At 41.6% G+C, this 56,990-nt stretch overlaps 3 protein-coding genes across 6 annotated transcripts in view; all 3 read right to left on the minus strand.

Annotated features, from left to right (window-relative positions):
• LOC102303590 (alpha-2Db adrenergic receptor) overlaps nt 1–1,902 on the minus strand; it is a 13,589-nt gene extending 11,687 nt beyond the window's left edge. Inside the window, exon 1 of the mRNA XM_005937951.2 lies at nt 865–1,902. Within this exon, the coding sequence (XP_005938013.1) occupies nt 865–1,191 (327 nt within the window). The 5' untranslated portion in view covers nt 1,192–1,902. The remainder of the gene's footprint in view (nt 1–864) is intronic.
• Nucleotides 1,903–21,784: 19,882 nt separating this feature from the next.
• On the minus strand, nt 21,785–47,341 carry LOC102303277 (zinc finger protein 408). The gene is made up of 9 exons (XM_005937950.2): nt 47,201–47,341; nt 45,182–45,467; nt 40,219–40,277; nt 38,101–38,300; nt 31,226–31,983; nt 29,731–29,940; nt 29,305–29,428; nt 26,506–26,739; nt 21,785–23,881 (listed from the first exon to the last, which is right to left on the minus strand). The coding sequence occupies exons 2-9, from the start codon at nt 45,461–45,463 to the stop codon at nt 23,235–23,237; spliced, it is 2,514 nt and encodes an 837-aa protein (XP_005938012.1). The 5' UTR covers nt 45,464–45,467; nt 47,201–47,341; the 3' UTR covers nt 21,785–23,234.
• Nucleotides 47,342–50,885: 3,544 nt separating this feature from the next.
• The window catches only part of LOC102302579 (aggrecan core protein), a 37,479-nt gene continuing 31,374 nt past the window's right edge, over nt 50,886–56,990 (minus strand). For all 4 annotated transcript variants that reach the window (XM_042226860.1, XM_005937948.3, XM_005937949.3 and 1 more), the window contains 3 exons: nt 53,557–53,701; nt 53,015–53,197; nt 50,886–52,935 (listed from right to left, as the gene is read on the minus strand). In XM_042226860.1, the coding sequence (XP_042082794.1) occupies nt 52,868–52,935; nt 53,015–53,197; nt 53,557–53,701 (396 nt within the window). In that variant the 3' untranslated portion in view covers nt 50,886–52,867. The remainder of the gene's footprint in view (nt 52,936–53,014; nt 53,198–53,556; nt 53,702–56,990) is intronic.

Below are 56,990 nucleotides of genomic sequence, written 5' to 3' on the forward strand. Positions count from 1 at the left end.
CTTATTCATAGCCTTTTCCTTTTTGTTTTCTTTAGGTCACGAGCAGTTGTCCAAGCATTTCACTACATATCGTACTGTGTATGACTGTGTACGTGACAAATAAAATTTGAATTTGAATTTGAATTTTGAGTTTGGACTTAACATTTATCAACATGATGACATAATTTACTGTTATTATGGCGTGCCTTAGGACTCATTATCAATGCGGTTTGGCCTCTGATGTACCTCATCACCAAACAGCACGAGGCTGCAAGCTCACGGGGCTCGGATCAGTCCCGTACGCTTGGTACTTGCAGAGGGTCGGTCTGTATAGCAGCCAGTGAGCACAGAGTGAGAGGATGATGAAAGTGAAGAGAGAGGGGAGAATGGAGGGTGTCCTGAGGGTGACAATAAGGATGAGCAGGGGACAGAGAGAAAAATAGGATTGCATTTTTTTAGGCTTTTTATATCATGGAAATCATAAATACTCAAATGAAAATGAAGAAAATCATGTTCTCTTAACCTTGATACTCCCAGTGAAACTCATTTAACCATCAAATAATTGTAGACTGCAGTATGTTGAGAAATGAAAGGAAAGGGCTGCACAGAGACTACTCATCTGTCGGCAGACTCAGCGTTGCAGGAGCTCTGTGGTGAGCCCCTGCTTTGGTGCAGTGAACACTGTATTTTTTCACAAGAGAAGAATCGAGATGGAGAGAAACCTCCAGACCAAGTTTGAACAACATCTAAAATTATTGGACTTTCAGAGATTTGACCTGATCGGCGCTAATACAGCTATTAATTCTTGTTTGTAAACAGACAAGGAACAGGAACCGAATACATAGAAAACTGTGTGAACTTGGAACTACAAAACAGTCGCCTCACCTCATTGGCTAGGGAGAAGGGGATGACCAGAGTTGCCACCAGTATGTCCGCTGAAGCCAGAGACACCAGGAAAAGGTTCTGAGGTGCCCTCAGGGCTCGACTGGTGAACACCGCCACCACGACCAGCACGTTCCCCACCACAGTCCCCAGGATGATGACCGTGACCACCAGCACGATAAACACCGACGCCACCTGCGAGTGAGGAGGTAGAGGAGGAGACCTGGACGAGCCAGAGGACGCCTGGCTGACATTCTCCAGAGAAGAGTTTGGTATCAACGTGGCCGGCGTGGTAGCCGTTACAGGCGTCAACGCCTCCGATGCGTCCATCCTGCTTAAACCACTGACGTTGTGATCTCCATTTTCACTGAAGACCAGTGCATGTGTCTTTATGTCACAAAAAAACCCCAGCGAAAACACAGAAATGTCCCCCAAATATCTTCACCAACTTCCAAATATTAAAGTTTCAAAAAAAAGAAAAGAAAAAGATGATTTGTCTCTTGACAAAAATCGATTTCTGTCATTCTCACAGGACGATAACTATCCTGAATATTTCATACTATTATCCTCTGAAACATGCAGCTTAATATCAGTGGTCGTGCCCAAACACACTCTGCCACTACATGAAGGGTTTGCATGAGAAATTTCATTAAGAAAATCCCGTCTTCTAAAGTCCCCACTTTTAAATTTTATATAAAAGCTACAGACTGACCTGTTTAACTCCAGTGAGCTGAAGGAACGAAGACAAGCATATGGCTGCGTGCTCTAGTTGGAGTGAGGACAGAAAGCCTATTTGGGATGCATGGTACCCTCATTTTGCTGCACTGGGAAAACAACCAGCGGCTGAAAAGTGGAGGGAAAAAAATACTCAAAAGAAAAGATTAAATCTTTAAAAATAAAAAAAGAGTCAAGAAAAAAAAGCAGGTCCTCACTTTCATGCGAGTTATTGCTGAGCTGAGTGACGGTGCTGCTGCCGCTGCTGCCGCTGCCGCTCACTGAGTCGGTACTGCTGGAATAGAGAAGAGAGGAGGAGGAGAGAGAGATGAAAAGAAGAAAGACTTGGACAGGAGCGAGAGAGAGGAAGAGGTGTTTGAAGGAGAAGAGGCAAGGAAAGAGCAAAGGAGTGAGACAGAAACGATGGATGAAGTGTGAGAGTGTGGGAGGAGGGAAAAGGGGAACACGGGGAGATATAGCAATGGGGAATGAAAAGGAAACTAATGAAGCTAGAGAGAGCAAGAAGAAGAAGAAGATGAAGATGAGATGAAAGAGGGGAACTGGAATTGGGAGGAAACTGAAAATAAGGGATAGTTAAAAAGAAAAGAAAGGGGAGAGGGGAAATGAAGGGTAAAGATGAACAGACAAAACAGGAAACAGAAAAGAAATGAGAAGGTGTAGAAAAAGGAAAGACTGCAGGGGCCTGTGGAGGAAAGAGGAAAAAGGAAGGATGAATGGCAGGAAGAAGAGGGGAGGAGAGGCGAGAAGAACAAGAGAGGTTATCTAAGAAAAAATAAAGACAGAGAAAAGGGAAAAAACAGAGGGGAAAGAACGGACAGGAAGATGAGGAAAACCGGGCAAAGCAGACAAGTGAAGACTGGAAGACAGGAAGGGATGAGGAAAACTATGACAGGCTCAAGAAAGAAGAGAGAAGGAAGTGGGAGGAGTAAGGAACTGAGTGTGAAGGAAGCAAAGAGAGAAAGGGAGAGTGGAAAGTGGGCAGAAGAGAAAGAAAAGAGGGGAGAGAAAGGAGAGGAGGTAGAGAAGGAAATGGAAAGGAGCCTCGGAGAAAAGAGAGAAAGAAGAGTTGTGTCAAGTTCTGAGTGCTCATCAGTTTCCATTTATCCTGAGATGAGAGAAGTCAGAGCAAGGAGCCTTTTACTTAATCACTGATGCTCTTAATTTAGCTGCCTGGCACTGAGCGCTCACATGTAGGCAGATCGACCAGAATCCGCCTGCACTGTGGTTACACTTCTCCTGCATGTGAATGCAACTCACCACAGTGACACTCGCACGCCTTTCACACCAGCGTCAGAGGTGGCTGAACTGTCACAGCCATGCGTGACAGGAATCCATGCAGGGAGGTAATCCTGTGGTGCCACGGCCCGTGGGCACCTTTACAGTGGATTAGTGGATACATACAGTCTGTCTTCTTGCTCTTACTGCCTCGCTGCATCAACATCATCAGGGATTCCTGAGGGAGCGTTCATATTAGCCACGTTTGGAGCCGTTTATTCAACCTGTGGGGCTTTAGGTCATTGAGAATAATGAATCTTCATGGAGGGAAATTAACGCATCGCCACCAAATGCATTGTTGGTGGTGCTGTTCCATATGTGCTCTTCAAGCTAGCAAAGAGTGTTCCTCCTCTCCCAAGTCCAAAGCCCCATTTTGCTTTTTATTTTTTGAAGTGGTCCAGATCCACACAGAAATGTAGTGGTTTCTTTATTTACCCGTGCTCCTCCTACCTACCAAGTTTGATCAGATTTGGCTTAGTAGATTTTGGCCAACAAACAGACAAATGGCGGTGATCGCCTACTTCTATTCTCTCCCTGGCAGAGGACGGAAAGAACAAGCCCAGGATCTGAGACACAGGGAGTGTTTCTGTTCACATCAGGCACTGAGAGCTGACTAAACAACCCCCAGAATCACTCCACCATGTATGCTAACATACTTATATATATATAATGTGATAGTGTCCTTTTCCTAATTGTTGTAGGATACTAGATGTAGTGTTCCTGCTTCCACAACCTGCATTGAATCAGTGTGTTGCAGGTGATACTGATTGTACCATAGTTTAGCCATTTAACACACAGCACACCTTTCAGTTACTGAAGACAAATCTTGAATTTACAGTAAATCCCTCAGAAGAAACCACAGTATTCATGACATGCTGTGGTTTCCTCCCATACACACCAGAGCACGAGAGCTTAGTGTGGATCCAACTTGGAAAAACACAGTGATGCTCATACAATAGTGGCTTCTTAATTAAAAGTCAAACTCCCCCGAAACACTCATACTGTTGTTTCTTGCACACAAGAAAGCCACAATTCTTCTCACTCCAAGCTTGATGACTAAACTCATTGAAGAGAAAAACATCACATCATCTGCAAATAGTAGAGACAAGATCCTGATGCCATCAAAACAGACGCCCTCTGCCCCCTGGCTCCACCTGGAAATTCTGTGGACCAATCGCTGACAAATGTTCTACGGATCCAGAGGCTTTCTCACTGACTTTAATGCAGTCTTGTAGAGCCTTGAGAAACTCAGAGCAAATCTCATCCACTGTGAACAGAAAGCCACTTCAACCTTCTGAGTCATCTGATGGTTTGCCAGCTGACTGAACTTCTTGTTCTGTGCGTTTTCCTCTGCCACAGTCCAATGTGCTTTGCTGCTTTTACCTGCCAATAGTTAACCTCCTCAATATAACAGCTGCCTTCACCTCCAGTGTCCACCGTCTGGTTAGGGGATTACCAGCACGGTAAGCACCATCTACCTCGTGACCACAACTCTGCAAGAGTCCAGTGAGGTGTGGATTGGGCACCAGCTGAAGGTGGAGACGTTTGAGAAGCCAAATCCATCTTTTATACAGTCGTCCCTTGTTTATCGTGGGAGTTACGTTCTAAAAATAACCCGCAATAGGTGAAATCCGCAAAGTAGCTAACTTTATATTTTACAATTATTATAGATGTTTTAAGTAAAACCCCTCACTACACACTTTATACACTTTTCTCAGACAGGCATGAACATTTTCACACTTTTCTCTCTTGTTTAAACTCTCAAAGTTCAAACCTTCGTAGAAAAATAAGTCCAATATTATAGAATGAAACCAAAGGCTCCTGCAGGTGGTCGACAGTGTTGTGTTTGTTGGGGAGAAAACTTACAAACACACAGTACAGCACTTCAGAGTCACGCTGCTAGGATCGAAGATTTATGTGAATTTGACAAACTGAAGGCGTTCTGTATTGTACAGGAGACACGGCACGGAGATTGATTAAAAATGGTCTACAGCCAATCAGGATGCAGAATACAATGCGCTGTGCAAATTTTTTTTTTTTATAAATGCATGCAAAATTGCAGAAAAAGAGCGAGGTCACAAAAGGTGAACCGCATTATAGGGAGGGAGCACTGTATACAGTTTATTTACTGACTACCTGGTATATATAATTTTGTAATCGTTTCGGGCATCATCTGTGATCTCTGACAAAAGTATACATACATACTGATGTTTCTGAGGTGACTGCTACAGAGCTGAACTTATAAAGGTAACCATGTACTGTGAGAAGCTGTGTGTACCACAAACAACAGTAGTGTTTGGTGGATTGTGGTTTATGTGCGATGGTGTGTGCATGGCAAGGATTGTGTCGCCCAGTGTTTGTTTGTTTTTCCAATGAAGCCTTGGGCACATGGAAATAAGATCCATCAGGTGTTTCCACCCAAAGAAAATGAATCATTTATTGTGGGCTTTGGTCTTAATGAGATTTGTTGACCATCGATTTTTTGCCTTTGTGCGCTGTGTTTAATGTTGCTTTCACAGCTGCAGAGTTCAATTTCAATTCAATTCAATTCAATTTTATTTATATAGCGCCAAATCACAACAAAAGTCACCTCAAGGTGCTTCATAGATACAGAGAAAAACCCAACATATGACCCCCTATGAGCAAGCACTTTGGCGACAGTGGGAAGGAAAAACTCCCTTTTAACAGGAAGAAACTTCCGGCAGAACCAGGCTCAGGGAGGGGCGGGGCCATCTGCTGCGACCGGTTGGGGTGAGAGAAGGAAGACAGGATAAGAGTGACACACTGCTCTGATTTTCTAGCCATAATTACCACATTATGGTGAACATATTAGCAGACAATTGCCTACTTACCCAGACAGCATCCAATATAAGCATCCATCTATTTGTGTCAATCTGATCAATGTTAATCCAACAATGACTCGATGTTTCCACCTGTAGTGACTCCAGAGAGGAACAGCTTTTTCATGGAGTTTCAGTATGACTGTTTTTGATGTTTGTGCTTTTATTCACTTTAATAATAATTCTTTGTAGGTTTTCATATGGGACATGGTGATTTCATTCAATATGAATGTCAAATATATTAACTGCAGAAGCTTTAACAGCCATTTCCCTTCTGAGAGCAAATCTTAACAGTTTTGGCGGATTTATCTTGACCAGGAGATCAGCTTTGGCTAACATTAGCTTGTGTGTGGGGAGTGCCAGAGGCTTTGTTCAGACCAGGCAGCTACGTTATGAGTAAATTTTACACAACAAAGTGTTTCTCGTTTGGACAATAATTAGATGTTAAAATCGTTTTTTAAAAATGTCTAGTAGCACATTCAGTGAAACGAGGAACATCACTGAGTACTGAGCACTGACAGTGATGCTGACAGGAGGCCTTTCTGTTTTAGGCAAGATAAAGAACTGATCCTTTTTTATCAGACTGTTGAGCCCAGTGGACCAAACTGACCAAACTCTGAGTGATGATTGTTGCGGGATGTTTTTTATGTGCCATCATAAAATAATACAAACTGCTGCAGGAAAAAAAAAATTCTTGGAATGTTTAGTCTTATCAATTTTTAATGAATTTGAACTGAAAGGTTCATAAATGCTTGCTTGCTGTGGTGGATTAGTGTATTCAGGCATTTTCGTGTTGCAAATGAAGGCCACCAACAGCCTATAGAGAAGATACATCTGCAAACAAAAGGCTGACATTTGGAGCTATGAAAGCATTATGCACTGAAAATGACAGACGCAGCTTAAACAGAATTGCACAGCCTCTTATTGTCCTTTAAACTGGTAAGAGTTGAATGGTGTACAAACTGAAATAACTTTTCTCTGACCACTGAGAAGGATAAAAGCTCAAACTTTTCCACTTGTATGAATCTTATATACAAAGATTGCAGAGTTTGAGAATTCCAGGTGCAATGCTGCCACGTTGCTGTTCATGCAAAACCAACATAAAGAAAGATGCATGAAAAAGAAGGAAAACACCCGATCAGGCTGATATCTCAGCAAAGCGCATGATAGACATTTCACACGTGGCATCTCCAAAACATTAAACGTTTAGCCACCTAGCTTAATTGTTTACGGCAATTAGGGAATATCACTTTATTCAGTCAAATATTTAGTACGAGGTGTTTGCATGTGTGGGACTCTCGGCTCATGCATGCAAACATTTTGGCATCTCTTGTGCCACAAATACATTTTATATATACTTTATTTTACTTAAAATGTGAAACTGTACTGCAGTATTTTTGTCTTTTTATTTTCAATTCAATTCAATTCAATTCAATTTTATTTATATAGCGCCAAATCACAACAAAAGTCGTCTCAAGGCGCTTCATAGATACAGAGAAAAACCCAACAATCATATGACCCCCTATGAGCAAGCACTTTGGCGACAGTGGGAAGGAAAAACTCCCTTTTAACAGGAAGAAACCTCCGCAGAACCAGGCTCAGGGAGGGGCGGGGCCATCTGCTGCGACCGGTTGGGGTGAGAGAAGGAAGACAGGATAAAGACATGCTGTGGAAGAGAGACAGAGGTTAATAACAGATATGATTCAATGCAGAGAGGTCTATTAAACATAGTGAGTGAGAAAGGTGACTGGAAAGGAAAAACTCAATGCATCATGGGAATCCCCCGGCAGCCTACGTCTATTGCAGCATAACTAAGGGAGGATTCAGGGTCACCTGGTCCAGCCCTAACTATATGCTTTAGCAAAAAGGAAAGTTTGAAGCCTAATCTTAAAAGTAGAGATAGTGTCTGTCTCCCGAATCCAAACTGGAAGCTGGTTCCACAGAATGTATGTCAGTGTGTATTTTTACATCTCATAGTTATGGATGCACTTGTATAAAGTTAGTGTGTATGTGTGTGTGCGTGTCTGCATTAATCACACCTTGTGTTTTAGAGGTGGGCCTTCTTCTTGCTCCCGTCCATCAACACCTGGGCACCTGAGCTGACCTCACCTGTTACTGATCAGCTGCTCCTTATTTAGGCTGGCGTAAGCCGGCCTCTCGACACCGGATGTTTATCTAACGAACAATTTGTGGGTTTGTCTCTTCTGTGTTTGAATGTTGTCTAACTTTTTTGTGGGAGCTCTCAATTTATCTTTGGCTTCCTTTCTGGGACCTGGGCTGAGAGTTACCTGGGAGTGAGTGACTAAAGTGAAAGGAGGCAGCAGGTATGTTGACGGGAATCTCTTTTAACTGGGAGGTTGAGGATCAGATGGCTTGTTTTTTTCTGCTGCTGCTAACGATCTGAAGTTTCCATTGTCTGCATTTTTTAATCATTCACTGTAAATAAACGCACTGAACATGGACGCTGTGTCGGTATTTTGAGTCAGACATGACACTAGAGCAGGTGTCCCATTACCTCGTTTGTATTTTTATTAGTTTAACTGTTTGGAATCTAAACAATATAATAAAGAAAAACACACATTTTTTCTTTTGGATTCTTTATTACGTTCATTTGATTTTTCATTCTCTGTATCTACTGTACAATATAAAGCGCCTTGAGGCGACTGCTGTTGTGATTTGGTGCTATATAAATAAAATTGAATTGAATTTAGGATTTTAAGTGACAGCTTGTAAAGGTGAAGAGACAAGGGGACCGTCCATCCAACTGTGTCAGAAAAGAGCTGAAGTTTGAGCTGTTTACATTTAATCATTTATCTGCAGTCTAAACTTTTGGTATGTGTAAAAAGACAATTGGTAACAGTACTCATCCTTCCTGGTTGCTTCCTGCAGGATGTGGAGCAAAACAGTAAAAGCAGCTCAATCACCTGCTTCTGAGCTCCAGTTTAGGGGGAGTCTGGTTAAGAAGGGTTTTAATTTCAATAGAAATGGTTGAAGCTTATGTTATTGATTTGTTTATAGTATGTGTTGGAATGATGTATATGTTTATGTGTTCTAATGTTATTGACTGTTTGTTTGTGTGGAGGATTATGTTTTTATTTTGACTGGTTAGCCCCCATACTACAGTCCGGATGCTCACCTGAAACGGGAAGAGTATAAAAAGAAGGCAGATGCTTTTAGAGGGTTGGGCTGTGTTAACATGTGCCTTCTTCAATAAAGTTTTCCAGTCCATGAATACGTTTTATTCCAGTCTCGCGTCATATTATTGGAAGGGATCTAGGAGAGCTGGCCAAACTGACAGGTTCCCAAACTTTTTTTTTTTTGTTGAGCCCCCCTTTGTTTTACAAGAAACCCCCCCCGGCGCAAACACACCCATATTTTGTTTTCAAACTCCATTGCAGTTTATTTCACACCTCAAACAGTTAAACAAATACAAGTAATCTGCAATAAATTACAGGCAGCAAAAAAACAACAACTACTAACTCTTTTACGGGACGTCCACACCTACACGGGTATTTTTGAAAATGAAGCTGTTTCTGGGCGTTTGGGCCTTACGTCCACACATACACGGCGTTTCGAATCACCAAAAACTGAGATTTTTTAAAACTCAGTTTTTGTGTTTACATGTGGACGAGGAATATAGAGTTCGTCACGCAACCTCAAAGGTATGTTAATCTTACTGTTAATCTGACCATCTGCAATTTTTACACACTTACATATACACACAGTTACTGTTCCTCCATTTACAAAGGCAGAGGCGTCACAGTGTGATTATTTTACATGTAGTTGTTTTTTCCTGTGTGATAATATTCAACATTGCTGTCAATACATTTTTCAAAAAATGCCTCTCTGAGCAAAATGGGTCAAAAACATAAACAGCTGTGGGATGCTGTTTGTCTGGGATTTCACACATGGAAAAGATGTATATAAATCTTACAAAGTGTGTATCTGTCTTGTATGAAACTTGTATGAAAAGCATACAAGAGTGAAAACAGATATAAGATCCCTTGAAAAAATATATAAATGAAACTTGTATGTTTTGGATACTTTATGAAAGTAATGAGAAAGTGGCCACTTTCATGAGTAAATCATATAAGCCTTATATGATTCACTATATGAAGCAAGCTAAAGCTGATGCAAGTCTTTTATAAGTTTTTCCTATTTCTTTTCCATATGGGTTGGACGGCCCATCGCTGCTCCCAACGCAGGGAAACTAATGGGGAGACCTACTGTGGCACTTGTGAAGCCTAAGGCAGGATATGCTTCATCATATTTTCTAGTCTTTGGTTTGGAAGGAAGTTGCTTTGGAAACATATTTGGCGATGCTTCATCTTCTGCTTTGCGTTTGTGTGGGAGCCCCTCAAAAACCTGTCCAAGCACTCTTTTTATTTTCCTTTTTTTCCTTTTTATCATAATCAAATATCGTATCTCACTTTTACATTTCACATCTGCTTTTTGTTTTGGGTTCACACTAAAATGCATTCGATCGCCAAAGTTTCATTCAGAGAATGAGAATGAGCTGCCTTGTTAGCTAGAAATGTGCTGTAGTGCATATTGAATAATATGCTCAAGTTATTCTTGTCCAGTTTCATACAAATCATTACCTGTGACCTACTCCCACGTAGTGTTTATATGCTAAATACAATAGCACTCCCTCCAAAGTAAATATTACCCAGAGTGCTTCTTGTTGTTATCCTTGGATTCATTGCAAAGCTCACTCTATATTTGATCAGTCTGTACAATATGTGTTCCAACTTACAGCATTGTTTAATTTGCTATGTTTAATTTTTTCAGTCTCATTGCTGCATGTGTGTAAAATCGAGCCGTGCTGTCTGCCTTCACCAACATTTGAGAAAAATGGATCGTCCTAAAGAGGTCATTGACTCTGAGCGTTGGACTCTAACAGGATGCCACCTTTGCAAAAAGTCCGTTTGTGACTTCTTCCCTCCAACGTATTCAACAATCAGCTGTAAGTGATTGCAAAGTGGGAGCATTTAGAAACTGCAGCAGCTGAGCCTTGAGGTGAGAGACCATGTAAGTTTCAGAGCATGCTCACCAAATGTTGCATATCAGCACAGAAAACTGCGAGCAGGGCTCTGGTCTTTAAGTATGTTTAAGTAGTGTGCAGTGTCATGGTCATTTTGAAGAAAACAAAAAGCATTTCCCCGTCTTGCACTGGAAATACACTGTACTATTGTGGCACGGCCCACATTATGGAGTAGATTACTTTCTATTTTCTATATTAATTTTTTTTACATCTTTGTTTGATATTCACTGTGCTGATGTGGATGATGAATGTTCTATAATGGAATTTCCTATTATCCCGCCATTATAAATGTAATAAAGATTGACTGTACAAGAAACTCCTTATTACCTGCAAGTTAGGTAAGTCACTCCATCTTATATTATTACAAGATCACAAGATGAAGAAATGTTGTCTGTTTTTCCACAAAGTTATCAAGAAATGATGCAGTATTTAAATAATTTGTCTCCTTTCCTGTAAAATACATAAAATTTCTTGAATTTAAAAAAAAAGGTGAAACTGGAACAATGATTATTTATTTGTTTCCTGTAAAAACCTGACTTATCCCCACATTATAGTGTGTCAACCTCTAAATATTTGTAGGTACATTAGAAATAAAACACCCTGAAATTTGTTTTCATCACAGGGGAATCGGGCTCGAGTCGTATTATGAAGTCTTACTAGAGTTCCTATGACTGAGCTGGTCCTGTACATATAATGTGTAGGTGGTCCATCACAATAACACTTCTTTGCAGAAATAATCAGAAATCACAGGAAGTGTGGGAAAACTCTGACAGCACCAGATAATGATGCGGTCAGACTAATAGAACAGACATTTACCAATATACAACAATGACCATTAGAAAGGAGCACTGGAAAACCAGCTAATAATATCCCAGCGGCAGAAACTGTCTCAGTTCCAGCTGTGAAGTGTGAGTCTGACTAAAACTCATTTCATGAATCATGTCAGGATCCACCGACATGTGCCGAGGTCTCTCTGACTTTCTCTTCTATTCTCTGCAAAAGTCTTGAAGCCCAAAAGGCAAATATAAAAAAAAATGAATAAAAACTTTAACTTTCTGGGGTCGTGAGTGCCGTTCTCATTCAGCTGCCACTAGGGTCATGTACACAGATATATACAATACAGTGGCTGTTTTTCCCTGAAACATTGTCTGAGGCAACAACTGGAGACCTGCTAACGAGTTTAGTTACTTTCTTTTCACATATTTGACATTCACTGTACAAAAGCATTTCCAGACTGCCTAAGGAATGTGTGCATGTGTATATAACCTTGATGCTAGGAGATTTATAAAGCATTTCATATATGAAATAAAAGTTTATCAAATAAAAGTTGCAGTTTGTTCACCTGTTTACGCAGGACTGTAAGCTGTCATCTGTGAGGCGTGAGCGGTGTTTGTTTTTAACATAGTTCACGGTGGAGAACAGCTGCTGACATAATGTGGATCCGAAGATCCATAATTGGCCTACCTGGGTTTGAAAGTCTCGATAAATGCACGGCGTTTCAGCGGGTACACCGGCTTCCGCGAGTGTGACGCTTATTTTGAGCGATGAAAAAATAATAGAATATAATTTTATTTTTATATTTCTAGAACTACAAGTTAAAAAAGAACTAAGATAAATAAAATACACTTCAGCTAAATACTTCTAATTTATTTTCCCAAAACACGCGGAGCTGCACTATAAGGACTAAAGAGCCGCAGGTTGCCGACCCCTGGCTTAGACCATTCAATGACCTTGATGCGATCGTGGCTCAAGAGTTGGGCGTTCATCTTGTAATCAGAAGGTTGCTGGTTCGAGCCCTGGCTCTGACAGTCTCGGTCGTTGTGTCCTTGGGCAAGACACTTCACCTGTTGCCTACTGGTGGTGGTCAGAGGGCCCGATGGCGCCAGTGTCCGGCAGCCTCGCCTCTGTCAGTGCGCCCCAGGGTGGCTGTGGCTGCAATGTAGCTGCCATCACGAGTGTGTGAATGTGTGGATGACTGAATGTAGTGTAAAGCGCTTTGGGGTCCATAGGGACTAAGTAAAGCGCTATACAAATACAGGCCATTTACCATTTGATGTGCTTCTTTTCAGCCTTGATGATGTCTTTTAGGTGCTTGTCATGCTAAAAGACCCGCCCACAGCCCGACTTCAGTGTTCTGGCTGAGGGAGGAAGGTTTCCTTCCAAGATCGTACGTAGCCCTGTCTATTGGTCTCTCGATGCAGTGAAGTCATCCTGTATCCTCAGCAAAACAGCCTCATCTCGTCACGTTTGCACCTCCATGTTGGACTGTGGGGATGGTGCTCCTTGGGTCATACTCAGGGCATGAGCTCGATTTTGGTTTTATCTGACCACTTTGTCATGTCGTCAGATGTTCAGTGGCTCAACCACCACCTTTCTCAAGCTCATCCTCAATCCATGAGGCAAGATCTTGGATGGAACTCCAGCCTGAGGGGGACTGATAGTCATTTTATATTCTTCCATTTCTAAATTTTATATGGTGCTTTTCTAAGTATTTTATACAACATTAACCCAACCACGTTTTTCTATACACAAGTGCCTTTTGTCTGACATTCTCACACATTCAATGCGGAGGAAAGCAACTTGCCCAATCGAACCAACAACTTTCAACTAGTAGATAACTTGCATCACCTCTTGAGCTAAACTTCCATTTCTGATTAATCATGTCAACAGTCACCTTCTCAGCAAGCTTCTTGCAGATGGTATCATCGCCTGTTCCAGCCATGTGCAGGTCTACAACCATCAGTCATCCTTTGACCTCTTGCCTGTGGTGGTGGAGAGGTTGGAACGGAAGAAATATGATTTATATACATAACAAGCTGAGATCAGGAGTATCTTCGATTGACTTATTGATACTGTATCATGTACTTATTTCACTCAGTGACATGTAAATCAGTTCATAACTTTCATGTAATGTGTTTTTGTGGGGTTTTGCATGTTTTTGTGTGTTTTCAGTTGATATTTTGTCCCTCTTCATTAAATTGAAACTACCATAAAAATTAGACACTGTTCATTTCTTTGACAATGAGGAAACTTACAGATTTATGCAGTGGATAACAGTGTATAATAAAGTGGAGGAAATGTATTTTTTTTACTTTAGTCAAAGCTGAGTGACAGTGATATATTCTTTCTAATCAGAAATATGAAGATCACAGAAACGGTGGCAAGGCGAGAATGAAAAAGTCCCCGTTACACCAGGCAGGTGTTCAGCTGCAGTTATAAGCCCTCGGTGTATGGTGATGTATTACTGCAGGGAGCCCGTAGCCACTGTGTTGCTAAGTCACTCTGAAATTTCAGTGAACTGCAGGTTTTAAAAAACTGCCCGAGTCCTGTCAGCTATGCAGTGTCTGTTTAAATTGGAGCTCAAAAATTAAAAAAATGAAATTAAAAAACTGCATATTTTCAGTGATGTGACGGGTGATGTGTGTGGACCCACTGCATGAGTCAGATCTCTAACATGAGGGGACGGGTCAGCAGAGGTGGGAAAGAGACGCACACCAACACTGAAGACAGACAGACAAAAAAACCCTCTCAGTCCTCTGAGTGCAATGTTCTGAAAGCTCTCAGTTTCTAAACTGTGTGACACCTGACAAAGAGTTTTAAATCCCCGGTCATAGTCCAAAGGTCCGACTAATCTAATGGCAAATTAATCCCCAAAGGACGAGAAAAGCTCATTAAAACGTTTCGTCTTTAAATATCAACTAACAGAGAAGCTTAGCAACCGTCAAGAGTGTAATGTTTTTTCAGCTAAAGCTCGGAGGGGCTGGGAGTCGTGCAGGACGCTGTTATGAATCTAATGCTGTTTCTTCACTTGGCCCACTGAGGCTGTTTCATTTGTTGTGTGAAATCCCAAAAAACAGCACATTAGGGAAGCGAACACGTTTTGGGAAGTCCACATTTTTATGCATTTTTCTCGATTTTCTTGGCAAATTTATCAATCAATACTTTATTTATATAGCACATTTAGAGACCAGAGGTACAACAAAGTGTTTCTCAATAGTAAAATATGAAATAAAATTAATTATATATGGGTACGATAGTAGAGTACAAATACAGTAACAGTACTATGTTAAAACAAATATTTCACTCCTAGTGTAAAAGTTAGCTAAAATCAACACAGAAATATCAACTGGAAAAACCCAGTAACACAATAGGTTAAAATTACATACAGATGCAATAAAAGTACAAAGTGTACATGTGATACACTTTGGGTGTGGGATTAGAGCTCTGGGTAGCTCCCCAACTGGGTCTAGACTGGGTCTAGAGAGTATTTTAAATTCAGGGAATTTAAAATAGAAAGTAGCTCGTCCACAGAAGGACTGGTAGCTCCCCTTACGATAAGGGTTCAGATCGCGCGAACAGGTGTGAAATGTGTGTGTTTAGTTAGTTTGTTTGTTTGCTTGTTTTAATCAATTTTAAATCATGCTTTTTATTTGTTTTTGTTTCTAATGTCTCTGTAAAGCACTTTGAATCACCTTGTTGTTGAATTGTGCTATACAAATAAATTTGCCTTGCCTTGCCTTGATAAATCACTAACTAACTGAAAATACTAATTCAAATAAGTTTTCAATCGTGTTTTAAAAGATTGAATAAATTCGCGAATATCAGCTGGAAGACTGTTCCAGAGGTTCGGTGCAGCAATGGCAAAAGCACGATCACCTCTGGTTTTCAGCCGGGACCGAGGTTGCACCAAGAGCATTTGACTCGATGATCGAAGTGCTCTCCTAGGAGTATGCAGGCTGAGAAGTTCAGTTAAATAGCACAGCACAATATTATTTACGATTTTGAATGTAAGCAATAAAATCTTAAAATCAATCCGATATTTGATGTGCAGCCAGTGTAGGTCAGCAAGGATCGGGGTAATAGAATCAAACCTTCTAGTACCAGTTAAAAGGCGTGCCGCTGCATTTTGGACAAGTTGCAGTTTATGAAGAAGGGCAGATTGGAGGTCCAGGTAAAAGGAGTTGTAGTAGTCTAATCTTGAAGTAACAGAGGCATGGATCCGTTTTTTCAAGACCCATTCGCGGTATGTAAGGCTTAGCCTTAGAGATTTGTCGTAGTTGGTAAAAGCTAGACTAGAGAGGACACTTGTTTATCAAGTTTAAAGGAACTGTCCAAAGGAACACCCAAGTTACGTACTGTATCAGAGAGGGAGGTAGCAAAGGGCCCAAATATATCGGCTAATTGTCCCTGAGGGATGTGGCTATGAAAGACAATAATTTCAGTTTGCTTTTCTGAGTTACTGGATAACCAGCCTTTGAACTCCCTCATACAATCAAGAAAGCAGCGTAGTGAAGATGGGGTATCATCGGTCAGACAAAAATAGATTTGAATATCATCAGCATAAAAATGAAAAGAAATGTTATATTTGTCAAATATAGAGCACAAGGGTAGCATGTACAATGAGAACAACATAGGGCCCAGAACAGACCCCTGGGGGACACCACAACGAAAAGGGGTAACAGAAGAAGAGTAGCTCCCCATCGTAACAGAAAAGGACCTATCCAAAAGATACAATTTAAAGCATTCAAGGGCGTTTCCTTTAATGCCTACTGAATATTTATGAAAGTTTTTGCTGAAACACTGGATATGAAAGCATCGCTGTCCTGCACCTTTGGTTTTACTAGTTTTTAGAGATTTCAGTTCTTGTTCATTGTAGTGTCTGTTTTGTTCTTGCTTTGGTTATCATCCACATTCTGCATTCTTTTGAGTCTTTAGTGCTCAATCTAGTTTTCTGTTTGCTTATTTGTTCCTTGGGGTTTTCCTCCTGTGTCTTTTCATATGTTTCTGTTTCCATGTTTAGCTATTCTTCCTCACTTTCTGTTACTTATTTGTGTCCTGTCTGTTGTTTACGCCTCTGTGTCTCGTTACTCTACTACACATTCTACATTACTGTTCTGTTTCCACTCCATCTGATTACCCCTTCTGGGTATAAATAGCACTGTTTTTCCTTTAGTCTTTGTCACAGTGTCTGTTAATATCCCCTGTTGTTTCCTGTCAGGCGGTGTGCTTTAATTTAATTTCTTGTATTTTTTGACCTTTTTTCATCTTTTGAGCCTAAATTAAACGGCTGCATTTGGTCCTTCACGTTCAGAAAGGTCAATGAGTTCAAATTTCATTTAAAAGTAAACTAAGAGGAATAAAACCTAAAAGATCTTTTCCATCCCTACTCAAAGACTGAACAAAACAAGACATAAACACAACAGTCGAAACTGTACGACACTAACAAATTTCCTGAAGCCTACACTACACATTTACATAACAATAGCGCCTCAAAATGGACCCAAAGACATTTCAGCCTTCAGTCTTACAGTGCTTACACCGTTTACATGCCTGTATTTCAGGTGTATGGTAATAAAACGAATACTATTAACTGAAGAGAATTCAGAGTGAAGTACTTTCATATCAGAGTTGTAAATGCTGCTGTATGCTTTTATCAGAACAGACAATTACATTTAGTGAAATCTGTCATTTGTCAATATGACGTCACTCTCATACAACTCAAGCTTTAAAGGTAAGAAAAAAACTTTGGTATATTTGGTCATTTGTTTTTTGCCAGCTGGAGGGAAAGTGGTGTGAAAAGCCTGTCATCAGTGTACGCTTTTCATGTAGACACACTAAAGTGATGAAAGCAGCTGACTGAAGTATGCTCAAACCCTGCATCCTTTCTCACCTCTGCACACCTTGCCAATCACTCTGTGAATTGGATGTGATTGCTGGCTTGGGAAAGTCGCCGAAATTGCCAGATGCTGTTCAGTCATCCACTTAATCCAGCCTCCTCACAACAGATGTTGAACCTGGCAAGCGTAGCTTCGCTCTCATTAAGCCACAAGAGCATTGGAGAGGTCCAACGCTGATGTTGGCTGATAAGTACATGGCTTAAAGTGAGGCCAACTTCTGCACCAGAAATGTGTTAGGTGACTCGGAGAGGAATGGAAGAAAGTTGGCTGTTAACCCGAAGAAGTTCAGTTCAATTCAATTCAATTCAATTTTATTTATATAGCTCCAAATCACAACAAAAGTCGCCTCAAGGCGCTTCACAGATACAGAGAAAAACCCAACAATCATATGACCCCCTATGAGCAAGCATTTTGGCGACAGTGGGAAGGAAAAACTCCCTTTTAACAGGAAGAAACCTCCAGCATAACCAGGCTCAGGGAGGGGCGGGGCCATCTGCTGTGATTGGTTGGGGTGAGAGAAGGTAGACAAGATAAAGACATGCTGTGGAAGAGAGACAGAGATTAATAACAGGTATGATTCCGTGATTTAATTTAAATTAAATATAAATGTTCACATCTAAATTTGCTCAATTTGTAATTAATTCTTATAAAAGTTCAGACGTCTGATATCAGACATATCACACTGTTTTAAAACAGATCCACTTTTTCATTCACCCTTCAGACCCGCTGCTGTGAGCAGACATCCAGGAAACATGAGATGTGTTTATTTCCTTTTCTTTTGCAGTACTGAGTATTGATTCACTTCCCTCCCCACTAATCCTGCACCAAGTTCTTACTTTTCCATGATAAACAGGAAGTAACACTTTTTTAAAAGGGCTGTAATTCCTACCTTATACTGTGAACACCCCGGCTCATCTTATGACAGACATCGTGAATGAAAGACTGGTTGGATTTGCTGGCTGGCGTTTACCTTTGAATCAGCCATGAGGCTGTCCTGACCTCTGACCAAACATGTGGGATAGTTTTGTGGTCTGAGGTGTCCAGTCAGGTTTTTCCACCTTAAACTGGTTGATTGAGCTGAAATCTGCACTACTGCAGTGCGTAGAAGCAGTCCGGTTTCCCCATAATGGAACTAAATAGCATAGATGTACTCAGTTTGTATCATATCGTGTCCAGTTAGATGTGAATTTTCATCGGTTACGAGTTAAAGAAATATCAGTCTTTGAACTTCATGTCATGTTTTAATGTATTTCATTTTTTATTTATTTTCCAGACATTTTTTCAAAGGCGCTCTGACACCATTAAACATAATATCTACCTGCTGGCATAGTGGCAGCCCTGATACAGTAACTATGGGTTGTCATGGTCCTGGGCCATGTTGGCCCAGTATTCTTAGTTTTCATGTATTTTTGTATTTCGTTCCTTATTTAGGCCATGTTTCCTGAGTTGCCCTGGTGTGTTGTTCCCTAAGTGTTTTCCCTTCGTGACTCTTACCCCCTGTGTGCCCCTCTGTGTATTCATGAGCCCTCGTCTCTCTTTGTGTTTATTCTGTTTTCCCCAGCCCGTTATGTCTGTGTTTCCCCGTGCTCTCTCTCCTCCTGTCTGAACCTCTGTACTTCCTGTTTTACTTTGCCCGTCTCCCGTCAGTGTGGTGTTCACTCCTGCCGTGTCTTGTTATGATTATCAGTGTCACCTGTGTTCCCCGTGTGCTCCCACTTCCCTCGTTAACCCTCTGTGTATTTATGTCTGCGTCTCCCTCAGTTCTGTGTCGCGTTCTCCCTCATGCTGCGTGGATTTCCCTGTGTCTCTCTCCGAGTATTAGTTTATTGTTCCCAGTTTAAGTTTTGTATTTTCCTGTCATCTTGTCAGCAATAAAGCTGCCTTTTGAGTTCATCCCTTGAGTCCGTGAGTTTTGCGATTGGGTCCTCATCCTGCCTGCCACGCAGCGAGCCATGACATGGGTAAGTTTTAACTAAGTAATATGAACTGATTTTTTTCCCTCTCACCCTGTGCATCACCACTTCTCTGTGTGCGTCACACATCCATTAGCCTTCGAGATCTGGTTGTATGTATTTTTCATGACGCTAACATGCTGGGGCTCCAGCGGCTCGTATCCATTTTCAGCAGCATGACTAAGGCTTTGCATTTTCTCCCCCTAAGAAACGTGAACAGACTCAGAACACAGTGTTTCATGTTTCTATGCGGTGATGTCACTGGAGTGCACACAGCCTCATCAAATGGGTTATACTAGTAATTATTGGTAGAACTTTAAGCAGTTCCTTAAAAGGACACATGAGGCTGTCCCCAAACATTAGTGACCCCCATAGACTCTTCTGTCAAAGTGCACCTGTCAGCCCACTTGGACTGACAGGTGCATGACACAAGCATTACCTGACAAATATGTTATTGTCACGGTCCTGGGTCTGTGACCCAGTGTTTCTGTTTTACTATTGAACTTTGATTTTGTCATCGTTTATCTTTTCTTGTCTTTTAGTCTGTCTGTTCTGTTTCCTGTTTTACTTTGAAAGTCTGTGTCCTATGTCAGTGTATTGAGTTTTGCTTCTCCTTGGTCTTGACATGTCTGATTACTCCCAGCTGTGTTCCCCTTCTGTGTCTCATTCCCTCGTTATTCCCCTGTGTCTTTAAGCCTTGCGTTTCCCTCTGTTAGTCGCTGGTTCATCTGTGTGTCTACCCCTGTATTTCTGCTGTGTGTTTCTCCCGGTTCCAGGTTTCTCGGTGCAGGTTTTTGTTCCTTTCATTATTATTTTGTTGCTGTTCCCAGTTTAGGTTTTTGTTAGCGTAGTTCCCTGCAGTGCTCTGATTTGGTTTATATTCTGCCTTTCTTTTTTCATGAACTTTCTCACAGCTACGCTGTCGTCCGTGCCTGCGTTTGGGTACAAATCCTCCTCCTCCAGATGATCTGTCTCCCAGATTGTGACAGTTAGATCATACAAGATGATTGTCGGCTGGTTTTATTGAATGATATTTTATTTATCTGGTTTCATTTCTTATTATCATCTTGGCCTTCACATTAATAGCTTAGCATGTCCTTTCTTTTTTACACCCATCGTCTGATACTTACTGGAGTCCAGTTTATGGGGACAACAGTCTGATGCCCAGACCACTCTACCATGAATTATTCCAAAGCCTGAAGAGATCTGCCCCAGGGCTTCGATCTGGTGGGACATTTCCCCATCACCTCACATGCCTCCAATACTATCAGACAGAGTGAGCCTCACTCTGTCTTTAAGGCTGAGCCCAGAGTCTCTGCAGAAAAGCTGGATCTGCTTGTATCCCCAGTCTCAGTCTCCTGGTTCTAAGACAGCAGACGGTAGTGTTTAACAAAAAACTGTGACAGCCTCAGGTTCTTCTTTGGTTTTTGTGTCTCTTGGCTTCGTAAGGTTTCTTTTCTTCACTTCTACATATGAATTAAAGTGAAGTAAGCCTAGACTACTCTAGTGACTGTGTATATTTCCAAGGACTAAACAGAAAGATTGTAAATTGTGGAGTAGATGAAAGTGACTCTAAAAACATTATTCAGATAGCTCGCTTTATGATATAGACTTTGTCTGGATGGACATATTTGCCATTTCCCCTCCAACATTAAATACCCCACAGTGCAGTGTAATGTGCATGAGTTTAAACTCCATCAACAATATGAAGAGCAAAACGTGAATGGGTCTGAATTGATGGGCTGCAAAATGATACTTTTTGGATACTTTCTAATGCTTTTCTTCTTCCTGCCTTCAGCAGCTTTGGGAGACATTTTCATTCCTTTTGAGAGCCGATGGTAGAAAGGTGAAGGAAATGAGGTGAAAGAGAGGGGATGACATGCAACATAAGTTCTCCAGGCAGCCTCCAACCACAGACACTGCAATTACATGGTGACTGCCTTAAGCCCTGAAGCCTGTGAGTGCCCTTAAGTCTGCTTAACCTCCCAAGAACGCATTTTTCAAAACAGAAATTGCACAAGTGCTTCCTCTCACTATTACATGAGAAAACAGCCTAATATATAGCCACCACCTAAAGCACACCTTACAACATGTATCCTAATGTGGAAATTTGAATTGTGCTCATCCCTACGGTCCAGGCTCCTTGTCACTCACAATAGTTGTCTGTATATATGTCTGTGTGGGTCTATTATCTTAGTGAAGTGTTTATTTTAAGATTCAGGCCTCAAATCTTTGCACAGTGCCGCATGTTCTCCTGTCATTTCCACGGGGGAATTAGTTAGATCCCATTTGTTCGAACAGCCTTTTGTCTTTAATGATGAGTGGGATCCCTGATTGAAGCGCACCTTTATAACATGGCATCCTACACAGAGAGAATACAACAAAGGAGGAAAGGTTAGATTAAAGGTCAAACACCCATTTATTCTCATCATTTGTCGTTGCAGGCCTGACTGCCATGTACAACAGCACAAGGACAGAATCTTACATAACAGCCTATTTTAGACCTCAAGTGCTAAAAGAACACGTGGACAAAGCTCATAACACAACTGCAATATAAAGGTGTCCTTCCCAGAACAACGAGTGTAAAAAGTTTAGCTAGAAAAACAACAGTTAATGGATTTAAATCCAGTCCTCTGAGAATGTAGACAGAACTGTGTCAGCTGTTACAGCTGCTCTCTGCCAAAGTCTAATCTGCCCTTCCTGGTCTGGTTTGCACCTTACTGTAAATCTTCTGTATTTACGTGTAGACATTGATCGGCCTGAGATACGCCCACCTCCTCAAGAATGTTCTTGTTGTGAAGTTGTTTTTCTTAACCATGGAGAGGTAGACTTTTTGGTATTGCTGACAAGTTCAACAGTTAATGCAATACTTTGGATAAACCCCTTGAGTTAAAGCTGAAAGTCTGCACTTTAATCATATTTTGACTGTTTGATTTACAGTTCTCTGTATCATCATCATCATCATCATCATCATCATAGAGCAGCAAAATTACAAAAACGATATCATCATCTAAAACCTCACGTACACACAGTTGTGGTCAAAAATTTGCATATGCATCATGGTCATGAATATCATGGTAAGTCTGGGCTTTAATAACTTTAAACAACAAGAATTTGGAGCACGATCAAAAGAAGCCTAATGGATGATTTCTATGTAACTGCAGACTCTCAGATCTGTAACTGGACATAAGTATGATGTGTCAGCATATTTCCAAGGTCTGTAGGACGACCAAATCTGTCACCCAAACAGGAATCTGTTTAGGAACAACCCAGGAACCAGTAAGCCTTAAATCTTCCATGAACTGGCAGCTGCTGGAGCACCAGCACCACAAGTGAAGCCAGTTACTGTAATGGACTGATTGTGCCAACCAAGAATGAAGCCTCTGCTACAAAACATACATGAGCTCGACTGACATGTGCAGCTGCCTTCTGGAGAAAGTTTTATAGTCAAACGAGACAAAGATTGAGCTCTTTGGTTATAATGACAAGACCCTGTTTTTATTTTGTTTCTTTTAACTCAAGATAATAACCAAGTAAATGCAGAGGATTTGATGCCAATTTTACAGCATAAGTGCTGCGCATCAGCAGTAAATGTCAGCACTGGGTGTCAACAGTTCGCTCGTGTTCAGAGCTTTTTCTATACACCCACACTTTCCTGTACAGAAGGCAGACAAGTAAGTGTGCATCGTTTGATGGCAGCTAATCCATCAAATTAGTTCACAGCTGTTCTGTAAAGGTCGTTCAATGGCAATAAAACGTACCAAAATAAATAAACCGTTGATGAGGTAGGTTAGAGGAAGGGCCTAAATACTAAAGATGTCCTCAAAGGGTTCAGAAGCCATGATCACAGCTACACTGTGTTTATCTCTACTGTCTGAGCAACAGAGCAGAGTCCACTTCCTTCTTCCTGTAAGATCAGGAGCTCTCCTACCGCCTGCTGCCCGTGGACCACAATGCACTGCTCTGCGCTTTCCGATATCAAAACCTCCACCAGCTCCTGTTCTGTCCCTGCAGGCAGCGAGCCCTCCGAGGTGAAGAGCAGAGGAGTGGAGCTTGGCGCTGACAGGTCGTCTGTGTGGACGTACACGACAGCGTGCTGGATGTCAGCTACGCTATCTCCCTCTCTTGAGTCAAGTGTCTTTAATTTTGCTTCCTCTTCTCCTTTTTCTTGTGATCTTCTCTGCTTCACCTCACCTCCGTCCTTCTCTGCTGTGCCCTGAGGGATGAAGTTCTTCTTGGGTCTGCCTCTGATTGGCTTTGGGTGACTGCATCCTGAACTTGCTAACTCTTGTGGAACCTCCTGATTTCTGGTGTGCATCTCCTCTCCACGTCCTTCTTCTTCCTCTTTTTGAACTCCTCCGTCTGTCCTGTGCTGAGCTTGGTGCCTCAGCAGACTTTGTCTCACAGTGTAGGAAGCGCCGCAGTGGCAGGTGTATGGTTTCTCCTTCATGTGGGCCGACTTCACGTGCCTCCTCAGCTTGGTAGCCAACGTGTAGCCTAGACAGAAAATTCAAAAGTACACTTCAAATGCAAAGATTTACCAAACATGAATATACAATCTGCTGACTCAGATTAGCAGCTCGTAAATCAAAAGTATACCCTGCTTTATCCTCCTTTTTCACTTTAATGGCTGGTGTAGTATATCTATGTATTTGTCAGGGTCAAACTTTAGCAAGTTCAGAGCATAAAGTTACAGTCCAAGCTGCACAACATGTCTCTACATGAGCTGATCATGAGTTTACTTTAATCCAAGGTCATCTGTCATCAGAAAAGCACAAAGAGCGGAAAACAAATTAAACGTGGATGATGGAAGATGAGCTGACTCGTTGTTTGCAGCTGTGTTGCTTTTTACACCTGTATTGTTTTTTGTACAGTGGACGTCTGATTTCATAACCCATCATTATTTTAATGCAATTTACAAAATCAAAAAAAATCTCATATATTACAGCCGTTGTATGTAAAGCACTCAAGGCCTGTGTTTATCTAAGAAATATGATCCTCTGGAAAAAAGGTTTAAACTAAGAACAGCTCATGATTCTCTGGCTTGTAGAACCATCTTTCGTAACTTGAAGAAATCATTTTCTTCATTAGTCTCTCACGTCGATGTGGAGGAGTTTCAGCTCACTCTTCTTTACAACATTGCTTCAGTTCATTGAGGACTGTCGACATTCATCTATCTTAAGGTCATGTTAGAGCATTTTAATCAGGTCTGGACTAACTGGGCCTGGAGTGCTTGGAATCTTTATCCTGCGGCCAAGCTCCATCTCACACACACCGACTGCAGAGTACTTCAGTGTACGGGGGAGGTCACGATCAACCGTGACTACAAGGTGCCCACCGCTCCACCACCCTGCCTGGCAGATGATGAGGTGTTTATTTCTCACCAGTTATGGCCAAACATGTCCTTGTATTTGTCCAAAGGACTTTGTTCCATGCTCTGTTTAGAGAGACGAGGCTTTCAGTTCAGTCTTTTTTTGATTTAACTGTCATGAACTTTTACATTTAACATACTCGTGAGAGCTGTAGAGCCTCAGGTGTAGCTGTTTGTCTGAGCTTTGCACAGTTTGAGCCTGGGTGGATCTGTTTGGATGTGCACTCCTGGGAAGACTGCGGCTTCATATTAACACACACCTACATGCAGCACACTGTCAAACCTCCTGCTTTTAGGGAGTCAGGCTCACTTATACATTTGATCATCAACACCTCTTATTTAGGGTGCACTTGTTTCTTCACAGGACTGTAAAGAGTACTCTGAAAGTTCTTCTTCACAACACTAAATAACCCTTCATGTATCTGTCAGTAATATAACGTCCATGCTCACTGCTGTAAATACAAGAACAGAATTAAATGAGGTATAAATGCATCTCAGTTGTCCGTGAGAGATAAAATGTTTCTTGCATGTGCTGGACATCAATAATAAAACCCTGAACTTGATGGATGCATACTTTCTGTTTGATGCTTCGTAAAAAGAAAGCTGGCCCAAGTTGTAACGAGTAGTTTGTGTTTTCCAGTCATGCATGCAGGACACAACGTTTGCAGATGAGTGAGACAAACGAGGCTATTTGGAGGGAAATTGTCAAACTTGCCTCATTTTAGGTTCAGATGCAGTTTTTAACAAAAAAATTTCTAGTTCTTTGACAAAATAACAAAACAGAATATAATGTATATAAGGAGGCCTAGTGCTTGACACGCACTGTTGGTTATATCGATGCTTGTTTTGACTCTTAAACCATCTTTAAGTGGTTCACTGATCTGACGGATGGTAACATACTTCCAGTTTTTTCTTGTGGATGAAGCAGGTTTCAGAGATTGGTGCGGTGCTCTTACTGTTGGCTTCTTTATTCATCTTTTCAGGCTCGTAAATGTGCACATTATTTTTTTACACCTTTAAATGCAGAATGACTTGCTAAATATAAATGAATGCCTTTAAATCAATTGTAATCATTTTCCTTATATTGAGTCATGTGTATTTTTGCACACATACTGTAGTTGTGCTTCATTTGTTTGTAGTAAGAGGGAGAATACATCTCTACGTTTGATTCAGGTTTTGACTCTTCAGGGTTTGATTTGAGGCTTTTGTGTTTAAAGGTTTAGTTTTTAATATCGATCACCCTACAGCGTGACTGAAAAGCCTCCCGACTAATGCCTTGTGGTGTGTGTGGTCTAAATGTGGGTTTCTCATAGTGTCGTTTTCAGAGGTTTTAAAGTGCATTTAATTAGAGCTCCTACTCTATAGCTTACTTCTCTGAATCCATAAGGCTTGTGTTTTTCTATTTAATGTACTCAACTTACTGGTTTTCCAACTGGGATAGTATATATAGCATACTGTGCTACACAGAGTTACAAGATGCCACAGAGGTAATTATGCAGAATTATACATTTATACATATTACAGGACTTGAGGGATTTCTCATCCTGTTTCATCCAGGCCGGGTCACGGGGGCAGCAGCCTAAGCAGAGAAGCTCAGACCTCCCTCTCCCCGGCCACCTCCTCTGGCTTATCCGTGGAACACGAGGCGTTCCCAGGTCAGCCGAGAGCGTGTCCTGGGTCTGCTGCAGAGCCTCATTCCTTGCTTTAAAAAAATGATTTGACTTATAAAGCTTTAATATGCAGCTCTAACCTTTTCCACAGATAGGGCAGCAATGGGGTCTTTCTCCAGTGTGCAGTCTCTCGTGGGACCTTAGGCTGTGGGGGTCCCTCAGCGATTTTCCGCAGTAGCTACAGAGAAAACCGCCTCCGGTGTGGGAGAACATGTGCCGACGCAGCTCCGGTTTTTGGGAGAATGTCTGACTGCACTCTGAGCAGGAGAACGGCTTCTCTCCATTGTGGATTCTCAAGTGGCACTCAAGGTTTCCTGCACACACAAACAGACAGAGACAGTTGCTTATTAAAAGGGAGGGGTAGGGGGGGCTGTAGCAGCAGTGGGAGCAGGGGAATGATGCATTTGTCCAGTAACGTGTTGGTGGTGTCACTTTGACGAATGGAAAGATAAACTGCAGGAATTGATCACAGCTGGAAGCGACATCGAGTGGAAGGAAAACAGCAGGGTAACAGTCACTTATTGAAAAAAATGATGACGTCAGTGTGACCAGAACAAATGTGACATTTTGGGAAACACTTTACAACAGTAAGAAAGTAACACGTTTACTTTTCAGCAGCGTATCGAGTTGAGAAGATCAATATCAATTTGATCTGTGTGTGTAAACAGTTTGGTTCAGGGAGACGACTAACACTGAAAACCTGCTTCATTTATGACACTGCAGTTTGAGCATTTCTGTGTTTCCATTAAACTGTTTTCCTGTTATCCAAATCAAAGGTCTCACTTTCACATCTATGGACAATTAACTGAACCCCACTAACTGCTTGTCTTTGACCTGTGGGAGGAGACAACCCACGCACACAGAAAGGCCACAGGGTGGCGTCACACTCGGGACTTTCAGTGATATCCTGGGACACGACTTTAACAAAATGTCTCTCGTCTCATTTTGCTTTCACTTTCATGATGATGCCTTTCTAGCATCTGTGAGAAATGACCAGCAGAGTGAAATTATGAATTATAAGAATTTAGCGATTGTGATTCCCTTATCTATTTTACTTATTGATTTCAATCCTTATTGATTCACTTATCATTTCTCATTGTGCTCTCAGCTTAGCATTAGCTTGCAAAGAGCTGAAGTAGCATGATGCAACTTTACTGCTGCACTCTTGTCCTTTTGTGTAATAAACATAAAAACTTACACGCATATTGTAGTGCAAGAGCAGCAGGACCGACAGGCAAGCAGACCAACAATTCCAAGGAACTGGACTACTGGGAACCAATTCTCTATAAGGACTGGTTTTTGATTCCCATATTCACCAGCCAATTCAATTCTTACTAACACGTCTACATTAAAAAAGCTGCTGCCCCCCCCCCAGAAGAAAAGAGCAGCAGCTCTGACTGCCTCTGAGTGACTGAGCTCCTCAGCATATGTCAAAGGCTGAGCCCACAGAGTCCTTCTTAGATTAATAGACACATTGATGATTTTTTGATCCCTGTTATATCAGCAGGATAAAGAAATAAAAATAGCACAGTCCACAATAAATGAGCACAGTAAAGTGCCACAGGTGCATAGTGAGGGTCTTATACTGTGAGAAAATCCAAATCAAAGAGTAAAAAGTAAAACTAAGAATTTGCATTAATAAATAATATGTCCCCTATAAATCAAAGAAACTGCTGCAAGAAGATATAATACAGAATCTATTAAGCCCGACAGGTGTGTTCACCTGTGACAGAAAGGAGAGTTACTGTACAGCTGCAGGAATGATTTCTGCCTCACCAGGGAGAAGCAGCTCTGCTGCCTCAGTGGAGCAGGTGAAATTATGGACTTCATCAATCATCTTCCTCACTGCATAGTGTACAAATGTAATATTGGGTTCTCTTCAATGATGTTTTAGGTCATATCTATGGAGAAATATAGAATAGTCTAAAAACTGCCGAAAAAACGATCAATGTTCTCAAATAAACTGTGGCAAAACAGGAAGCCGGTATATTTTATAATCGTGCTAAAGTACACTAATCAGCTGATTGTTAGTTTGTGTGGCGCCCCCTACAGCGGCGGGGTATAGACCTTTTTTTTATTTTTATTGCACAAAAGGATGCGTTTGGTAAAGTGCAAACTGCACACAGGACAGAAACAGCTGTGCTGGAAGCATCTGCACATGTAGCCTATAGGTTTATTTTGTTAAATGTAATAAACACACAATGAAGTGAACCAACAGCACTATCTGTCTACATCTAGATTCAGGCATTCCTACAGGCTTCATTTACCTTGTTTAGTATTTGTTAATTGTGTCAAAATGTTGCTTTAGAGTTTGCTGCAGCACATATATGAAGCGCCTCGAGGCGACTCTTGTTGTGATTTGGCGCTATATGAATAAAATTGAATTGAATCATAGAGACAACCATGCAATCTGAAATAAAGAGCACCCTCATTAAAGTCGGACGAACTGATTACACCTGATAATAAAATATTAGCAGGCCGGTTATTAAAGAGAAGCAGTGTGAGTTTAGATCATGCAGTTACTAATGATCATAAAACAAAAACCTTCTGCCTGCCAACAGGCAGCGTGACAGAGAATCTCACTGCTGGTCTGAAAGCTGAAATGACTTTGACAGTCACAGAGTTTCAACTAAAATATGCAGACTTATGGCTAAAACAGCTGTTTGCATATTTTCTGTCTCTTTTCTGCTCATCACATATTTTCTTTAATTATGAAGAAGTGACTTACGAAGCAGGTATGTCTGACAAATTTATTACATTTTCTTATATTAAAACCAGACCTGGTGTTCTGTAAAAAGTTGGCCATTTCCAGCCGAGCACATCTGACCAGTGATCAGCTTGTTGCAGCTGAAGGATCACACCCACGCCTCGGACGTTACCTTTCTGACTGAAGCACTTCCCACAGTGCTGACAGATGTGAGGTTTTTCCCCCGTGTGGAGTTTCATGTGGTTCCTCAGAGAGCCCGAGTTAGCCAGAAGCTTGCGGCAGACTGTGCACTGCACCTGGGAGAGGAGAAACACAAAAGCAGCACGTCTTCTTTCCTTCTTATTAAACATTTTCACTTCAAACTGCTGTTCAAGGAGAAAAAAAAAGGAAAACAAGACTGGCGTGTAAATTTAAAGATGCTACGTGAGTGATTTCAAACTGTGGTGCTGAGACACAAACAACACTGGGAAACAGCTTTCTTCACTGCACACAGAAGGAAATGAATCAATTGTATGCACTGTCCTCCTTATTAAAATTACTTGAAAATGTCGGCGCATGTGAGAGAATAAACACCTAACAGGGTGGAACTCTTCCCTACCTTAGGAGGCTGAGTGTAGCTCATTCTACTGCAGTGAAGGAGGCGGTGGATGCGTAGGGATGGGCGTCGTGCGAATGCCTTCCCACAGTGCTCACAGGTATAGGGTTTCTCCCCCGTGTGCAGGACCATGTGCTCCTTCAGGTCACGCTTCAGGCCATACGTCTTCTCACAGTGAGGACAGGAGAAGGGACGCTCCCCGCGGTGACTCATCTACACATAAATAGATTTTATACAATATTTAACTCAATCTGTTTCTTCTTGTTCAGTGGATAATCTGCCTCCCCCGCACCCTACCCCAAGCATCTTCTCCTCACACACCGGCCCTCTGCATGTCCACCTTCTCTTCCTCCTTTCCTCCTGCCTGGCAGCTCAACCTTTCTACTACCCCTCCTCTCCATGCACATGTCCAAACCATCTCAGCCTCTCAAACTTTGTCTCCAATCCACTCAACCTGACCCCCCAAAAACATTCTGGTGTGCAATTCAGAGGCCACTTTTTCTACTCCTTGGCACAACACTTTTTGTGTCCACCACTCAGAATAAAAAAGAAATAAAAACATTTAAAAACTGTGTTTTTACTTTACTTTTACTGTACTGGAGGAGAGGAATCATTCAGGGACTCAAAGCCTGGACATAAAAAAGGACACGCTGAACAGCACGGAGAGAAACAAAGATGTGTGAGGATGTCTACAGGTGTAAGCAACCTGCCTGTGGTTTAGCATCCAGACTTTCCAAAAAATCTTACAAGTTGCTCTGACCCTGTACGGTCTCAGATGAACAACAGCACTTTGAGTGGAAATTGCTGCAGTGACAATTTACTGCTTTTTAAATGCACTTTTCCTAGAAAAGTGCATTTAAGACCCTTTGTAAGGACCTCCATCCAACCTGATTTTTCTCAAACTTCAGCTCATCGCAGACATATTGCTGTACTGTGTATATACAGATCAGCCACAGCATTCTGATCACTACCTCAATCATTTGGATTTTGTATTCAAGAAGAGGAGAAAATAAGAGAATAAGAGGAGAAAAGGGAGCAACTGGGTAAAAAAAAAAAAGAAAGGCATGAAATGAAAGAAGAGGCTTTTGATCTGGTTCTAACAAAGTGTTTTCCAACTTTTTTTTATTTTTTAACACTACCTACACTGACACTTTACATCATTCATATAAATACTTTTTGTGCAGCCCCTCAGTTCACCCAGTGTCAGAAACAAGCTGATGTACTTTCATTCCCTCTCACTATAAAGAAACACCTTTCTTCTGATTGGTTGCTCCTTATGACATCATTCAAAGCCAGGACTGAAAACAACTGTCTGAAACAGAGCGTTTGGAACAATCTGGAGCCAGTGTCACAAGCTTTATTTGTATATAAGTGAACCTCCTAACTGTAACTATATTAACTATATTTAATATGTGCATTCACCATCATGCGGTGTACTTATGAGATAAAATTAAGGAGTCAAAATAAAGGACTAGTCAGTAAGCTGACTGAGTGATACCTGATGAGCCTTGAAGCTTTCTGCTGACGTGTAGTTTTTCCCACACTCCTGGCAAGTGAAAGGCTTCTCATCCGTGTGACTGAACTGGTGTTTCTTCAAGTGGCCGATCTGGTAGAACCTTTTACCACATATGGGACACTTGTAGCGCCTCTCTCTGGTCTCTGAATGCCACATATGGGCGACTCCATCGGGACAAAGCACTGCAGCCATCTCACCTTCTGGTATCTCTGTTGAGCTTTTTCCATCTTTGGTGGAGGTCTGGCTCTGTGCCTCTAGGCGTTTGGATGAGTCGGGGCGGGCATGGAGTCGCTTCGCCCGGCTGTTCAGGCAGTGAACCCGTCGGGGTTTAGCAGCCAGGCGGGAGCTGCAGCGGACAGGAGCGGGTGCAGGGAAGTCTCTGGGCTCTGCCATTATTCCTTCAGCAGAGTTACAGTGTGGCTGACTGTCCACAGGAGACGGGACACTGTCTTTGTTACCAGTTGCTGCTGTGTCATTATCAGGTGTCCTGTCTGTTACACTGTCTGTGGTATCGTCCTGCTGTCTGTCATAGTCTGGACTTGGCTCAGACAGCACCCCCTTGACTCTCTTCCTCCCTTGTGTAATTGGGTGACTCCTCTCGATGCATCTTTTGGGGTTTCTATCTTCATCTTCTGCATCATCCTGCATTTTCTCTTCCTGTTTGTTAGCTGTCACTTCTTTATTGATTGACACACTGGCAGCTGTGGCTTCTGAGTGGTCTCTCTGCTCCACCTTCTCTCCTGACCAATAGAAATACAGTGAAGCTGTCAAAAACACCACAAATTCTCTGTTTCCAGCTTTAAATATCGAGAAATCTGCATTTGCTGCTTTTTTCTGCCTTATATTATGGTAAACTGAATATTTAGAGGTTTTTGTGATTTGAGTTGGAGAACAATCAGTCCCTGTTGGCTTTCAAAGGGCAGAGCACTTCCACACATGCTTTTCAGTAGGAGGCTGTAGCTGGTTGCTTAGCCTACAATAAAGACACAGGTAACTAATACACCTCACAAACTAAACAAAGAGCTATAATACAGAGGTGTGGACTCGAGTCACATGACTTGGACTCGAGTCAGACTCGAGTCATTAATTTTATGACTTTAGACTTGACTTGAAAAAATGTTGTAAGACTTGTGACTTGACTTGGACTTTTACACCAATGACCTGGGACTTGAATTGGACTTGAACCGGTTTACTTGAAAAGACTTGATATTTTACCCCAAATATAAAATTTAACATGCATATTATATAGAGATTGAAAATGTGACGTCATTCACGGGTAGAACCGCAAAGGATTCTGGGAACTCGTGGCAAGAGGTACTAGCGCACGCAGGCTTTCAATTGAAATCAGTCACACAGCGATAAAAAGAAACACAAAAATGTCAAGAAGCTGTTGTATTATTAACTGCAATAGCCGGTCGCATGACAGCCACGGGAAGCCGACGGGTAAAGAGATCGGTTGTTATCGGATTACGTCGTTGAAGAGAAATTGTTCGAGCCATGTTTCCGAAGTAACAAAGAGGCGACGGATGGCCTGGATTGCAGCCATTCAAAGACCAAATATAACGTCCCAGAACACTCCAGCTCACAGGTTAGTCTGCTCCAAGCATTTACACAAAGGTCAGTCTGCTGTTGTAGTTAATGCGTCATTTTCTTAACATAATTGGTGATATAGGTTACAAGCAAGTCTGGCGCTGAACAGAAATTGTCGCGCTATGCTCCTTTATTTATTGTGCATAAATAGTGAATTGTCCTGACACAATATTGCGTTTCGCTTCTGTTATTATGGTACATTGACAAAAACATATACTTTTATTCACAGGATAAAACAGTTGTTTTGTATCACTAATTGCCCAGTACGATTACAGCATACAATATTATTGTCACTGCTACATTTCTGTAAGCTACCAGAAATTATTTCCACTACTAATTAATTACCGTTGAGCTCAAAGGTCCTATTAATAAACGGTTAACGAATGTGTATTTATGACGACGATTTGTGAGACTGGTAAACTTATGATACGTACGATGGTCTTTCGTTCTACACGGTGCATTTCAAGGTCCTGCACCCATCCGTCGGTAAACTGTACCTGGGCTTGTTGCAGTGACCTGAAGTTACTAAACTTCATGAGTGTATGCACTCACTCCAAGAACCGTATAATTATAAATATGCATATAAATATGCTACGATGAGATAGCTGACTTCATCTAACTAGCAAATGTTGTCCAGGCTACGTTGGTGATGCAGTTTTTTTTAATGTGTATGATATTTTTGTCATGCGATTTTAAAGCCGGTCCTACAACCGCATCCAAGAATAACATGCAGCTTATCTCAGAACTGTCGGTGAAAATTATTCTTGGAGCTAGGTTTAATTGAGCTGCATTTTAAAGAGGTGCAATTTCACAATTTGTGTATATTTTCAAGTTCACTATTTTGTCATGTGTTGAGAAAAACACAGATTTAAAAATTACATGGTCTAATATTTACATTTAGCATATAACTGCAACATGCTTTTTTTCGTTTTTTTAAGACTCGAAAGGACTTGAAATTCAAATTTCAGACTTGTGACTTTACTCGGACTTTTACACCAGTGACTTGAGACTCGACTCTGACTTGCCTGACATTACTTGAGACTTGACTTGAGACTTGAGGATAAAGACTTGAGACTTACTTGAGACTTGCAAAACAATGACTTGGTCCCACCTCTGCTATAATATGATTTTACAGAGGTTAACAAATCAGATCATTTCTTAAGCTAGGCTTAAACTAGTTGGCTTCCTGCTGTGGTTACCACAAGACAGTGGCTTTTAAGCTAGTTCTTCCCCTGCCTCCAGTAATTATGCTAAGCTAAGCTAACAGGCTACTGATGGCAGCCTCAGGGGGAGGAAAGTGCCGTCAACTTCCTCATCTAAGCATGGATACAATCATGTTATGTTGGAAACATCATTTTACAGTACAGCATAAATGTCAGTGTTAAATTATTCTTTACTTCATTGCTTAATTATCACATAATTTTTAACAAGCTATTGCTAGCTCATTCTGGCTAATGTAGCAATTGGTTAAAACATCTATTATTCAGAACTACCAGATTTCAGACACTGCAGCATTTTTTACATTTTGTATTGCAATACTATGCCATGAGTTTTTAAGAAGTTAAACATGGGGGACTGCAGCTGCGTCTTCCTCCCATATTAATCCTCCTATCGTCAGTATGGACAGTGCTCATCGTTGCCTTCTTTTTTCTTACCGTGCTCACTGTATTCTCAGTAAAAAAATCAAATATATCTTTACATTAAAGATGGACATAGTCATTGGACATAGACACCCACTGAACTGTGGCTGCCACAGCATGTCAGGTTTTAAACAAGATGGCAGGATTATGGTATGGATCTCACTCAGAAATCAATAATCGTTCACAGAGCACAACCTGAATCTACTTTGATCCTTTATAGACATCCTGTGGCTGACAGTCATTCAATTTGTGCAACACTGCTGTGCCCATAAATGTCACCTCTGCTGACACGGCTCAGTAATCTGGTAAAATTCCAAGCGTTAAAGATTCCGGTTGTCCAGCCTGTACGCCCAAAGACCGGATTTCAAAATGCACACATCAGGTTTACTGTGAAGTAGGACTTTAACTTACGGGGGGCAAAAAAAATTAAACCTTATTTTGGGGCCACAGTGCCAACCTTTATGTTTTACTGGACTGGTAATTCTACGCACACACTTTTTATTTTCCACTGACTGAGATTATAATCATAATACTTGATGGTAAATTAGGTTTTCTGGACTCATAAATATAAATGCTCCAATTTACCAAACTAACCCACTGGAAGTTGTCTCCTCAGCCATTCTACTCAGTGACTTGAATATGAAGTGTACTGAAGAAAAACTCAACTTTACAGTAAATGTTTATGCTGTGCTTCTACAGCCTTTTTCCACATTCACTGCAGCCCTGTGTAGACTTGACAGAGATGCGTGTGAGGATGCCAGTGGTACCTCAGCCAGTCTTTAACCTAGCAAATGTGCACTTGTTAGTGCAAAGTGATGATGGTGATGGTTTGCAACTTTGCTGTCACTGACAGCCCAGTTATTTAAGCTCTCACATTTAAAGCAACTGAAGTCTGAATGCTAGAACACAGTTTTTGTATCCTAGCAACAATGAGCGCTTGACAGAAGTGCTCAGAAAATGAGGTCGTAGGCACTTAACACGGAAACAGCAGCCTGTGGACACGAGCCCCATCTGGAAAATAACTCTGTTCAACAAGTGCAGCACAAGAAAAACTGAGCTGTTGTAACCGTCTGTCTTTTATCTCTGGACTGCAGTGAAACATGGACTAAACCAGCTTCAGAACTAATGCCTAAATACGGCAAAGCTTTTGTGCCTCAATTATATCTGTATCACTGTATTTATGTTAATGTTGTGCCTTTATGTCCTAAATATCCACCGAGCACCGCTGTGCTGTCCGTGCGCTAATTAGGTTTAGAAACAAATGTCTTTACTGCATTTAATGACTTATAAACCCATATTTAGACAAGCACATACTACTTATGGACAGTAGTTGTCTGGTTTATGATTTGCTTGCTGTGTTTTTCTTCTGGAAGGATTTCAAATATTTTCCATCTATTTCATTGCTTACCTTTGTTCTTTCATTATTTCTTGTTCATTTTAATTCCTTTATGTACTCGTTATTGTATTCTTTATATTGCAATTTTCTTTCCCCCCTCTAAATCTAATTACTATCTGCCACCACAGCAATGTAACCTCCCTGCAGGGATCAATTGCTTTTATCTTATTATCTTTCATTTAGCATTCAAAATTGTGTTGGAAATGCATTTGAGATTTATAGCTTCAGCCTGAATCAACACGACATAAGCACAAGTTTAATAAGACATCCACAGTCTGGTGCTTTTGGGTATTTTCTGCATGAAGCTCCTCCTCAGTGTCCCATCGATCACAGCATATAACACATCACTCCTCCACAAACATAAATAATAAAAGATAAGCAGAGCTGGAGAGTATATTATTGTCTCTAAAACAAATAAGCTCAACATTTGTTTCCTTCCATTTTCCCTTTTAATTAATGCATTCTGTGTTCCAGATTTTTTTTTACATCTACTAATTATTAATCCCGAGCTTCCATCCTAGTTTTCAGTGACTTTTATCTGACTGCAGAGATTTTTCAGCGTGCAGTTCTCGGCTGAAACTAAATGATGCTGTTAAACATGAAAATAATGTTGACATAGAAGCTGAGACATTCAAGTCTCAGACCTACGAATTGGAAAATGTCCCCCTCGATCCTGCAGGTGAAGCACATAAATCAGTATAGAGAGAAAACTGCACCTTACCCACTCGAACTTCTGTTTGCACACTTCACAACAACAGCTATATGAAGTACAAGAAGTACTCCAAGTACTCCAAGAGTACGACTATTTCCAGCAAATGTGTCTGATTTGTTAACTCATCTTGACATTTGCAAAGGGTTGGATACACAAAGATATATCTATGCAACTTTATCCAGAAACCATCCACCTAGTTGTGCTCGTTTATGCAACTTTACAGTCAGCCGATCATGTGATCCTGGTTTAATACATAAACTCTTACAGATACGGATCAGGAGCCACAGATACATGAACATGTAATAACTGAAAGGGCAAAATGTTATCGCAGACGTTGACAGGCTGGTTTCTGATGCTGCTGATCTCCTGGGATCTTCATCGCAGCAGCACTGAAATGTCTTGTTCATGAGAAGCATTGGGAACTCAGATTACGACTTTCTAACTGCACTGAGCAGAGACAGCCACACAACGGTTGACAAAACTACAGAAACAGTAAGCTGCAGTGGGTTTAAGCTCAACCAAACTAGACTGCTGAAGAGTGGAAGTCAGGAGACTTTACTGCTAAAAGTCATTTTATGAATTGAATCCACATATCATCATAACAACAGGCTGATGCTTGTGTTACAGTGTTTTTAACATTAGGACGATCAGCATAACGAGACAATCCCTCGAATAGCCTGTTGATGTCACCACAGCTTTCCTTGGAGGCCAGACGACCTGATTACAAACATCATCTTCTTTTGGCTAATGCTTAGCCTAGTTTAGTGTAATTTAACTTGTTTGCTAGAAAGCTAATCCTAATAAGGAGCCACATCTGTTTTTTTATTTGTCATTATGTAGAGTTTGTAGCTAGCTGCTCACTGTTGGATTTTTAAGACAGCATTAAGGCGATGCATTGAAAAGCAGCATAAGCATCATATTCTTTGGATTTTCACAGAAACCACTTCATTCAGACAGAAGTAACGAGCTAATACGAAGGCCACATGAAGTTGGGAGGTCTGTAGTGGCTAAATCTGCAGAAAGTCTGCAAATCTGCCTCAGCACCGCTCATTTTACTGGGACTCTCCACCATGTGACCTTAGAACTGAAGAAGCTTCTCGGATGAGAGGTCAAATGTCTTCAAGCAACTTAAAGAAGTCCAGACGCTTTTCTTTCCAAGCTCCTTAGACAGCTTAAGAAGAAAGACGTTCTCTAGGACCGGTGAGGGACAAACCCGAGCGAAAAAGACGATAAATATTGGATTTGAAACTGTTAGTGAAACAGAAACTCTTCCTTGCAGATGACAGAAGATGTTGGTCTCTGTGTTAAATAGATAAATAAACCTTTGATCATCTCATATATTAAATGTATTTTAATTGGCTGTGATTTTATTTTAACATGCTGCAAAGTTCTGTGACGATGCAGTTAAAAAAGACAAATACAGATCTGAGTAAAAATCCAACTGAGAAAAAGCTCTAATATTCCTGATATAACATAAATGACAGACTCTGACATGAGGAGACCGTGTTCTCGCTCTCACCTGTATGTCCAGCGGAGTCACCACGAACATGTGAACACACTTTTCCCACGCTGTCAGTGTACAGCAGCAGCTCTGTTCCCGGCTGGATGTCCCGACACAGACGCAGACGGACATCCACACACTCGCCCTCGCACACATCCCCCCACACACACTGCACCGACACGTTCTGCTGGGCTCTGCTTGGTGCCTGGCAGGCAAAGCTGGGGGAATTCAACAGAAATACATACTAAAGAAAAATGTATATAATCAGAGAAGCTCCCAGAATTTATAATGCATTATTGCATTTGATTACTGAGAATTAGGGCAAAAAGGCTGAATGCCAACATAATGTATGTGAGGTGATGCATAATGTGGCAGCAGAGTCTATTTGATTACTCTTTATTTTCTTTGTCTGTGTTTGAGTCTCTGATGACCCATCGCAGGAGACAAGCGTCAGAATGTGATGGTAATATTTGTGTTTCCAGTTTCAGTCAGTGAGAGATAAATGGTCCAGTTTTCAATCAGGGAACTGTGGAGTACACTGCCTGCAGGAGGAGGTAATGTGGACGACATGCAGGCTGCAGCACTGAAAAAACAAACCACCTGGTAGAAACTTCCAGAATGGACGGAGATGGCTGAGGAACAGGAAGTTTCAAATAGTGATGCAGGAGCCATTCCAGCATCCAGATGTTGAATATGATGGGTGCTTTATACGAAAAGCTAAACATTATCTGAACACTCCAACACATCTAAGCAGCAGCTGCAGCAGGAGCCCGTGGTGCTAGCACCGTGGACAGCTGATTCCCCATCACACAGCGAACACGCCTCCACCCAGGCTGCCACTCTCCTTCCATGCCACGCATTGAACACGTACCTGAGTCTAGTAGAATATCTAAGCCTGAATATTTTCAGGAGAAAATCAACGTCTCCCAGTTTGTCTTGTTTCTGCTTCTATTGCATAAGTCACGATGGTAAAATCCAGACTCCAGGCTTACTGAACCAAATCACAATCAATCAGAATACTTCAATAATAAATTACACTGAATGTGACATTGAATCACATCACCTCCATGCATGCTGGACATTCACGGACCCACTCAATGAATATTACACAAACTTTGTGTCCTTGACCACGAAGTTTGTGCTGAAATATCTTAACAGTTATTACCTGCTAACTATACTTAGACTGCACTGTCATGAATTATAATAACATTATTAGCCTTTAGATTAGTGCAATCATTCAATGTCCTGTATTTGAATAAGCAATTATTAATATTTTACCATTTTATTTCCCTGGTACATGGAAATTATCATGCTAACTTGTGTTATTTTTATACAGAGTGTATTTGTTTGCTGAATAAATAAAGGAACGTTGCATTTAAGGAAGTCCAGCCTGTTCAGCCTCCTCTGTTTTACTGGGTGAGCTCAGTCACTGTGCATCTGAAGTCCAAATGTGATACTGGACAAAGTAGGTAACCCTCACAATGAATACAGCCTGTGACTTTTTAAGAACTGCAACTCTGTACTGTTAGCATGCTAGCATTGTCTGTGGGACAATGTTAGCATGCTAATGTTACCTTCTGGACAAAGAACCATTGTAAATAAACTTCTGGTCAACCACAAGTTTAAATGTTGCTAGTTGGTTAAACTACTCATTAGTTTTTTTGGTTTATTTAACGTACACCAGCCGATAATGGTTGTAAGATGTTAGCAACCACATGCTAGCAGGCAGATAGCAGCAACGCCTAGCTCCTTTTCTTTGTGACAGGAAGTTGTGAACATGGCGTTCATAAAACCAACCAGACTGACGTGTAACCACACTGAGTGCAGGGTTTGCCACACTGGCATTGGCACACGGCGCCACGCGTGTTCATGACATTTGAAAGCCACTTTAATGATTAGAGAAGCAGTTTCACATGCATCAGGAGTATTTGCAGGGACAGTGTTTGACCTCACTCATTACATCCTGCTCAGTTTTCATAGGTCTACTATACACTACTACAGTTCCTGTAGGACAGTGATGGACGTGACAAATTTGATCTGTTTTTATTTCAGTGGCAATAAATCAGAGGAGGAAGTGTTTGATTTCACTGTCCAAAATAAATCAGATTAAATGTCTGCTTTGAAAAACTGACTTACTTGACCCAGACGGCTCTTTGTATGGAAGCATCTCGAGTTGCTGCTTTCACCACTGAAGCCTGGAAAACACAGTTAATATATGTTTTATAATTCACACACCGTCTCCCATCCTGCACCGGGACTGACTCTGCCATACGTGGATGAAATATGTACTTTTATTATAATGTTCAGAATTGTGATAAGTACCCTCCCGTCTGTCTCAGAGGGGCAGCTTGTGCATTGTACGTGGATTGATCGAGGTGCCCTTGCAAATTATCTGTGAGAAATCTTTTTTTTAAAAGATTAATCACAGATAAAGCAACGCATCGCTGACCAGATCTCTTCATGTTTTTTCTCTTTAAAACGTTTGGTAGAAATTACAAGCACTGATTCATTATCTTCCCACAGGGTCTGCACTTAATTAAGCAGAAACACTCCCATTTACTGCTCTTGCTCCGTCTGCTGCCGACACAGCACGGCATCCGACAAAAGCTCCCACACAATGTGAAATCGTTATGAAGCATCTCAAGGCTAACTCCACAATGAGATGCCTCAGTCAGCCAGGAGGGATTCAGGTCTGAGACTTCACTCTGCTGGAACGACGCTCGAACGTTTCTTTTCTTACAGGATCAGCGTGTTTGCTGAAGAGTGCTTACTGCTTTTGTCCTGCAGAGCTGATGTGAAGAGCTCAGGTGCAGCCACGATTCAGGCCCAAAGATGAGATAATTGAAGGTTTCTGTACAGGTTAAATTTAATGACTGGCGATTTGTTCTATCTCTGCTCAATGTTAAGCATGCAGAGAGAAACTCTATTATCACATGCACTTATGATGGCAGCGCTTTAAAGGGCATTAAAGCAACAATTTGTCCCACAGCTGAGAGTCAGCTGCATCATAAAGACACAAAGCTTTGAGGCAGGAGGAAGGAGTAGAGCTGTGAAATAAACACCGAGACAATAAAGAGTCCAAAATCACACACAAACAAATCAGACTGCCGCCCCTTATTGAACTTGACACTAATTTAGTTCACTTTTCAAGTTTGATTTTTCACTCATTCTATATGCAGTAAATATTCAGCACGTTCATCCATGTCCCGGCTTAACCACAGGGCACTGGAGCTTAACCCAGCTTCCACTGGGTGAGGTGGGAGAACACGCTAGAGGAGCGCCAACACAGACAGTATAAAACATGGATGGGGCTTCCAGGTGGGAGGCGACAGCCACAGCTCCCAAAAAACACTTTTAGAAAAAAATGGAGGATCATCTGTGGTATGAAACTGCATGCTCATTGGCTAACGAGCTGTCACTCACATGTCGTTAGCCAATGATCGAACAAGAGGGTGTGAACCTCAGTGTTTGTAAATCACAGATTTATGTGATGAAAAATGATATTTTTCAATGATATTTTTTAATGCTCGTTGGTGGTATTCACAGAGTATTTTACTGTATTTTATTAAATATCCATATATATACAAAATCACCATGAAAAATATTGCGATTTTATCCCGTATCAGTTTTTTCTCCATCCCTAGTGATGCTCATGAACATTAACTGTGCACAATAACCAGAGGAACACATTTCTGAATTTTGAAAGTAAAAACTTTTTCAGGCTTTTACAAATTAAAGGTCACTATGAACAAAAACAGAGAGATATTTTCAGTGAACCGTACAAACAGATTCATGTGAAAATCAGCTCCAGATTATAGCTTTGGAAACAGAGGGGTCGAAATATCAGATACATTAAAAAAAAAGGAAAAAGAATAAACATAAAAAGGAAGTTCGCAGTAATCAACAATCTCAAGGAAGTGAAAAGATTTTAGCTGGAAAAATATGATTTTGCTTGTGTTACTAATATTAAAAGCAAACGACGGTGGTGACAGCAGGCAGACAGCACAGTGTGTGTGTGGGGTGTGTGTGTGTGTGGGGGGGGGGGGGGGGGGGGGGGGGGGGGGGGGGATGGGGCCCACCCTGGGAGGTGCGCATGGCGTGTGTGGGTGTGTGTGTGGGTTGTGTGTGTGTGTGTGTGTGGTGTGTGTGTGGTGGGGGGGGGCGTGGTGTGCATGTGTGTGTGTTTGTGTGTGATATTGTCCACTGGTGGTAAAAAAGCTGTCACAAAGAAAGTGACTGCTTTCACCTCACCTGCAGCAGACACTACCTTCTGATAAGTTCAGTGGTTACAGGATATGACCAAACTCTCATATCCTGATATAAAACATCCATCGTCCCGATAACGATATAAATCACAAAAAATGTAATGTAATATTTTCTGTAAATTCTGTGAATCTCGGGTTGCTGAAGTGTTTCCAGCTGGGCGTCATGTAGCTGGGTGTTTTAACTGATGCATGAAACTGCACATTTTTAGACATAGGTTGTATCGGCTGCTGTTTTCTTTGTGAGTGTTTATTACACGGCGTGCTGCAGGGAAAAGCCTGTTCTAACGTTTGAGTCTAAGGTTTATTTTTTAGCACCTGACGGCTCTTTTCGGCTTCTCATCCGTAAACACTCTGCATCTTTCACGTGATTTCGTTTATTTTGAAAAGTCTCAACAGGATCTTGAGCTTTATTGTGAAAGGTTTATGTGGAAAATAAACAAGCGGACACGTGACGCGATGGTTTTACTGTCGTTGTTGCTAACGAGAACCCATAAAAACAGGCGCTTGTCCGTCTGTAGTGTGGTTCTATTAAATATAAGAGAAAGAGAGAACTTTAATTATTAATATAGCCACTACAGTGACCATCAAAACGGTGAAAAAATAAACAGTTTATTTTGCGACACCATGAAACAAACGATAGACATTTTTATATCGTCATCTGATACATATCGTTATATGGAACAGCCCTATCACTCACTATGTAATCATAGTTTGAATGCAGTGTACTTTCTTTTTAGCGTGACTCTTTGGCTGCAGGCTGTACTCTCTGCTCAGATTCAGCCTGAGAAAACAATCAGTGCAAACAGGTAATGACCCGAGCAGAGCAGAGGTCCTCAGAGCTGAATCCTGAAAGACCCACAAACAGGCAACAAATGAAGGCAGCTGCTGTAAAGGCCTGGCAGAGGAAAAGAAGCATTTTGTGATGTTTGTGGTTTTGAAGGATTTTCATCCAACTGTTAAAATTGTGTGTGTGTGTGTGTGTGTGTGTGTGTGTGTGTGTGTGTGTGTGTGTGTGTGTGTGTGTTTAGCCTGTGGGAAGATTTTGTACCTGTAAAAACCCCAGAATGAAAAATAAAAGTCAGTCATTTCAAACACAACTTAATTGTTCGACTTAGAATAAACTATAACAGCGTGCAGAGCCAGTAATGTGTCACTGTCCCAAAGCTTAGGGACCTAAGTGTCATTTAAAAGTTCAGTTGCTGCTTCACCCGTTCTCTCTCCCTACAGGCTGATTTGCTGGCCACTGCTCTGCCAGTCTGTGATATCATTCAGCTGCACCTCCTGTCGTTTTTTTTCTCCCACCATCGGGACTCCAGCTCTGCGATGTCACTGAGGACAAGATGTTTGACTTTTACTGGATCAACAGTGTCTGTTTATTTCTGTGAGACAGAATCACTGAAAAGACTTTCAGGAACACCAGTGTGTGTTTACTCTCCTCACTTCCTTACATACCACATGCACAGAATCCAGATCTGTAGCTTGTTTTTGTCTCTGTCAGGCTTACAGTTCTTACACAGCCAAAACAATGTCATGAATCATGATTCACCTGCTGGTCCAACATATATTCTTCTGCACATGCAGCTTTCTTTACATGTCTGAGGCCTTCCACAGCTATTTAGCATGTTTGAACTGGACAGGTGAATACTTGGAGGTAAGTACTTGTCTACAAGATTGTGAGGATAAAGCCAGATGTCTGTCTCTGTGTAACTCTTGGCTACGAGCAGAGAATAATAACAGGAATGTAACCAATGCAGAGGCTTCTTGCGTGAAGACCTTGAAAAAGCCAGCAGCTGTGACATGACGCCGTTGCTGCTCGGGCCAAATAACAGGCTTGTCAGTGAAGCTTCTCGATACTGTCGGTTTAGCGTTCTGGCAACCTCCAGGGCTGAAAAATAAAGCCAACACGGAGGTGCCAAAAACTTCATGTCCTGGAGTTTTGGCTGGCTCCAAACGCGTTTCAATCTCCAAAAAGGCCCATGTTAACATGGCCAATTTGACAGCATTAAAAAGTTTTTTTTACAGCTCTGTACAAAGAGTGGTGTTGGCCTCTGTGGATGGTTTAACCCCTTCATAACAGCTCTATGGTTTTCCTCCAGAGCAACAAAGGAGTGCTGATACAGAGAGCTGTAGCTGCTAGCTGCCCCACAGGCCTCACCTCCACTCATTCAAGTTACTCAACTGGGCAGTTCACACACAGTACAGGTGGTAGTTTAAGTTTAGCAAGCATTTGATTGGTCTTTTGCCCAGCCCTAAACAGCAGTGTCTACATGTGTGAGTCACACACATACAGCTTATAGATGCAGCTCGCTGATATCGGAGCAGTTCCCCCTCTCATCCAAATATGCTCACCGTCACTGTATCCAAAACAAAAACCAACACGGCTGTGGCTAAGACGCTGAAGCTTCAAAGTACAGAGTGCAGAAATCTACAATGGGTAGGGTCACTTCATTATGTCCATCTTTTATATACAGTCTGTGATTTTCTCCAAACACTAATACCTTACAGTAGCAAGATCAGACTCCAAACAACTTGAACAATCTCTCCAAACAGCAGCCTATTTGCTATTATCTCCCTGCATTATATGTTAGCTTTGCACACCAGCTGCTGGTACTGCATGCTGAAGCAAACAGAGAACAACAAAGTGCACTGAGTGGATGAAAATAAGGACGTGAAAGTGTGCTCACTGATAGCCAGTGCAGATATTCAGATCTGGAAATATTTATAAAATAGGCCCAAATGAAAAATATACACTTTCTCCTTCAAAATCAAGCACAGTCAATATTAATAGTGACTATAGCCCACTCTGTCTGCATACTGTGAGCACTGAGCATTACCTGTTCTTCCTCTGTTCTCGTGGCCTGATCTCTTTCGGTCTCAAAGTTTGTGGCGAGTTTGCCGTCTTCACTGTGAATTTCCGGCTCAGCGTGATACTCTGAGGCCCACTCAATGTCCCCGTCTCTCCCCAGCAGGGATCCAGCCTCCAGTGAGCGTCCGACCCACCAAAGCCCCAGCCTGCCCTCGTGGAGACGTGAGGGGCCTACAGCAAAGCCACAGGGAAGCGACGAGTAGAGAAATGAAGCAAGAGCAGATGGGACGGGAGGACCGAGAAAGGCCATCGAGCTGTAGAGAACAATACGAAGCAGGCACGAGTTAAACCAAGGATAACGTTGTAAACTTGCAACGCTGTGCTGCACATATTTGGCACTGCAGAAGATCTAAGCGTCCCATGAACCACTTTCATTCCAGCTCACTTCCACCACTGTTTACAATAGCTTTTAAACAACAACTAATTTTTACACTACAATTCATTCTTTATTGTACTTCATTTGAACTCTACTTTTGAACGCTTATTTTGATCCCTCTTGAATTTTTGCAGAATACTTAAAAGTTCCTGCTGACGTTCAAGATTATTTTTTAGTTGAAATGCTGCTGTAGTTAAAATGCAGCCTTCTGACTGTAATTCCAGGGGCTCATCAAAACTATAGCATTAACAATGTAGGTATTATAGCTACCAAATGAAAAATTCTTAAAGATACAAAACACCCTGTAAAGCTCAGCTATACCGAAAGGTCTGTAAGACAACAAGCTGTATCTGAAGGCAGGTGCAGCAAAGGTCCAGGAGAGGATCTCAAGGGATGAAACACATCACTGGACAAGGTCCATGGATTCTGCAAAGGATTTTTATCCTAGTATTAAAGTATCTTTCATATTTATAGCTTAATGTTGCTATATCTCAATATTATATACTAATACTGTTAAGTCTGTGTAAAAGGAGGGGGTATTAAAAAAGTTCAAAATTGGTTAATGCACTATTTGTAAATTATATTTCAGTTTTATTTCCATTTGCAGAAACCAAATATCATTATAACCATCTAATGCTCAAATATAGCTACAACCGGTCATTTCAACAGAGGTGGACTGACTCGTTTAAAGATGCACCATCAAAACTTTGGACTTTTTCTTTTCATCTTGAAAATTGTTGCACTGTTTGTAGTATTTACTTCTCACGTTGTATATTTGACTCTCACCTCTGATTATCTGAAAGGATACTGCTTTAACCTCCTAGGACGTGGCGTCCACATATGTGGACATCACATTTTGGGCTGTCTAGCCACAATGCTAAATTTTACACATTTAGGTGTAAACATGTTCACACGTTTGAAGTAGCACTTCGGGACAAATGTTTCGTGTTTCGTGCGATGTTCAGAAATCTTTGACAATATTTTTACACTGTCACAGACATACGTCTTCCTGCAGCTGTTAGCAGCATTTCAAATGAGCCATACTGCTCAAAGAGGCACAACTGGGTTTTTTTTTAACTCAGGACACCAAAATAAAGACACCAAATAAAGAGTTTTGCACATCATTTTTTAAATGTGACTTAGTGTTCTATCGAAATTTAAAGCGAATGTCCTCATATGTGGATATCAGTTTTCTCAGAAACTACATCAGGTTAAAAAAAAAACATTCTTTGTTTTCAATCAGCCCAAATAGCAAAGAGAAATTAAAAATGCATGCCATGAAAGAGTTCGGGTCTGAGGTTGAGCAGGACTAACGCAGGGAACACGCATTTCTGGCCAACTGTGATCGCTACAGCTGCGCTCCTAGGTTAGCTGCAAAGCGTTTGGCTCAGTGTAAGCAGTGCAGTCTCATACAGCGGACCGTCGACTTGGTCCGTTCGTTCAAGGCACCTACGTTGCTGTGAAAGTCAACAGTAACTACTGGTGTCGATGTTTTACAGCCACCAACTTTTCAGCCCGCGTAGCGTTGGTTAGCTAACTAACTAGCAAAAGTCCGTGAACCACAAACGACTTTAGAAGTTATTTCTAGAATTATAATAAATGTGTACATACACAGTGAGCGGTCGCTATCTCGAACAGATAGTTTATTATAACACTATATGTATTCCGCTTGAAACTCTGGGAAAGCCATCGTTATCCAGCAAAAGAAAACATCAACCAAAATCCGCGTCTTCTATTGTCCGACCTGGAAACTCAAACAGTTCTTTGGTTCCGGACCGGAAACAAGGCTCCCTCTCTCTGTCTCTTTCTTTCGCTCTCTCTCTCTGGAATCTAATGTCCAATAATTATATTTATAAGCAATTTTTTTTAGTTATTGTCACACTTTTACTTTATATTTCAGTTTTTATATATTTATAAAAGTATTAAAATTATCTACTACATATGTTTATATGTGTTATATATTGTACATATTATATATTTTTTGTTTCTTTTTTGCGCTATTTTGAGCCAGGAAATAGTTATTTTTTTCTGCACTGTTTAGTGTATAGATTGGATGGCAATGAAGTCTATCTATCAATACAGAATTTCGAATTTCCCAGAGGAACCCACCCGAGGGATTAATAAAGTTCTATCTTATCTTATCTTACAGTAATTTCTAATGGTAAAAATAAAAATAAAAAGAGTAAAATTAGTCTTTAATTGCATGCACATAAAAATACATATCTATACCTCAAAAACGTAACGTTTGTGACATTTTACTAACTATTTTTTATATTTCTATCTTAGCTGTATAAATTCAGTCCTATTTGTCAGACAGACTAGACAAAAACTGCTGATCATAGAGGGGTGGAAGGCATGATGAGAATCCATATTTTGTGCTTATCTGGATAATTTTGGGGGGCATTTGCAGAGGAGTATCCTTTACTTTAGATTTTTAATAATAAAGGCCTTGAGATGAGGCATTGTTTGTCTGATTGAGTGCTGCCCTTAACTGTCAGATTAAGGTTTTTGTTTGTTTTTGTTTTTAAGAAAGAAAAAGAAAAGAAAGAAAGAAATAATATTGCATAAAAGCACACAGGCAAACATTTCCAAACCATTCCCATAAAGCAGTATGCACCATCTGCACAAAAGTATGAACACGATGAATAATTTATTTTTCAGACTAACCTGAATTTCAAAAAGAACTAATCTACACAAATAAATAATCTACACGAATAATAACATCTAATAATCCTAGATAAAGAAGTCTCATTCATAACGTCCACACAAAGTATACTAGTCGTCTACAGGTAATCCCCCAGGTTATACTAAGGGGTGACGTTTTGGAATCCTCATGGTAAAAAAAAAAAAGAAAAGAAAAAAGGTCACAGCTGCAACTCAGAGCTGGCAGCAGCACCACACCATCTAGTGGTCATTCATATATATAGCTTGGGAGGTAGACAGTCTACATCACACGTTTTTCAGTTTAACTTACGCCACCATAGTTTCCCCAGTAGATGGATAAACTGCAAGTGGAGAGTGGATGAGGTTTGAAAAGAGAAGGAGGAAGAAGTCTTTTTAGTAAATGTAGCAGATTTGTAGCAATGTAGAACAGAACTATGGGATGTATGCACATTTCAAGATATCTTAGAATCAACATTAGCTATATGTGCAAAACTTTCATCATGAATTAATTGTGATTAACCACAACTAAGACCTCCACCAAAGAACTCCAAGGCTCATCTCATTTGCCAAAAGAAAAAATATGAACATGCTCAAAAACCTTCCAGAAATTCCAACGTGAAAGACTCACTGCCAGTCATCACAAACGCTTGATTGCAGGTCTTGGTGTCAAGGTTGACACAACCAGTTATTAAATTTAAGAGAAAATTACTTTTTCACACATGGCTTTCCCTTAATAAATGAAATGATCATTTAAAAACTGCATTTTGTATTTACTCAGGTTACTTTTGTCTCACGTTAAAACTGTTCTTATGATCTGAAACATGTAAATATGTCACAAATGTGCAAAAAAACCAAAAAACAAATACTTTTTCAAGGCAGCGCATATGCATCCGATTTATTTCAGCTCAGAGTCTCCACGCTGCTGGGTGGTGCACCTTTCTCACAGATGTCTGTTCGCTCGCTACCTGCCAGTTTGATCCCCCCTTTGAGTGCTCAGGAGGAACAGAAAGCACCATATATGTGAGAAGCAGTCCAATGGAAAGATCGATGGTTTTGCATGAAGCTGTTTGGTGCTGAATGAAATGATGTCAGATCTGCTATTATAGTTCATAATTTGAACTCCGACAAGCAAATCCGTATTTCTTATTGGCTGCAATCATAGTAACAGCTTGCTAAAAATAACAATTACAAACATTTTTCCATTTCATTTTTTGCTAATATAGAAGTGCAAAACATGTTTAGAGCAGAGATGATTCATCTCAAGGGCGGCGATGTTTCTGTTGCTGGACACTGTTGAAAGAACCTTATTCAGAGACAAGGCAGCACTCACCACATGCATCCCACCCTGTTGGGTAAATACAAATTCACCATAATGTTATTATTCCCATGAGTCAGCTCTGTGTTATTTACCACAGAAACACTGAGCTCACTGTGACATCAAAAAGGTGAAAGACCTGTTTGTTGACTCTACCTGGCATGTTTGGGTGGTGACCTCCTGGATTGACACAAGGCTGACTGAATGAAGAAAAAAATTAACAAAATTAACAAAAACATTAGTAAATGAAACGTTTATTAAGGTTTTATAAATATAGGACAGTCTGGGCAGTGAGCACAACATAATTTTACATATTTACCATGTGGAAAAACTGAGATGTGCTGTTGAAATTTCATTGCTTTGTCATATATTAAGATATTTCAGTGACCATGTGTAGCTAAATGTTCTTACACTGACACAGGGGGATTTTCACTGGTCTGTACCTCACCCTCGACATCCCTCATCTACAGCATCACACATGCAAATTTAAGACTGACAGAGTCATAAGAGAAACACCAACCCATTACAGGAGGTAACAACCAAAGGGTTTATTTAACACTGAGCAGAGTCACTACACACACTAAGACACTGAGTTGGTGGGTGTATTCCATAATGAGGCAAATGTGTGTTTATTTTCATTGTTACGTGTCAGGGATTCATATCCCGGAGCACTCTGCTGCTCGGTGCTCAAACACATGCTCGGGTTGACGCTCTCATTTTCACAGGCACATGTGAAGCACACGGTTGGTTTTCCCTGATAGAGAAATGTCACTAAAAGACTAAAAACATCTGAGTTCCTCTCAGTAGCTGAATATTTGTACAGGCTCAAAGTTACCCTGTTCCCTTAAATGATCATAAGATGTAATTTATATATACATGCATGTGAAAATATGATTTACTGCAAATATACTCTTGATCGTGGCTCAAGAGCTGGCAGTTCATCTTGTAATTGGAAGGTTGCCGGTTCGAGCCCCGACTCCGACAGTCTCGGTCGTTGTGTCCTTGGGCAAGACACTTCACCCGTTGCCTACTGGTGGTGGTCAGAGGTCAGTGGTCAGTGTCCGGCAGCCTCGCCTCTGTCAGTGCGCCCCAGGGTGGCTGTGGCTACAATGTAGCTGCCATCACCAGTGTGTGAATGTGTGTGTGAATGGGTGGATGACTGGATGTGTAAAGCGCTTTGGGGTCCTTAGGGACTAGTAAAGCGCTATATAAATACAGGCCATTTACCATTTATTGTATTTACAGCAGACAGAAGTGTGTGTGTGTTTGTGTGTGTGTGTGTATTCCTGAGTCAATATACAACAATAACACAGTACATGTGAGGAAGCATTCTTTATAGTTTTTTCGTCTTTTTTAATCAAACCAACAACACTGTCATATAGACAACAATAGAAACTATAGAATAGATGCATTTTATTCAGTAAAAAAGATTCTATGTCAGAAACATGCACAGCTTTGAAGGTGAACTCTTGCTCTTTGGTTTATGCTTTTTAAAGAGGCACAGCCTCCATGTACAGCATCAGTGACATAAAACAAGTGTACGAATGAATGCAGTCAAAGTTGGGAAATAAAGAAACTGTAACGTCTGCAGCAAAGAGCCCCTGTGGTCCCATAAGGTGACATTTTTCTACAGTGTGTGCCAGTTTATCTGTGACAACAGAAACATCTGTGACGAGTTATTCATCTGTGTGTTTGAACTTCAGCAGACTGTCCACGTCTGCATGACTAAACGCTTTGACTCGCTGACATGGGTGCATTACTGTAATGCATAGGCGTACCTAATAAAGTGGCTGCTGAACGTATTTAGTATGATGAGAGAACTGTGCCAGAATGATCGAGAAACACCAAACACATAATGAAGTCTCTCGCACAGATGAAGACCTTCTCTGCAGACATGACTCGTCCACACAAATAAATCCTGTGTTTGCAGAGAAACATGGCAGCTGACGGGCTCCGTGCATTTCTTCTGACGTTACAGACATGAAACAGGAAACAGGCTCATTGTTGTAGCTCCGCTGAGAAGCTACGCACTGCACAGCTCGTGGCGGATGATTAATGCCTGAACATAGAAGAGAACGCTAAAACCAGCCAGTGTGACAAACTGACTGCTTTAGGCATAACATAATTAAGAAATAAAGCTTGAGCTGAGCAGAAGCTCGTGTGTGCTGCTAATGCTGCTGTTGTCTTGGACAATAGTTACTGGCTCAGTAATAAGGCATATTGGACCGTTGGCTGTTTGCTTTTTGTTCACTATAAATTCTTCCTTCTTGTCTTTTTTTCATTTGTCTCATCCACTGGATTTAGCTCGGCCATGCTTCATGTCCATAAGGCCTCTCTGGGCACACAGAATTTTGAGATTTCATACAATGTCAATAATAAACACAAGTGCTGAGTTTTTCTTTACTGAATCTTCTTTCTATGCAGTAAGCAAATATAATATTCATATTAAATAATATAGATTTTTGGCTAGTTCTTGCATAACATGGATCGCCACAGTAGTTGAATGAACCTCTCAGCTGTATAACAACAATAAAATCACAGATAAATTCACAATATTACTGATTTATTTAATGAGAACTAGTGAGAACCATTGTGACTTTATCTCCCCAGTTTGTTACAAAGTCTGTTCACGTGACATTCGCAAAAACAACCCCGGGTCTAAATGAAACCACCTAACAGGTGTGATAGCACAGTCCCCTCAGTTCTAGTTAAACTTGGATCATTTCTGCCCAAACATAACCCAAAAGTCCAAATGACTGAACTCATATATCTTCATGTATGCGGCCTGTTAGGGATCTCTCAGCTTTAGAGCTGTCTTACATGCTCATGCCTTTTAATTGTAACTGCACTAGTTACACTACTGTGTAAATCTTCAACTGAACCTCAGCTGAATTTGAAAAAGAAGGAATAACCTTGAACCTGCAGAAGTATCTCCGGCGTGCCACATACACCCACACGTATGACTTTTTGGTGCCTGACTTCATGAATCATGTTAACATGATTCCTGCACCAGCGTCCGTCTCTATGATAACATCTACAGCAGAACGTACCATCTGTGAATCAAAGTGTGCCAGCAATACTAAACAAAAATATATTACAAGACACACAATAACCATTAACAACCAGAACAATAAAATAAGGACAGGAGCCACAGAAAAAAAAAATCACATTACCACGGTGTAGCCACTCCCATGTGTGTGTTCCAGAACATTACCTCTAGAAATCTTCTTGACTATAGAAAATTCATTTTTGTGTCCCATTAATGTTCTTTTGAAATAATAAATTGCTATTTTGACTCCTTAGCGACGCCTGCTGTTGCGTTCTGGACTCCTGCGGCTCCTCCTCTGTGCTCTCCTTTGACTTTTCACTGCAGCGCGGGAAAAACCAAACAAAGACTTATTATGAGAAATAACTTCTCAGTACGAATCTATACAGAGCATGCTCACCATCAGTGCATTTCACTTGGGGCTCCTCCCACTGTCCGTCTGGTTGACAGCGCACCAGCGGTAGATGGCGCTGTCTAAATCCTGGATTGCACTGATAACGAATGATGGAGCCGACGGGGTACACCACCCTCTTTTTGCCAAACATGCAAGCATTGGCCACCTCCGGCGGGGCACCACAGGACACTGAAGGTAGTACCAGAGGACATCATATCAAACAATGTGTTTCCTGCAGTACGTATTTTAGGTAAAAAGCTAAAACATTGCTGCGTTAGTTAGCTCCGAGTCGAGTTTGTTTTTGCCAAAATCCAACACGTTTGTTTTGTTAGTGTTAGGACTCTTTCACAGAGCCCAGTATGAGTCACACTGTAGGAAGCTTTAGCCAGCCTAATGCAAAAAGATAAACCTGCTCCACCTATGAAGGACTCCAAACCACTGGACATATATTCTACCATTCAGATATCTGCCTTGTATTGATAACCAGACCAAACAGACTAGACTAGACTTGAAGGTTTTGCTCCAGAGGTTTTGCTGAGCCAGCCTACCTGAGCCTTTCTTGCAGGTGAAGGGCAGATGATAACTACAGGGTACATCATTCCACTGGCCATCAGAATGCCAGATCATCACCACACAATCTTCTTCAGAGTTCACGTAGTTGTCCGGCTGGTTCGGCCTCCAGTTCTCGTATTGCTGAAGAGACGAGAGCAAACAGGTAAACCTCAGAGTGTAAACAGGACCACAACAGCTTTACCAGTTGTCCTGTATGTCATCTTTTACTGCTAAATTAGATTTTATTGTTTTGTCTTTTCTCAACAGTTCAAAAAGTTCAAAAAACAATAGAAGCATTAATCGATGAAAATGTTTCCACACATAAAGTTGAATTAGACTAAAAAGCATAAACGGCAAATTGTCTTTGAATGGAATTGCTTCATGCTCACAGCTGTTACACACTCGTTTTCAGACCCCCGCTCTTTCGCTACTCAGGTTAAACATGATATATAAGTCACTCGGATAACTTAAAAATGTAATTGTTTGCCTTTTTTCGGTGTTTTATTTGTTCCGGACTAAATCGGTTTGGCTGAGATCAAAGTTATTAGATTAAATACAACTTTATTAATCCATCGGGTGGGTTCCTCCAGGATTTTCACACAGCTGAATAAACGTCAAACAGAAAACCGATTAAACAGAAGTGTGAGACGATCGAGAATTTACGCCAGTGTCCTGATATATTTTAGATAGCAAGGAGCAGACGGCTGAGTTTATTAAACTCCACCAAGACAGCGGTGACGCAAATCTGAAGGCTAGACCGTCCCATTTCACACCCTCGCACTTCCGGCCTTCTCGGTCTTTGAAGGAACCTGCCCACGTAGACCGCGAAGGCCGGGTCCTCCGAAGGATGCAGCCGACGTTTTGGGACACAGCTATGGTCAGCATCCTGACAGCCCAATGGACGAAGCTGTCTCTCAGTCTGCGTGTTCTGGCCCGGAGGCTCTTCAGTATCGTTCCTGATGGCAGCAAACTGAAGACGCTGTTGAAGGGATGAGTGAAGTCACCTGTAATGCAGAGGACCTTCCAGATGAGGCAGGTGCAGTAGATCTCCTGGGGAGGGAGGCAAGAGAGGTCCCCACAATGCTCTTGGCTGCTCTCACTACCCGTTGTCATTTTTTCCTGCAGAACCCAGTGCAGGAGTCATACCACACAGTGATTCAGCTGGTGAGGATACTTTCAACTGTGCCTCTGTAGAAGGTGCTCATAATGGGGGTTGAATCTCTTGTGCTTCTCAGTTTGCAGAGGAAGTAGAGTTGCTGTTGGTCTTCTCCACATTCAGGGACAGGTTGTTGTTGCTGTACCACTCTGGCAGATGGTTAACTTCACCCCTGTAGTAGATCCCGTCGTGGGTCAGCAGAGTGAAGAGAAGGGAGCTCAACACACATCCTTGGGGAGCCCCCGTATTCAGTGTTCTTGGGCTGGAGGTGTTGCTGTCGACCCGTACTGTCTGCTGTCTTCCTGTCAAGAAATCTAGCAGCCCGTTATACAGCAAGGTGCTGATCCCCAGCAGATCCGGTTTGTGAATGAGTTGCTGGGGAATGATGGTGTTGAATGCTGAACTGAAGTCTATGAACAGCACTCTGACATATGAGTCTCTAGTGTTCAGATGTGTGAGGGCTGAGTGAGGGGCAGTTGAAATTCCATCATCGGTTGAGCGTTTTGACCGATATGCGAACTGAAATGGATCCAGGTTGGGGTAAAGCGATCATTTGATTTGATGCATGACTAACCGTTCAAAGCTCTTCATAATGATGGAGGTGAGTTTGACAGGACGGTAGTCCTTAAAGCAGGAGGTAGATGACTTCTTGCGTACAGTAATGATGGTGGAGGCTTTGAGGCATGTGGGAACGACGGCCTGACCCTAGTGATGTGTTAAAGATGTCTGTGAAGACATTTGTGAGTTCCACAGCATAGTCCGTCAGTGCTCGTCCAAGGATGTTATCAGGACCTGGAGCTTTGCGTGTACTGATTTTGGCAAGGGATCTCCACACACTGTCTGGGGATTGTGTCACCACGGTCTGTAGAGTGGGCTTGTAGTCTGTGATGGTTTGTATTCTTTGCCACTGCCTCCAAGTATCTCTGCTGTCGCTGAAGCTTTGCTGCAGCTGATGCCACAGGTTTGCCCTTGCTGTTCTTAGACTCACCTAATTCCCGGCTCTGAAGGCTTGCATTTTTCAACCTTAGGAGCATTTAAACCTGACCTGTGAGCCATGGTTTCTGATTGGCCCGGACAGTGATAGTCCTGGTCTCTGTGACATCATCGATGCATTTTGGGATGTAGGCAATGACAGTTTCTGTATATTCCTGAAAGTCTGTGGTGTTGTCGTGTGTGGCAGCCTGTGGTGGAAAAGCAGTCTTGCAGTGCCTCTGAGGACCCTTCTGGCCACACCTGTACCTGCTTACGGACTGGTTTGGTGACTTTGAGCAGGGGCCTGGGGGAACCCATGGCACACCTAGATTTCTGCCTGTACTGACCCTTATGCAAAATAGGTGGAATTAAGACGCAGTTCCAAAAGCAAACACAACTGATCAGTGCTGAGGGTGGTCCTGTTGCTGAGGTTGGGGTGATCCTGTCATCTCTTATGAACGACCTCCAATGCTTCTATGACTGGGATGCAAGTGAAGACAGATGTAACATCTCTCTCTCACTGTACATATACTGTGTATAAAATTAGGGAAACATAACCTGCACAAACAAAATAATTTGCAGGACAAATGTTTGACATCAATTTTGTTCGATTTGAAGAAGGTAGGGGGGCAACTTCACTCACATGTGTTTATAAGGTTGGGGAAACCTGCAGTCAGCTGAGACTGAAGAAGTCACTTGGATGATTTTTATTAATATCTTTAAAATGATCTCCTCCTTGAATCGCTACCTTATCGTGGTGGAGGGGTTTGTGTGTCCCAGGGATCCCAGGGGCTATGTTGTCTGGGGGCTTTTGCCCCCTGGTAGGGTCTCCCATGACAAACTGGTCCTGGGTGAGGGACCAGACAAAGAGCGATTCAGAAGACCCCCATGAAGAGAATATCGAGGGAACAGTTTACCCTGCCCGGGATAGGGTTACCGGGGCCCCGCCCTGGAGCCAGGCCCGGGGAGGGTGCCCGAGGGCGAGCGTCTGGTGGCCGGGCCTTAGTCCATGGGGCCCGGCCGGGCACAGCCCGAAGAGGAGACATGGGCCCATCCTCCCGCAGGCCCACCACCCGCAGGAGGCGCCATAGGGGTCGGGTGCATTGTGAGCCGGGTGGCGGCCAGGAGCGGAGGCCCTGGCGGACCGACCCCCGGCTGCCAAGACTGGCAATAGGGACATGGAATGTCACCTCTCTGGTGGGGAAGGAGCCTGAGTTGGTGCGTGAGGTTGAGAGGTACCGGCTAGATATAGTTGGGCTCACCTCTACGCATTGTCTGGGCTCTGGAACCAGTCTCCTGGCG

Source organism: Haplochromis burtoni, unplaced genomic scaffold (assembly GCF_018398535.1).
Source record: "Haplochromis burtoni strain Fernald_Lab_line unplaced genomic scaffold, NCSU_Asbu1 Contig_231, whole genome shotgun sequence".
Lineage (NCBI taxonomy): Eukaryota > Metazoa > Chordata > Actinopteri > Cichliformes > Cichlidae > Haplochromis > Haplochromis burtoni.

Excerpts from the sequence above, each read along its gene's own strand:
- LOC102303277 (XM_005937950.2), bottom strand. The coding sequence starts at position 45,463 with ATGGCCTTTCTCGGTCCTCCCGTCCCATCTGCTCTTGCTTCATTTCTC. Across the intron at positions 40,278-45,181 it reads CGAGAACAGAGGAAGAACAG|GCTTCAGTGGTGAAAGCAGC; the intron begins GTAATGCTCAGT and ends TGTGTTTTCCAG. Across the intron at positions 29,941-31,225 it reads AAAGCTTCAAGGCTCATCAG|ATGAGTCACCGCGGGGAGCG; the intron begins GTATCACTCAGT and ends ATTTATGTGTAG.